The sequence below is a fragment of the Lissotriton vulgaris genome, chromosome 1_1, assembly GCF_964263255.1.
Source record: "Lissotriton vulgaris chromosome 1_1, aLisVul1.2, whole genome shotgun sequence".
In the NCBI taxonomy this organism is placed as follows: Eukaryota; Metazoa; Chordata; class Amphibia; order Caudata; family Salamandridae; genus Lissotriton; species Lissotriton vulgaris.
The window spans coordinates 87,580,552-87,652,640 of NC_141685.1; the positions used below are offsets into that span (position 1 = coordinate 87,580,552).

Below are 72,089 nucleotides of genomic sequence, written 5' to 3' on the forward strand. Positions count from 1 at the left end.
TGAGAACAGATAATGCTGTGCCATCACGTTCTGTGACGAAAAGTGTAAAAGGTTTACTGTAACATGGTGTCGCTAAAACTGGTGCTTGACATAATGCTTTCTTCAAGTCATTAAAAGCTTGTGTATGTTCCTGAGTCCAAGGGAGGACAGTCGAAGTCGCTGCCTCCTGTGTTGTCAACTGTATGAGTGGCTTGGCTAGAAATGCATACTGGGGAATCCATTGTCTGCAGTACGAAGTGAGGCCAATAAAGGCCCGTACTTCCTTTTGTGTCTTGGGTTGTGGCAGATGTGCAATTAACTGGATACGATCTGGTGTCAACTGTCTACCCCTCTTGGACAGCAAGTGCCCAAGGTATACCAATTGCTGGGCACAGAATTGGAGCTTCGAAGGGGATACTTTGTGCCCCTTTTCGGCCAGGAAATACAAGACTGTCAGTGACGCGCGCTCGCAGTCACGTTCGGTCCGTGCCGTGATCAGTAGATCATCAACATACTGTAGTAGGGCAGTGTCAGTAGGCATGTGAATACTGTCTAGTTGTCTTTTCAATGCTTGGCTGTAAATACTCGGACTTTCCGTGAACCCTTGAGGTGCACGTGCAAATTTGAAGCTTCGGCCATTTAAACAGAATCCGAAAAGGTATTGGCTATCAGGATGAATGGGGACGCTAAAGAAGGCGTTCTTCAGATCAATTACAGTAAAGAACGCAGCTTCGGAATCAATGGCGGTCAATAGTGATGATATATCTGGGACTACTGGATACTGTGGTACTATACATTTATTGAGTTCTCGAAGATCGATCACCAGTCGATAGACTGGAGGTGCATTTGGGTCAGTTTGTTTAAGAATCGGAATGATAGGAGAATTACATACATTGGAGTCAGTTTCTACAACTACTCCTTGGGCAATGAGTTCGTCAATAATTTTCAGTAAGGCTGCTACAGCTTCGGGGGGCAATTTGTATTGTCGGATTCGGGGCAGTACAACACCTTGCTTGAGTGTGACACGATAAGGAGTAATGTGCATACAACCTACATCAGTTGGACCTTGCGCCCATAAATGCTGTGGAACATTTTTCAATCTTACATCAAAGTCTCTCAACACATAATGACCCTTAAAATCACGAAGGAATAATCTCACTCCTTCCGGGGAACAACATATAACAGCTCCTAGAGCTTTCAGTGTTTTAATACCAAGCAGGTTTTCAGGACATGATTTCGTAAGCAATAAATCTGTAGTACGGGACAATGGACTAACTGCAAGGGGAACTGGCTGTGACACTTCGTTAACAATAAGCTTTCCTGAAAATCCAAGGGAAACATTCTGTGAGCCTGAGAGGGGTGCCCCTGGGACCTCGTCATGACTGATGGTAGTTCTGCTCGCCCCCGTGTCAATCAAAAATGTTCTGTCTTTCCCTAATACCTGACTATGTACATAGGGACCATCTTGATCTACAGGAACCTCGATAAGGGGCAAGCCAACCTCCCTCTCTAGGCTGTTTCATGTATACTGCTGATAATCTGGGTAATCGGATTGTGCATACTGGTACATTTGCTGTGTAACGTGTTGTGTTGCGGCAATGGGTTGGGGTTGTTCTGGTGGTACTGTAACATTTGTAACATTTGGGAAGGCGTATTAGCTTGCCATGTACTTTCGACTTTCAATACTCTGTTCTTAACCTGGGGTAAGGAATTCTCGACTAATTTGGTCACAAAAAGATGTGGGAATGACTCGCTACTTGTTTTCAGGCCACTATTAATAATGAAACATTTCTCGAATCTTGAATAAAAATCACTAGTGTCTTCGTCTTGTTTCTGTTTGCAGGCTGAGATTGCATCCCAGTCTTCCTTTTTAACTGTCAATAATCTAGGCAAAACCTGTACTAATAATCCTGGTAATGCTTTAGTTTTCTCCCCCAGACCTAAACCTGGGGTACGTCTATTTTCCTCGTCTTCTAATTCAGTCCAGATAATCTTTTTATCTCCTACCTCCCATTCTTTTTCTTTCAGTTTTTCGTAAATCCCTGCTGGCAACAATACTTTTAACATTTTCAGTATGTCGGAATACGTGTAATCTCCCATAAGTAACATGTCTTTTAATTCACGGTGGAAACCTGCAGGATCTTTATCATGACAAGGTACAATTTTCTTCATTTCCAATAATTCCATTTTAGTCAAAGGAGTGTATACGAATACGCGTTCAAGCGTATCATCTGGCTTCCGGATTGGATGTACTTCTCGTAAGGGGTTCTGTCTATCTAGGTGATATGGCTGTCTTACTGGGGGTGGAACGGAAACAAGATGTGGAGTTAGGAAAGTTCTGTATTTGTGACGTTGTTCTAGAATGATATCAATTAAATCGGTACCTAGACCTCTCCATCTTCTCAGGAGTAAGTCTTGCAATAAATTGTACAATGGACCTGGATCAGATTGCTGATTTTCATATAGTGTAATGAGATGTTGAGTCATGTAAATACCAGCTAGTCGCTGTTCTTCTGGAGTAAGGCTCAAAAATGTTTGCACTACTAAATCATCTTTATATATACTGTCATCCCCGGCCCATTGGACTGCCGACCGGGCTAGTTCCTGATCACGTAAGGTACTAAGTTCATGATAACCTATTCTTTCTTTCAGTATTTTATCAGTAACTTGGAATATATGTTCAAGAGAACATTGCTCTGGTATCGGGGAAAGGAAACGTTTCTTGTTTTCTAGACGAATGGGTCTGTCGAAAGGTCTATCAAAAGAATACTGTTTAGGGAGTTTCACTCTACCTACATACGCTATTTTATCCTCAATCTCTGCTGGAGTCTCTGCTTCTTCCTCCTCCTCCGAGGAGTCATTCTTATCTGACTCAGCTTCTTTTTCAGCCTTCCGTCTGTTATGTATCGCTACTATTTCTTTACGGATCTTTCTGGACATGGCATCTATACAATTCTGTTTGTCATGTTTACAATCTGCAATATTTTGACCCCATTTTATCAGGACATCCATCTCTTCTTGAACAACATCTGGCTGATCTTGTTCCCTTATCAAACAATTAATCAAGAATCGTAATAGTAAACCTTGCGTCTCAACTTTCTGATATGCCATGGCTTCACGAATACATTCAGGTGTCTCTCCAGTTCTAATAAAATGATATATCTTGTCTAGATAGTCTTGCATTTCTGGTAACAACACCAAATAATCTGTAACACGTCATAGACGTAATGAGGCTAACATCATGTCTCCTCTCTTGCCATGTACTGGATCATATCTACAATCCGTAAGATACTGTCTAAGTTTTTCATATGTCATTGCTTTCGGAGTACGCTGTGTTGCTAATTCTCTCATTGTCACTCGTTGTAACTGTGACGGGGTGTGAAAGTGACCTCCTGTGGCACCTCCTGAGGCAGAACCATGAGCATGACCTGTCGTCATGGCGGGTAGGAAAGGTACATGTAACGGGGACTGACTCTGGGTTGTATCTGTCGCAAAAGGATTGTGAGGACCAATAATAGGGGGACCAGTAGTAGCAGCAGCAGAAGGGGAAGTGACAACAGGTGCGGGAAGTGAGTCTTGGCATGGAGGGGTCGTGGCTTGATCAGCCGGAACATGCTGCTGTACATTATTAGCGGGTGGTACGGGTACATTGGTATATGCTGGTGCTACGTCATCTAAATAGGAAGAAAGGAAAATGTCTGCTGCGGTCTGTTTGTGACGGAGTTTAGTCGGAACCAATGGGGGTGGCAAGTTACGGGGTACTTCCGGGGTCGCCTTGGGCAGGCCCTCGGCAAGAACTGGATACATGCCTGTAATGAGTGCATTTCTTTGGCGGTCTAATTGTTCTAATCTGACCTGCTCTCCTTCTTCTAGTAACTCTTTTTCTCTGGCCTTTTCGGATTCTTCTCTACTTTTCTCTGTTTTTCTGATTGCTTTTTCTGTTCTTCTATGTGATTCTTTACGCCATAATTCTATGGCATCTTTCTGTGATTGTCTGGCTTTCCTTTTCCATAACGCTTCTTCTACTCTCATGATGCATTCGGCATCCCATGTCCCTGAGACAGGCCATCTAAACTTCTCTTCCAGATTCTTAGTGTAATCCACCCATAAGTCTAAATACAACACAGCATCTAAGCCATGTTTATGGTACATAAAATATCCTGGAGTGTCCCTAGGCGGGACAGGAACTGCTTCTTCAAGTATCCCTTTCCTTGTACCTATCTGACGTAATTTTGAAAACAGCGGCATGACTAGAGTTATTCGGACGTGAACACAATAAACACAGTAATAAACAGTAAACAATCATTCATACCCCAACATTGAAACACATTAAAACATGTCGGACTGAAATTACCTGGAACACAGAAAACACATATTCTGAAAAACTCTCGGGATAAAACTGAATAACTAGATGCACTGCTAAAACAGTACAGACCGGTCTCATAAAGAGACACGTCGGACCGTATCCACCTAAGTGAACACGTCAGGACCAGAATTGTGTACCCAAATCTGTCTTTACCGGGCACAAATTAATGAACCCGTCTAGATGCGTTCCCAACAACGGTACTCACCGGGAAGCAAGAAACTGAAGGCCTCGGAAACTGGACTGGACTGGACTGCTACGACATCTGACTGGCACGCATCACGCTACCACGCATGCGCTTCGGAACAGGTGGGCCTCCGGCCACCTCGGACCTTGCTCTCTTGACTAGGGCTCTGGTCGGGATCCTCCGCATTCCTCACCGCCTCGTCTGGACGCCGGACCGCAGTCTCCGTCTCCCTCGTGGGCCCGAGGGAAGATAGCAGGAAAACCCGCAAACGTGCACGGTTTCCGTCGGGGCTGTAGAAGGGGTCAAAGGCCGCGTGACTTCACCGGCGAGTGGGGAAGGGGGGGTCCCTGTTCGGGCACCAAATTATGTGGTAAATAAATTTACCTATGCATTTTTCCGTATAATTATCAATACAAGACAGCTCATTCAAATGAGAGGCAGAGTCTGTGGTATCTGAGTCATACGGGCTTTAATGGACAATGATCCTCGAGGATGGGATATCATGTTCCATCACCTCTAAGGTTCAGGAAGGGACATTCAACGTTTTATTAGCATTACACATTATATATAGTAAAACGACACAATTGAATCCAATACAGTTGGCGTAACAGGTGAAAAGAGAGAGATAAGAACACATGTGCGTAATAGGAGGCGTGAAAAAGGGCGTACACATGGGCGTGCACTGTACTTGTCAGAGAAACGTCACAAGAAACGTCACATGTGGGTGGATGCATAGGAAAAGTTGCAGAATCAGCAGAAACCCTTGGCCTGCATGCGCGCGCAACTAGCATGACGTGTAACTGGGGGCTTTGACTTTAGCACTAGTGGAGGACCAGGTGTCTGGAGTGTCAGGGCAACCTGTACCTATAACATATCTAGTATCTTATGTTTGGAGGATGTAGTGTCTGAAGTGAAAGGTCTCTCGGGCAGGGGCCATCCAATGCTGAATGCTGGTGCGTGCATACGTGTCTTGGTGCAACGTGCGGAGCCATGGGCCTACCATGGTAATGGATTCAGTAAATCACTTGCAAGGAGGACAGAAAAGCTGGGCCCTTTGCTCTGCAGCCGAGAATATGTTTACCTATTTCACTAGACTGGAATGTGTTTTCGAGGAGGCTGAGCAGATAACTGTAGGCAAAACATGAATTTGGCAGGTAGTCCAGGCCGAGCCGGGCACCGCTGCGCTGGCAGGAAGTAAGGCAGGGGTCAGGGATGCGTACAGCTTTTGGAGACAGGAGAGATGAGGCAGAGAGGCCTCGTTTAAGGGCCTAGCTCGACTGGGCCAGGAAACATGGAGAGAACAAGTGCGAATTTCAGAAGTGCACCATGTAAAGACGTTGGCACCGTATGCCTAGAAGCCTAATTAACGGGATTTCTTTACATGACTGGATAGCTAACATGTTAAGGATGGACGCAAATGTATTTGCGTCTTTCTAGCATGTACAGAACAGAAGTTACACGACATACATGGAACATGGGTGCATGGATAGGGTGCGAGTGGGGGACACATTAGCTACCTGAAAATTTCTATTACCTCAATCAGGTGCTGGAATAAAGTCAAGGATAGTGACTTTGAGTCGGCCCTTGGCCGTTTCCCTGCTTCACTAGAAACAGATAACAACGTAGCAGCCCTGTGTTTCATGGCTGGTTACTACCAGCAGCATTATCAGGTGGCACCCAAACAACTTGTGACAGTAAAAAGAGCCAAGATATCATCACTCTGGTACACTCCAGAGATTAAATGCCTAAGAACCAACTACAGGAGAGCTGAGCGCGTTTGGAGACAAGATTACAACGCCACTATGAAATCCACATATAACTGAGTTATTTCTCAATATAAGGAGGCAATCACTGGCACAAAAATCTTTTTTTCACTACCAAAATAAAGGAGTCCGGCAACTCCACAAAGGAACTGTTTAAATTTGTTAACTTGCTAGCTAAGCTGCAACAGGAAAATGCTTTTAAGCCCGATCAAACCTTGTGCAATAAACTCGCCGGGTATTTTCAAGACATGGTGCAAGGAATTTACAATGATTTCTTTACTGCCCCAGCACCTCAGGACATACAAATACAAATGGGACCTACCCACTGTTGATTATCCCGCTTTCAGCCAATAACCAACGAGGAAACACAAAAACTACTGCTTTCCATAAAATCCAGTTCCCCTTTGACCCCTTCCCTTCCTCCATTATGCATCAGGTTGCCTACAAGATTTGCGACAATCTTACCCCCCTCTTAAACCAAGTCCTGGAATCTGGCCATTACCCAGAAATCTGGAAAAAAGTATTGATTTCCTTCCTTCTGAAGAAATCCAATCTGGACCCCAATGAACCAAAAAATTATCGTCCCATTGCTGGCCTACCAATTGTGGCCAAAGTCTTGGAAAAACAATTGAATGTAGTGCTGACCGACTATTTGGATGTAAATAGTCTGCTGGGTACCTCCCAGCACAGTTTCCGCTCACGCCACTCCACCAAATCTGCCTTAATTCTTGCTACTGAAGAGATTCGAAGGGTGATGGACAAGGGGGGGACCTATCAGCCGCATTTGACACCATGAACCATACAGTTCTGGTGCAGCGGCTGAGGTGCATAGGGGTAGGGGGAGCCACCTTGGCCCTCCTGTCCTCCTTGGGGAAAAGAGAGCAGAGGCTGTTCTGGGATGGCCTGAAGTCGGACAGCTTTCATCTCACATGCGGTGTTCCACAGGGGTCTCCCCTTTCCCCGACAATGTTCAACCTCTGCGTCACACCACTGGCCAGCCTTATCAGGAAGCATGGTTTTGTCCTGGTCTCTTATGTTGATGACTCACAACTAGTCATCTCTATCACCAATCAGCCTGCGACTACAGCAGCCAGGTTCCATGTCTGTCTCACGGAGATTATGACCTGGATGAGCCATAGCTTCCTGAAAATTAATACAGACAAGACAGAGGTGATGGAATTCGGCCCGGGCCAGCCCCTGTGGAACAGGTCCTGGTGGCCAACTGAGGCCGGAGAATGCCCCGCCCGGTAAATAAGGTCAGGAACCTAAGGATCATCTTCGAGGACAAACTGAATTTTGGCACCCAGGTTAACAGCCTCACTTCATCCTCCTTTCTCTTATTAAAAACTCTGAGAATTTTTTTCTCTTTAGAGCTTCAAAAGACGGTGATGGTAGCACTTTTTCTATCTAAGTTATATTATTGTAATGCCCTATTTTTGGGCTTTGACAAATTCCAACTGAGAAAACTAAATTTTCTACAAAATGCCGCAGCGAGACTACTCCTAGGCATTCCCAGAGGACAGTCAACCTCTGCCGGAATTAAATCACTTCACTGGCTTCCGGTCAAGCAGCGCGTAGAGTTCAAGGGCCTCAGCCTTGTGCACAAGGCAATATATGGTGGTGGGGCTGAAGACATCAAAAAACTGTTCCCACCATATATCCCTCCACATACCTCAGATCTGCCAGCCTGGGCCTCATTAAGATCACAAAGAGTGGAGAAGTGTGGCTCACTGGTTAGAGGAGGCAGACCTGGAAGCAGAGGTCAGCCCGGGACCAGGGTTCAATTCCTGGCTCGGCGGGTCTTGAGTCCTAAAATGTCCACGGACTCGACAATTCTCGCTCCGGTGCCTACTGGATTCATGGGTTCACACTCTGCGACTCTGGGCAATAGCTTTCTTAATCTCCACAACGGCCCCTCGCGGCGGGATGCCTGGCTTTCACCTTGTGGATACCCTGCCGGGGTATCTCACAGGGGAATACCAGGACGGGTTCCCTAAGCAAGCGCTTAGAAACCGGGTCGGTGATTTGCGCTATATAAATACATGTACATGTACAAAGACGAGACGTGCAAGATGGGGGGGGTATGGCAATATCACAATGTGCGGCAAAGCTCTGGAACAAACTGCCACTACCGATGAAGATCCAACCCAACTTACAGCTTTTCAGGAAGAGCTTGAAAACCTTGTTGTTTACATCTGCATAGGCCTCCATCAGGCATGGCGCACCATTCCTGTCCACACACTCAGCGCCAAGGCGCAAGGGCGTTCGAGCGCTATATGAACATAAATATGTGCTTTAAATGGTTGATTAATTTTTATGAGTTTTAAGACCCGAAACAAATACCAAATAGTATGAATGAATGGAAAAAATACATACAACTTGGACGAAATAGCGGGCCCTATAGGAGCAGTTTTTCTAAGGTCTCTCTTATTGGGGTTTTTGTCTCTGGTATTGGGATTTAGTTGGGGGCAGTATTTGCCAATTTTTATTTTATGACAGAATTTTTGTTTTCTCTTTTTACATGTACATTGATATCCGGATGTGATCTATTTTTATGATCTTTTTATGTATGTATAATGTTGCTTGCACTGTGCCCTTATATGGTGCAGCTGAAATAATCCCTGTGTATAAGAAAGGTTCCCCCCTTCTATTGGGGAATTACAGGCGCATTAGCCTCATAGATGTGATACAGAAGGTTGTCTCAAGGGTCACTCTAGAATGGCTACAGAGGTCATAAAGGACAATGATGCTCTTTGCTCTATACAAGCAGACTTTAGAAACCAAACTTCTACCATTGACCAGGTATTCTGCCTCAACTCCTCTACTGGAAAACAGAGGTGCTGGAGGGTGGCAGTCTGTGTCTGATCTTCATAGATATAAAATCACCTTTTGACTTAGTTACGAAAACTAAGGTCTGTTCTATCCAACATGGGGTTTCCACCTACCTCTGTAATATCATCATGAGGATACATGAGAAGAACTATGTGCAGGTTTGATGTGGGAAACTAGGGGAGCTTTCTGAACGATTTCCAGTAACTAGGGGTGTACAACAGGGCTGTGTGTTGGCCCTGATGCTATTTTATTTGTACATCAATGGGCTGGTGGATACTTTAAATGAGGTCAATGACATTCCCAGGTTTTGTTCTACCAGAAGTCCAACCCTGATGTTCACTGATGATTCCCTCTTCCTATCAAAATCTCCCATGGGGATTTCAAAGGATACTCAATGGGTTTAACTCATTTTGCATCGAGCGGGGTCTTGAGATTAACGATGCCAAGACAAAATTTATGGTTTTCAATTCCATGCATTCCACCAGAACCAACCCCGTGCTGAATGGAATTCTACTGCAGAAGGCTGCCATTTTTGAGAATCTGGGGATTACAATCAATGAGCACATGGACTGGGCCTTTCACATAGGGAATCAGAGGTTGAAACTAGCACAGAGTACAGGTGGCCTGGCTAAGGTCTATAGTTCTACATTCTCTAAGCCTCTTAACCCTCATGGAAATATACAAAACCCAATCTCTTGGAGCCATTACTTATGAGGCAGAGCTATGGGGACAAGGGTTTGTTAAAGACATTGTATTGGTAGAAAATTAATTCATGGGGGACTTATTGATGCTTCCCCCTAGCACCCCCTGACTCCGTTCCAACTAGATCTAGGACTGTGCCCCATTTCAGAGACCATTGCCTTAAGACTTCTCTTCTGGAGGAGAATTTGGTCGACCCCAGAGTAGACCCCATACAGACAAGCTCTAAAAGAACTGGGAATCCAGGGACAAAACGCCTACCCTTATTTTCTCTTCTTAGGGATACCCTGACTAGTATAGGACTAGTTTTTGTATGGGATGACCCTCTAACAACCTTCCTGGCAATTTCCAAGAAGAAACTTGTGGATTGCTACAGGGCTTCCAGACTGTCCTCTCTTATGAAGGGCCCAACAGAGGTCATTCTGACGAGGAATTTCCTACAGATTAAAGAAATGTAAAGATATGCGACTTTCTTTTTTTTAAAATTATTTTATTTTTGTAGCAACATTCAGTCAAACAATATAGTAATACAAAATTAACCGACATATTTAACATATTTCATAAATATTAAGAATCAGAGCAGGGTAATTATGCCTATTAATCAATATCTACATCAGCTGTTAGAAAAAATAGAAAAAGACAAACGAGAAAAATCAACATATCCAAGATTATATACTCTATACCGTATTTTCTACAATATGATCTTAACAAATCAAGATATAGTAATCAGAGTAGGCGACTTCACATTGGAATACCAGTTAGAAATTGGGGCCCAAATCTGGTTCCCAAGAAGTCTAGTTTTTTTACCCCTAGTATTATAAATTGAAATCTCCTGTTTATATGTGGCGAGGAAACAACCAAGCCACATCTGAAATGTGGGTGGCTCCAGATCTTTCCATCGGGCAGCAAGAATGATACATAAAATTGCAGTTGCTAAGAACATGGATCTTTGCTCCTCGATGCTATGGCCCAGAGAATCGTCATGGCCCATCAGATAAAGGGTTACTGAGTCTTTTATATTCCGTCCAAATACCTGGGCCCAAAATTTCATTATCATCGTTTTTAATAGGTCTAATTTGGGGCATTCGGCAAACATATGGATTAAATTTGCTTGAGGTTGTTTACATCTTGGGCAATTATCATCAGCTCGCAGGCCCCATGAGAATAATTTGGCTGGTGTATAATACAGGTCATATATAACTCTATAATATTGAGCTTTAAGGTTGGAGGCAATAAACAATTTTGATGATAAAGCTAATGAAAGATCAATGTCTATATTTGGATTAGTCAACCTTAGAGCCCAGGCTTGCTCTACTCGCTCCAAATCATCTCTGACATTTTCCATAAGCATTTGATACAGGATACCTATACTGGTAGATTGCTTCCCAACAATAGAAAAAAAATGAAAGTGGTTTAGTTCAATTTTGGGAGTGCAGTTACGAATATATGTAGAAATTTGAAAATATTTAAGAAAGTCAGTGGCAGGAATGGTATATTTCTGTTGAAGCCATTCAAAGGTAGTAATACCAACTGGATTTAAAAAATCTGCCACTGTCTGAATACCTATATTCGCCCATCTCCGGGAGGTACTATCGTTAAGGCAAGCCGGAATAATTGAACTATCCCACAAGGGAGTATATTTAGTGAACTTTGGGATCTTCAGTTGTTTTGATGTAAATTTCCAGACCTTCCAGGCATCAACAACAACTTTGAACTTAATTTTTTTTAAATAAGATGGTTCAACCTGCCTCAGAAATAACCCCTGACATTTAGTCCCCAGGCTAAGCTCATAGATAGAAGGGATACAATAATGTTCATTATTACGTAGAGTACGTGAGTTTAACAGAGGGCCCATGTGTTGGATCAGTTATGCTCATAAATATAATGTTAAATTAGGGATAGCTAATCCCCCCCTTTCTAATGGTAGAGTTAAGTATGGTAGAGCCCTTCTAATTTTCCGTAACTCCAAATAAATTTCGACATGGAGGAGTCAAGAGTCTTTATATAGTTACCTCCGGCCAAGAGCGGTATTGTTCGAAATAGATAGAGTATTTTTGGGAAGATGTTCATTTTTAGATAGTTGGCCATTCCGATAATAGACAGATGTAAGTTGTCCACTCTTCTAAGATCTTCTTTAATCTTCTTATTCAGGGGGGTATAGTTAAGGTGATTAATTTCGCTCACGTTGGAGGATATAATGACCCCTAAGTATGTGGCTTGTTTAACTTTATAAGGGCTTTCAAATATCGTATTATTCGTGCATAGGACCATTGTTTTATCCCTGTTAAGGGAATAGCCTGAGTAAATACCAAAAGTATAAGTAATTAGTTCAATTTCGCTAATCGCCTCAGTTGGGTTTGTTGTTAGAACAGCCACGTCATCGGCGTAGGCCAGAATTTTTGTTGAGAATCGATCCACCGTAACAGGTTTAATAAGAGGTGAGGAAAGAAGTTTTAAAATAAGGGGGTTTATATAAAGGGCAAATAATAACGGGGAACAGGGACAGCCCTGTCTTGTGCCTCTTTGTATCTCAATAAACTCCGACTGCGAGCCACATATGTTAAGTTTAGCCTGTGGTCCAACATATAGGGCCTTTATAGCATTGATGAATTTGTACCCGATGTTGTTCAACGCCAGTGTGTTCCACAGAAATTGCCAGGAAACACGGTCAAATGCCTTTTCGGCATCGAGTAGGATCATCGACATCCTACCCCCCGTGGCGCCCATGATGTCAAAAAAGGGCAATGGCTCTGCGGGTATGATCTGTGGTACCCTTCCCCGGGATAAAGCCATGTTGCCACGGGGAGACAAGACGTTCGATGACCCGACTCAACCGATTAGCTAGGACTTTGGCATATAATTTGGAGTCGGAGTTTATAAGAGAAATGGGTCTGTATGATGATGGGAGATGTGGGGGTTTGCCTTTTTTAGCAAATATTGCTATATTGGTATGCTTCCAAGATTCTGGTGGTATTGAATTACATTGGACCCCTAGAAAAAGATCTAATATGTAGGGTAATATTTGTTTGTTTAATATTTTGTAGAGGTCCAAGGGAATTTTGTCGGGACCTGCGGCTTTGCCATTTGCGAGCTCCGCTAGCGCCCGTTCCAGTTCTACAATCGAGATGTCCCTATCCAATTCTTCTTTAATTGATTCGTCAATCAGTGGGTTGTGGCCTATCTCTAATAGCCAGTTGTTGAGAAAAGTTTTTAATTCTCTGCTAGAGTATTGATCTTCATTTTGATATAATTTTTGATAGTACCTCTGGAATACTCCTATTATGTCCTGTGCGGAGGTATATTGGTGACCCTCGTACTCAATCATTTTTATGTTATTGTATGATTGTTTTTGGCGTGTATGTAAGGCTAACTGCCTGCCAACATTTTCCCCAGATTCATATAGACTTCTTTTGTTTGATTCATATGTTTCTGCGGCTTTCCTAATTAATGAACTGTTGATTTCAGTTTTCGAAACTGTTATTTTATGAAGAGTATCATAGGCTAGGTCTCCTTGATGGATCTGGGTTGCATGTTGAGCTTCGAGATTGGACAGCTCCAGTTTAAGCTCATAGTTGTTGATATCTTCCCTCTTTTTCCTTTTGGCAACAGAAGAAATAGTTTCACCCCTTAGTGATGCTTTAAAGCAATCCCATACAATCAGTCTAGACGCACTAAATCTATTACAGTCAAAAAAACCCTGAGCCCAGGATGTTATATGGGTTATATATTCCGCATTGACAAGTAACTTTCTGTCAAAGGTCCATTGCGATTTGGGTATATTATGACTAGGCAGATTGATGATAAGGGTAAGTGCATTATGGTCCGATATTGTTCTTGGGGATTTGATTATATCTAATATTTCCGGATCCATCAAGGAGGTCATGATGTAATCGATTTCGGACATATTTATAGTGGGGGTATGAAAAGAAAGTGAAACCAGAATCATGATGTTTTTTCAAGTCCCAGACATCTCGCAAATTATGGTTATCCATTAATTGGCGTATGGCCCTGTATACCTTAGGCTTACGGCCATTGTAGTTCAGGGGCAATTGATTAAGAACATAAGCCCCCACTGAAATATTAAAATCTCCACAGAGGATAAGAGGAGAGGGCCAGGAGGCTAGTTCTAGATCTAGATCCCTGAATGTTGTAGGGTCATCTAAGTTTGACCCGTAAATTGCACAGATCGCGGGACCCAGTTCTAATTGTACTATAGCCCACCTTCTGTGTTTGTCAGCTAATTTGCGTCTAGGATTACCAAGTAGTGGTTTGGCCAGAATTGCAACCCCCCTGGTTTTAGCTGTTTGGGAAGTGGCTACGATCACATTATACCCTGGGATCTTCAAGAGGTCTTTATCGGAATCTGCCATATGAGTTTCTTGCAGGCACAGTATGTCAACTGGATCTTGCTTCAATAGTTGATATAGCTGTGCCCTTTTGTTTCTGTCATTCAGGCCTGCAATATTCCAATTACAAAGTTTTAATCTCCCCATTTAATATGGCAATTCTGAACTTAGACTTAACCGCATGGTGAAGTGTATAAATACATGTTTCAATCCACATGTTCCTATTCTGATTGATCCCTTTCCTCCCTTTAGCCGTCACATGATCCCGTATTCTAGGCAAAAAGATTGTTTGAAATTGATTTATTTGACTGAAGTTGCTATTTTTTTGATTTCTCCCCCCCCTGCCCCCACCCTCAACTCCCCTCCCCCCACTCACCAATTCATGATATGAGACTTTCTTAGATGAGATCCAGCCAGTACTAGCCAGGAAGTTGTATGTGCAGTGCAGGAATGGCTTGTTCCCCCTGCGCACATTTACTACTGCCTGGTCGAGGGAATTCGATCGGAATTGTCCCTCCTGTGGAACAGCAGAAGAAACTGAAGTACATGTACTTTACTTTTGTCCAGCATATAAAAGAGTTAGACATATGTGGATAGTACAGATCTGCAGGAACTTAGGGATGTCTAACCACCTAGAGGCCCTCAGATACTGAAATACAATTTCAACCATGCAATAGTGTTCACAGTATGTAGATTCATCTTTTTCAAAAGGTGTATTTGGAAAAGGTTCCTAGAATAAAGGATGGCTAATTCATATTGACTAGAAAAGAGGGCTTCTCGGTGAAAAAGACTAGGCTTATGCTGACATGGCTTTTGATTTTGATATTACGTGTAGGAGGCCAAGATAGTAATTAATTCTATCTTAAGACTTATTTTTAATTAATTTGCTTTTGAATTAAATTTAGACCTTAACGTGTATATAATTGACTTATGTGCTTTTAATGTTTGATGAATTTTTACAGTTTTTAAAACCCGAAACAAAGACCGAATGAATGGAAATAATACATACAACTTGGACGACTAGAGGAGTAGTTTTCTAAGGTCTCTCTTATTGAGGTTTTTGTCTCTGGTATTGGGATTTCGTTGGGGGTAGTATTTGCCAATTTTTATTTTATGACTGAATTTTTGTTTTCTCTTTTTACATCTACATTAATATCTGTATGTGATCTGGTTTTATGATCTTTTTATGTATGTATAATGTTGTTCGCACTGTGCACTTTTATGGTTCATCGAACCAAAATAAAGTTAATATGATGACGACTTTTGGGATCTTATTAACTCTCCCTATAACACATCAATCAAACGTGAAGTAGATAGAGTATACACCAGAAATATTGTTACCGGAGGTAAGTAACCTTTTCCTATGATGGACTTGGTAGAGGCTTGACGCACTGATGAGATGATATCTACCACCTCTGGTGGCAGCTGCAAGGAGTTCATATGTCCTCTGTGGATCTCCAGGCATGAAGGAGAATGCCTCTGAAATTGGGATGCAGCACCATTCCCTCCGACTGGGAGAGAAGGTCTAGTCTCCATGGCAGCTTGAGAAGGGAACATCTGGAGAAGCGCTGAAGGTCTTCATACCACACTCCCTTGGCCAATCTAGGGCGATGAGAATTACTTAGAACTGGGTCTTAGTGCATCTTCCACAGAACACAAGAAATGAGGGGAAATGTGTAGTGCCCTTGAAAGTGTCACCTCAACTGAAACATGTCCCACAACACCCCATGAAGGGATACTGGGGGGCACAGATCTGCTGGCATTGAGCATTTTCCAAAAAGGCAAACAAGTCCACCTGAGGAGTACCCCAGCAGGTGAAGATATCCTAAGCTAATACCCATAGTGGACGCCACTCATAATCGGCAAACCACTCCTACTGCAGCACTGGGCGAGATTATTATGGAGTCAGACGGGTCTCCCCCGTACTGTAGCCACTGCTCATAGAGGCACCACTGCAGGGTTCAAATGAGCCAAAGAACATGCAGGACTAGGAGAATGCAGAGACCCATCAGACCTGAGAGTCAGAGGACCTTCAGAACTGTGACTCTCCCGGTGTGCTGGAAAGAAGGAACCATTGCAGTCCTCAGAGGTGGAGGAAAGGCCTGCAGCAGAGTGGTGTCCAGTACTGACCTTATGAACTGGATATGTGGGCGTCGGGTGGGATTTCGGCTCAATCGGCTCATTTCGGCTCATTCGACCAGAACCCCGGTCAAACAGTAGGGCTACACTTGACTGTAGATGGGGAGATACCGCCTCTGGATTAACTTTGATTAGCCAATCATTCAGGTTTGGGAAAATAGGTATGACCAACCTTCGGAGATGGATTGAAACCACTGCCATCACCTCTGAAATCTTGAGGTGCCGATGTTAACTCAAAGGGTAGCACTACAAACTACTACTGCATAGAACCCCCTACAAAACATAGATACATCTGATGCAAATGCAGGGCCAGGATGTGGTTGATTGGCACCGTACAGTCTACTGGTTTCAATGCCGGTTACATTAGAGCTAGAGTTTGTCTCTTGAAATTTTCCATTTTGACCTGTAGTGTGATCGGAAGCAGTGTCAACTGCGCTCTTCGTCCCTGGCCCAGCGTATGAAGCGCCTCGCCTCATGGTCCTTGATGGCCTTCGTGTGCTTGCTCTGGCAGGAGTAACAAGACCAGTAGTCGTGGTCTGAATCGAGGCACTAGGGGCAGATGAAGAGGGGATCTGTTGTAGATCTAAGTCCTTCCCAGTCCCTACAGGGTTTGAACCCTGATCTCTAGGGAGGAGACACAATACTCCACTTGTTGGAAAATGCCTGTGGGAAAACATAAGACTCTTTGAGAGAGTAAGCGCTGGACCAGCACCGTAGGAGTAGGTAAAAGGGAATTGATGACCTTGTGCTGGGATGCTTTGGTGATGTCATCGGATGCTGCTTTTGCTATTGATGCAATGCTAGAGTCTACTACTGGCAATGTGATAGCCTTGAAGATTCCTGATCCAGACTGGCACCTGGGATTATGCTATAAGTGAGGAAGCGTCAGGTAGAAGCATCCATCAGGTGAGATCTCTCTTTAGACGCTTGACTCTCACTGGTTCACAAAACCTTCAATGCAAAACATGCAGTGACGGACAGAACTCTGGTGGCATAGATGTGCTGTGCTCAGTCTGGTATTTAACAGCAAGTAACAGTTTCCTTTCCAAGTTCTGGAAGTGACCTCATCCCAAATTACCACTACAAGATGGTTGTGATGATGCACAGCAGCAAGGACTAGGCGCTTTGTTAAAATGAACTCAGTGGAATGCATTAGTTTCTACCATCTTTGGCTACTAAAGGTGTTCCTTTTCTTTCTTGTGACATGAATATTTTATCGGTGATCTCCTTCGTCTATACAAGGCTGGGTTATGAGAACACTGTATTTGGTGGCTCCAGCAACACAAAAGCAAATTTCTGATGATTCTGAATGCTATGGTCTATCTTATTTGTGGGCTAAGAAAGTCTAAAATGCATCAAAAACTTTCACTCTTTGCTCACGAGACAGCATATGCTTTTTAAGTTTGTGCATTCACCAGCAGAGTTTATAAAATGAGGGTTCCTTTTAGCTTGTAAACACAAACCTGAATATAATTTGTGCTCCTTTCCTTCTGAATCCAGATTTCTTTCCCAGTGTCAAGGTTGCACGAACTGCATAACAGAGAGTCGATACTTGTGGATTCTAGCTTCTAAGAGCTGGAATTATTTAGTGCTCAATATTTAATCTTTACTTAACCGTCAAACCTTAAGAAACCTCATTAGAAGTAAACATTTCAACATCGTTTTCTCATATCAATAATTTTGCCATCGAGCACTAATTGTATCCATGAAACAGTTAGGATTTGCTCAAATGATTCTCCGCAAATAAGAAACTCATAAAATATTTTTACATGCAATTAATCAAACAATTAATTATTTACATAGTCAGTGGTGAGCGGTCCAATCCCCCAAGGATCCAGCTGTTGAATGTCACTGGGGAAATACCCCTATGGTGGGTGCATTTACAGATGCATGTGATGATGGAAATGAGCGTCACTTCTCCCGTGTCAGGTCTTGGGAGGTACATGTGCACTGCATGCATTAACCCAGAGAGTTACAGATCACAATGTCCTACTTTCACTTCTCATGTTTTTGGACTCTGTTCTCTGGCTGCAGCAGTGGAACCATCAATGTTGCACAAAGCACCTAAAGCCCACAATTAACTATGAATATTCTCCAGTGCCTGCCAGTTAAATCAGTTCGAGTGTGTTGGGTTTATAGGTTTTAGAATTAATCCCTAAAGTTAGCTGAAAATACCCTCGTTAGTCCAAGCCCTGTCCATAGTGTTGATTTTAAAAGTAGCATGAACAGGTGTGTGTGGATGTTGTTCTTTATAACTCTACTTTACCAAAGTAAAAAACAACACTATTTATTTTCTTTGGTCTGCACTCTGCTAATGTCTTAATGTGTTTCCTGCAACTTCATTTTTCTTATCTGTAGAGAAATGAATTGATCAATCACTGAGTAGACACAATTATTCCACAAATATCTGTGTTGCTTCCATTCTGCTAGTCGGGGTGTCTATCTTCTACTTAACATCCTCCGGCGTTTGAATGCCCCACATAATTGTAACTTTATCATCTTCTGTACTTTGCTGATGGCTTTGTAGGCTTGGTAACCAACTAAAGCTCTTCTCTTACTAACTGGACTTGAATGGTTTCCACCGGTGTGTGTTTTCTGATGTCTTTTGAACTCTGAAGATTGACTAAAGCTCTTCACACATTTACTGCAATGGTATGATTTTAACCCTGTGTTAGTTTGCCGATGTCTTAGGAGGTATAATAACCAACTAAAGCTCTCATACATTTACTGCAATTGTATGGTTTTCCCATGTGTGTGTTGTCAGATATCCCTGTAGGGCTGGTCATTGACAAAAGCTCTTCACACATTAACTAGAGTTGCATTTTTTATCCCATGTGTGTGTTTTTTGATGCCTTTGGGGGTGTGATAACCAACTAAAGCTCTTCACACATACACTGCAGTCGTATGGTTTTTTCCCTTGTGTATGTTCAATGATGTTTTTGTAGCTCATATAATTGAGTAAAGAATTTTGCACATTCCCTTCATTTGAATAGCTTTTCCCGTGTGTGTTTGGTGATGTCTTTGCTGCTCTGATAAGTGACTAAAGCTCTTCATACATCCCCTTCACTTGAATGATTTTTACCCTCTGTGTGTTCGTTGATGTCTTTGTAGGTCTGATAACTGACTAAAGCTCTTCAAACATTCACTGCACTTGAATGGTTTTTCCCCTGTGTGTGTTCGTTGATGTCTTTGTAGGTCTGATAATTGATTAAAGCACTTCACACATTCACTGCACTTGAATGGTTTTTCCCCTGTGTGTGTTCGCTGATGTCTGTAGAGGTGTAATAACCAACTAAAGCTTTTTTCACATTTACTGCAATGGTATGGTTTTAACCCTGTGTGTGTTAGCTGATGTGCTTGAAGGTGTGATAACCGACTAAAGCTCTTGACACATTCGCTGCAATGGTATGGCTTTTCCCCTGTGTGTGTTCGCTGATGTCTTTGGAGCTGTGATAACTGTCTAAAGCTCTTCACACATTCACTGCAGTGGTATGGTTTTAACCCTGTGTGTGTTCGCTGATGTACTTGAAGGATTGATAGTTGACTAAAACTCTTCACACATTCATTGCAGTGGTATGGTTTTCCCCTGTGTGTGTTCGCTGATGTCTTTGTAAGATTGATAATTGACCAAAACTCTTTTCACATTCACTGCAGTGGTATGGTTTTTCCCCTGTGTGTGTTTGCCGATGTACTTGGAGGGCTGATAACTGGCTAAAGCTTTTCATACATTCACTGCAATGGTATGGTTTTTCCCCAGTGTGTGTTCGCTGATGTACGCGTAGGATTGATAACTGACTAAAGCTCTTCACACATTCACTGCAATGGTATGGTTTTTCCCCAGTGTGTGTTCGCTGATGTCCGTGTAGGATTGATAACTGCCTAAAGCTCTTCCCACATTCACTGCAACGGTATGGTTTTTCCTCAGAGTGTGTTCGCTGATGTCTTTGTAGGTCTGGCGATCGACTAAACCTCTTCACACATTTACTACACCCGAAAGGCTTTTCCCCAGTGTGTGATCGCTGATGTGTTTGGAGGTGTGATAACCATCTAAAGCTTTTCTCACATTCGCTGCAGTTGTATGTTTTTTCCCCTGTGTGTGTTTTCTGATGTCTGTAGAGGTGTGATAACTGACTAAAGCACTTCAAACATTCATTGCACTGGTATGGTTTTTCCCCTGTGTGCATTCGTTGATGTCTTTGGAGATCTGATACCTGACTAAAGCTCTTCACACATTCATTGCACTTGAATGGTTTTTCCTCTGTGTGTGTTCGCTGATGTCTTTTCAGGGTTGATAACAGCCTAAACCTCTTCACACACTCACTGCATCTGAATGGCCTTTCTTCTGTGTGTTTTTGCTGATGTGCTTGGAGATGTGATAAACAACTAAAGCCCTTCTCAGATTCGCTGCAGTTGTATGTTTCTTCCCCTGTGTGTGTTTTCTGATGTTTGTAGAGGTGTGATAACTGACTAAAGCTTTTCACGCATTCACAGCAATGGTAAGACTTTCCCTCTGTGTGCTTTCGCTGATGTCTTTGGAGATCTGATAACAGCCTAAAACTCTTCACACATTCACTGCACCTGAATGGCTTTTCCCCAGTGTGTGTTCGCAGATGTACTTGGAGGTGTGATAACCAACTAAAACTCTTCTCACATTCGCTGCAGTTGTATGTTTTTTCTCCTGTGTGTGTTTTCTGATGTCTGTAGAGATGTGATAACTGACTAAAACTCTTCAAACATTCACTGCAGTGGTATGGCTTTTCCCCTGTATGCGTTCGCTGATGTCTTTGGAGATCTGATAACTGACTAAAACTCTTCACACATTCATTGCACTCGAATGGTTTTTCCCCTGTGTGCATTCGCTGATGTCTTTTTAGGGTTGATAACAGCCTAAAGCTCTTTACACATTCACTGCATCTGAACAGCTCTTCGCCTGTGTGTGTTTGACGATGGCACTTAAATATGGATGAGAAACTAAAGCTTTTGCTGCATGTGTATGATTCTTCCTTCTTGATTAGTGTCTCTGGGTCGGGTATATATTTGTCTACATCCCATGACTGTGTTTCCTGAAGGGCCAGCATGGTTGATAAAGCACTTGTATTATTCCCACATTTCCTGCATTTGTTGGCATTTACAACATTTGATTTCCAATTTAAAAATAAAGTACAATGGCCACTAAACACTTGCCACACGCATAATATTAGACAGGCTTCCTTGCAAGAGATATTGTCTTTGGATTGGATAACAGGTTTTGACACTTGTGGGTAAAAATAAATCCTTCCCGTTGGTTTAATAGGGACAGTGCTCTAAATGTTAGACAGCAGGACTCCTCTTTCTTTAACACTTTAGTTGTTTGTCTCCACTCTGTTGTGCTCTACACTGGTTGCTGTGGTATAGCCAGGAAGAGTTTACAATACACCTAGAGCATTGAATGATGGTCTGTTATCATTTTAGGAATCAACTCACTGCTGTAACCACGTTATACCGATCCCATGATCACAGCTGAAGGTGGTGTTGTGCCTTACTTTTCTAGAGGTCATTTCCTCAGTCCTGTGACGTGGAGGTGCACAGCTCAGACTCTTACTTCCACTGAATTATCCATCACAGCCTCTTCCGGAATCTGTCAGTTTATGTTCAGGTCTGTCCGTCTCTGACTGTGCTGATGTTTTCCTGAATACTGTAGTTCATTATTTCTGACCATTATTTGTAGATTTACAGAACAATAGCTGTTATTCAAAAGCCAGTCATGCTTTCAAAGCTGGTGTTCTGTTGGATGTAAAGAGATTTAAAATTACGAAATGCAAATGTAACACAATATGAATACACAATATTTAACTGGCTTTTAATGACATCTCAACTTCACCATCTTTGAAATTTAGCAAGGATTATTTCACCATACACAGATATTTAAGCAAACAATCTGTTGAACATGTCACATCTTATTAACTTCTGAAAAGGAGGTGAATTACCAGTGCTCACAGAGTAACTTAGTATAGAAAGGGCACTCACGGAGCACCACGTGCTAGAGGTAAAGCTTTAGTTAGATGCACGTGGACAATATTTCATTTAAACAACAGATTGTGGAAAAAGAGAGATTAGGGTGTACGGTTGTTTATTTAGTTTCAGGAAGTGTACAACAAAGTTGACTCCTCTGGAGGTACATAAGAAAGGTAACTGCATTCACATACTTCAGTGCTTTCCTGTTCACAATATATCAGCTCAAGTACTAACTCTTGTCTTTACCTTGCTGTTCATTAAGTAATCACTGCCACCATCTCAGCCCACGCCGGGGTTGGTTCAAGAATTTCTGGTTTCTTCTAATCTGAAAGATTGGAACATTATCATGTGATGAGGTAGATATTTTTATTGCAGTAACATCCGTCCATCTCTCTAAAACTAGTTCAACTTGCAGGGCCTGGTTCTGGCCGCACACAATACATACACAAGAGATTCTTTAGTTCTCCTAAAGTATCTAAAGTTCAGACCTTGTTGCATTTCAAGCCGCAGCTCCTTCCACAGCTCTTGCTGTAAAACCACAAGTGGTTCATTGTAATGCCCGACCCTTACATTGTAAGCGCAGATAAAGCAAACAAACACTGATCTATAAGTTAATATTCAATCATAACAGGTAATTAGTCCTTATTATTGAGACTTTATGACAACCAATAATTTATCTGACATATCAGTGCAGCCAGCAGATGTCTGCATATTCATCTTTTTTTTCTTCCTTTCAGGGGTATCTGACTTAGTGTTGTCTCTTTTGTGCCGAGTAGGCTACTCTTTGGCCGGACGGGGTTTTGGCAGCGCGCGAGGAGGTATCCGTCATCTGCAGCTGAATATAGCATTTCTAACCTAAGGCATTTCTTACATCTCGGTTTAACTTGCTCCCTGTTATTACCCGCTCACAATGTCTGTGTACTCATTTAACAGGTTATTTTTTAGCTGAATCAGGGGAACATACTTGATGCATTCACACAGCAGATGCCAGATAATTGCCTGATAATCATGCGCCCGTTGCTGTCTGTGTAGGATTACAAGCTTCATTGCAGAAGCTCACAAGGTACAAACATATGACGTGCACAGGTAGGTGCTTATGAGCTATAGACGGAGGAGGTGCACAGGTAGGTGCTTATGAGGTATAAACTAAGGAGTCGAATATTTAGGTAATTACGATATATAAGTAAAGGTGGTAAACATGTAGGTGATTATGAGGTTTAAACAGAGGCGGAGCACAGGTAAGTGCTTATGAGGTATAAAGAGAGGAGGCGCACAGGTAGCTGCTTGTGAGGCACAAAGACAGGCAGTGCACAAGTAGGTGGTTATAAGATGTAAATAACGGAGGTGTATAGGTAGGTTCTTATGAGGAGTAAACAGAGGTGCACAGGTAGCTGCTTATGAGGTACAAACAGAAGAGGTGCACACGCAGGTACCTATGAGGTACAAACAGAGGAGAAACACAGGTAGATGCTAATGAGGAGTAAACAGGGAATGTGCAGAGGTAGGTGCTTAAGAGGAGTGTCGGAAGCTGGATCTGTATATAGTACACCAAAAAGAGGTATACTGTACAAAGAGTCCACATATTCCTATAAGTGGACAGGATTTGCTCTAGCAATCCCAAGATACTCTTCTAGGGGGTAGTGAGGCCGAGCAGCCTTAGGCTTATCAGAGATCAGTGTTAGACATCTGTAAAATACACATACAATAAAGAAACGATACACACAACTCAATAACGAGATCCCCCAATTTATAAAAATAACAAATACATTTATATATATGTAAGTGACAGAATCAATATGATCAGGTAAGTACGTTTCGAGATAGAAATTCTTTCAATTTTAAAAAGTCAACACTTCGTCCATTTTCAGAAGCTGCAATGTTATCTTACGGGAGGAAAAACAAGTATGGGATACAGTAGAGTAATGATACTTACGAGACCAATCTCTAGGACTTAAGGTAAGTATGGGGCAAGGTCCAAGGCAGCGCCAGCAGGTCACCTCCAGTGGCCCTCGGGCAGCAGGGTGCAGTGGCAAAATACAGCGTCCGGTGCCCAATGTTAGTCTATGGGGATCAGTCTGCATGAAAGGAGACTGCAGGTTTGGATTGGGAGGCCAGACGGGCTAAACCAACAGGGGGGCTCAGGCCACACAATGCTGCGGGACACGGAGAAGCCTTCAGTCCTCGTCTCCTTGGGCCACGGGTAACGGGTGCAGAAGTGTCTTTAGGCATCAGGTTTTGCCACAGGGAGCGTCGTGGTAGAGGGGGCCTGCAAGCAGAGGCCACAAGTGGCATTGATATGTCCACAGAGGTGAAACTCAAGTTGGGCATCGGGTCTGGTGACTGGGTTGGCACTGTCGGCCTACTTCACCCAGGTGCTAGGTGGCTCAGGTATAGCAATGCTTTCCAATGTCGGGTTTTCACGGTCTTGGAGCCTTACAGTTCTTTCTTGGTACCTACAAGGTGCAGGGGAGCAGCTCTGCTGTTCCACAGGAGTTTCTAGTTCTTGGCCGAAGTGCTGGCAGTTCTCCCAGGGTTTGGAGACATCGCAGCTGCAGGACAAGTTGTGTTTCGGTGCAACTGTCTAATAACAGACAGGTCAGCAGGGTGGCCGCTAAGTCAGTTGCTGGATCTTCTGTTCTTGTTTCTTGCGAGTCTTCACGTCTGTCCGTCTTCTTTTAGGTCGGCAGGATCTGATCTCCTGATGCCAGAGTCTCCCATAAATACTAGATTTAGGGGCGTTAGCGGAGTCTAGGGTAATAGCCATTCAGCTATTGACCCCTGGGGTCCTACACCCCCAATATCACTACTTTCACGAGTTCTTCAGTTGGCCATCACAAAGATGGCAGACTCTGAAAGGTTGTGATCATTTCAGGTAGTCCCCCTGAAGGATGGTACTAGCCTGGAGGTGAACACGCCTATCTGACTACTAATTTTCCTGCCTTGCTCAAGTGCCAAATGGGCCCTGGTCAAAGGCGGTCAGCATCCTCTCCTGTGAGGGAATCCAGATTGGCATACCAAAGGCGGTTGTCTCTTGGACCTGCCTTGGAATGCTAATCTGTAGGTCATTCTGTGGGAGGGGGTGTAAAAAATCATCTACCCGGGCAGGATTTGTTTCTGACACCTGAGAGCAAAGGCCCACACCCAAGGGGTCAGAAACTCGTCTGTGGCGGCAGGCTGGCTAAAACCAGTCAGTGAGCACACTAGTAGGGTCTGGGTTCGCTCATGCAGGGATTATTGGTACAGTTTAATTACTGAAGTACCGCTATTGGTGGCCAGGTCTATCAAAACAGACCAAGGATTTTGTCCTTAAATGCAACATCTGCCAGCAGATGAAGGGCTCCACCTTGGCACGTCCAGCAAAGACATCTCGTTTGATTTAAGACAAGCCCTTGGCATGTGTGTATTGGGATCCCTGCGGTGCCTTGCAATCAGATGGGGCTTACAAGTACATCTTGGTGGCAGTGAATTCATGATCCAGATTCCTGTGGGTTTGGCCACAGCGCTCAGCTGATGCTCAAACTGTAATAAAGGATTTGTGAGTCTTCATTGGAACATACTCAATAGCACACTACATTGCGACTATAGTCTGGCCTTTAGCTCTCTGGCTTACAAAGAAGCCATAGGAGGTTTGGGTGTGGCCTTGCAGTACTCCTCCCTTACCATCCTGAGGAAAATTCGGTAGTTGAGAGGAAAAACCATGACTAAAGCAGTCCTCAAAAGCAATGTTGTTCAGAGGGCACTTAACAACATGCCAAGTAAAATCCCTAGGGGGGTTGTATTCCTTATGAACTCCTGTTTGGTGTGAGAATGTAGGTACCGGACCTCGATAGTGTCAGTACAGTGGTGGCTGAAACACTATTTGACAACAATGAACGTTTGCCTGTTTTACAGGAACTCAATGAATTTCGCGTTTATAAAGGAACGGCTAAGTAAAACACACGAACACTGGGGAAGTGATGGTTATGCCAGCAAAATCTGCCTTGGTCCGAAGATTGGGGACCTGGTCAGAGAAATAAATAGTGTATCTTAATTATAATAATATTTGTAGTAATTTATATGTATTAAACATTGTAATAAATATTTCATTATTTGAAAAATATATAGTTTTTAAATGTACATTTATTTTGTTATTTAGTCTGTTTCTGAAATTATTTTATTTTGTTGAAGTGAATTAGTGACTGGAGTGGTTATAGTACATTTTATCCCTCCACAAACCAACACTTTTCATACTGTTACACTGACTGGAGTGGGAATAGTAAATTTCACCCCTCTGCAATTCAATACTTTCCCTAAAGCTGTACTGAGTGGAGTGGGAATAGTAACTTTTACCCCTCCCTAATCCAACACTTTCTTTACAGTTGCACTAAGTGGAGTGGGAATTGTAAATTTTACCCCTCTGCAATCCAACACTTTCTCTACTGTTGCACTGCATGGAGTGGGACTAGTACATTTTACCTCCCCTGTGTTCAACAGTATGTCTACTGTTGTATAAATTGGAGTGGGCTTGACCTATGTATTATTAGTAAAATTTAATAGTTTACTGTAGGAAAGTAGGATCTGCTTCTAAGGTTACCCCCACTTTTTTCCTGGTGCTAAGCTATATCTTAGTCTGACTGCGATCCTGCTAATCAGGACCCCATGTTATCTGCTTTCTCCCTAAATTGTCATGTTCAGTACTTAAGTACACCCCACATTGGATACTGGGGTACCCTTATAAGTCCCTAGTACCAGGTTATAGGCACCCAAGATATTATGACACCCATGAGTGTCAGGAAGACACATCACACAGGGTCCATGGTGGCTTGTGTCATCTGTCGACATCCCCATGGTTTCTACATTAACCATGTTGCAATGTATGTTTAAAAGAATGTTTGCTTTTACCAATGCTTGTATGTTAGACCAACTAACTTTGCCATTGCTCCTTAACATTGGGGGCATCCATTTCTTAGGCCAATTCAAGCTGCCAAATACTTTGTAAACTCCAAATGGCAGTCGTAAGAGAATGTTCTATTTTAAAAAGAACCGGTACACGCTAAAGAAAAACACGCATCAGCTTTGTTCCCGGTTCCCAGGGCAACACACGAGACTGCGGCATGCTGCAGCTAATCTCGTGGTGAAGCAACGTTGCTAGACATGTTGCTACAACATGCCCGCCTACGCACAACAATTGGCCATAAATAGCCATGCCCCACAACACTTATTGCTTGGCTTTCATTTCCTTTCGTCGCAATGGCAGAGTGAGGACTTCCCCTACGAACAAGCCTCCCGCTGCGTCATCGCCTTTCGCGGAGATCTTCTGAAATAGCGGAGAACTCCTTCGAGCCGGCTCCCGTGAAGGAATTGCTTCAAAACAGAGTGCAGAACACGGAGAAGCTAAGTGCACGTTCCTTGATTTCGCTTCGCATGCAACATGCGCTTGGGGAATGTTTGATGACATTAACTTCTTTTTAACCCACAGTTAAATTTGATATCCTAGAGTTTAAATGATTTCCGTTGGGCTTTGGATGTTGATGTGTGGCTTGCTATAAATTGGGGAGAGGATGTGGCCTTACGGCTAGAGCGTTTGACCTTGAAGCTGGGGAGCCGGGTTTAAGTTTCGGCAACCACTCTCAACATCCAGTGGTTCTAGGCAAATTACATAATCTCCCTGTGCCTAATAAAAATAAATGAATGTGTCCATCTGTAATGAAACCGCTGCTCTTGTAAAGCTCGTTGATACCTGAAATCCTCCGGTCTAGTTTACGCTATATAAAACTCGAAAAAGGACAAAAAAAGGCTGATAAGGACACAAGAATTTCACCTACACCCCCAGGGACTTAATTGCATCCCGGTAAGCCTTAGAGGCAAACACAGGACCTTGTTCAGAATGGAAGGTGCAACAGGAAAATGTCCCAACAAAGACACGCAAATCTTTTATAACAGTTTGAGTGTCAGCATTGCGTTGCGGCCAAACCCAAAGGAATCGAGTGCACAAATCCACTGCAACCAAGATGTGTTTAAAAGCAGTATCAGACGTCAAAGGACAGCAGTGATCAAGATAAATGCAACCAAATGGCTGCTTCTTAGAGATGTAAAGTTGACTGTAGGGTGGACGTATAACAGTAGAAGGCCTAATTTGTTGACAAATATCACAAGAAAGAACATATTTACGTGCCTGTTTATGTCAACCAAGCCACCAGAAACGTTGCTGTAAAAGTGAAATTGTCGCAGTTACTCCGGCATGGGCAGAAGTCACGCCTTCATGAGCGGCAATGATCAAAGAAAGTCTGCGGTCCTCGTTGGGAATCAGTCGCTCCCCAACTGACAGAATAGTTGCAAATGAGACTTGATCGGAAGACAAGTGATATGTATAGCATGAAGGGAAACCTTGGGGAAACTCTGTTCCCTCCTTCGTCTCAGCTATAGCCACCAAAATACCATCATCAATTTTAGTCAAAGACGTAATGACTGCTGCTACTGAACAAGTGGCTACTGCAGATTTGGCTGCCCCCTCAGCCATTGAATTACCAACGTGGGTCCTGGGCTCAATGTGCCACTGGAATCAAGCTATCCTGGCTGATGAGGGGTGAAACCCCGAAACTGGTCCTAGGATGCTTGTTTCCAGTCCAGGGAAGAGGACCTGGCTTGGCAGTTCAGGCTGGACTGTTCCCATGAAGCACAGGGTCAAGACTGATTTGCATATGGCCAAGTCTAAACCAGGGTTGCATGGTGAGCAAAATAATTATGGGTTTATCCCAGATCTCTTGACTGGAGGTGAATGTTTTGATTTATTCTGCATTCTGTCCATCAATTGTGTGCCTTTTGCTTTCCCACCCTAAGTGTGCCAGATATGTCCAGACGTGGGTCCTGGGCTCACTGTGCTACTGGAATCAAGCTATCCTGGCTGAAGAGGGGTTAAACCCTGAAACAGGTCCTAGGATGCTTGTTTCCGGTCCTGGGAGGACCTGGCTTGGCAGTTCAGGCTGGACTGTTCCCATGAGGCACAGGGTCAAGACTGATTTGCATATGGCCAGGTCTAAACCGGGGTTGCATGGTGAGAAAAAGAATGATGGATTTAACCCAGATCTCTTGACTGGGGGTGAATGTTTTGATTTGTTCTGCATTCCGTCCATCAATTGTGTGTCTTTTACTTTCTCGCCATAAGTGCGCCAGATATGCCCAGACGTGTGTCCTGGGCTCACTGTGTCACTGGAATCAAGCTATCCTGGCAGAAGAGGGGTGAAACCGGTCCTAGGATGCTTGTTTCCGGTCCAGGGGGGAGCTGGCTTGGCAGTTCAGGCTGGACTGTTCCCATGAGGCACAGGGTCAAGACTGATTTGCCTATGGCCAGGTCTAAACTGGGGTGGCATGGTGAGCAAAAGAATTATGGATTTATCCCAGATCTCTCGACTGGAGGTGAATGTTTTGATTTTTTCTGCATTCCGTCCAATAAATTGCGTGTCTTTTACTTTCCCGCTCTAAGTGCGCCAGGTATGTACAGATGTGGGTCCTGGGCTCACTGTGGGCCCGATTCACAGAATTAACTTAAGACAAAATCCTAAACATACTACTTTTGGTATTCACAGAATGCACTTACTACTTTTGGTACTCACAGAATGGATTTACGACTACTAACTTTACGTCAGCACTCTGGCCGTAAATTCTGGCCCGGGGGAGGAGCATCCGGCTTGGAGGTGGAGCTTGCAGCCCGGAGGCGGAGCTTGCAGCCCAGAGGCAGAGCTTCCGGCTCGTAGGTGGGGATTTAGCTATGGCTGAAATCTCCACCTCTGGGACGCAAGCTCCGCCTCTGGGCTGGAAGCTCCGCCTCTGGGCCACAAGCTCCGCCTACAAGCCTGAAGCTCCGCCCCCGAGCCGGAAGTTAGTAGTCGTAAATCCATTATTTGAATACCAAAAGTAGTAAGTGCATTCTGTGAATACCAACAGTAGTAAGTTTAGGATTTAGTCTTAAGTTAGTTCTGTGAATCGGGCCCTGTGTCACTGGAATCAAGCTATCCTGGTTGAAGAGGGGTAAAACCCAGATCCGGTCCTAGGATGTTTGTTTCCGGCCCAGGGAGGACCTGGCTTGGCAGTTCATGCTGGACTGTTCCCATGAGGCACAGGGTCAAGACTGATTTGCATATGGCCAGGTCTAAACCGGGGTTGCATGATGAGAAAAAGAATGATGGATTTAACCCAGATCTCTTGACTGGGGGTGAATGTTTTGATGTGTTCTGCATTCCGTCCATCAATTGTGTGTCTTTTACTTTCTCGCCCTAAGTGCGCCAGATATGCCCAGACGTGTGTCCTGGGCTCACTGTGTCACTGGAATCAAGCTATCCTGGCTGAAGAGGGGTGAAACCGGTCCTAGGATGCTTGTTTCCGGTCCAGGGGGGAGCTGCCTTGGCAGTTCAGGCTGGACTGTTCCCATGAGGCACAGGGTCAAGACTGATTTGCCTATGGCCAGGTCTAAACTGGGGTGGCATGGTGAGCAAAAGAATGATGGATTTATCCCAGATCTCTCGACTGGAGGTGAATGTTTTGATTTTTTCTGCATTCCGTCCAATAAATTGTGTGTCTTTTACTTTCCCGCTCTAAGTGCGCCAGGTATGTACAGATGTGGGTCCTGGGCTCACTGTGGGCCCGATTCACAGAATTAACTTAAGACAAAATCCTAAACATACTACTTTTGGTATTCACAGAATGCACTTACTACTTTTGGTACTCACAGAATGGATTTACGACTACTAACTTTACGTCAGCACTCTGGCCGTAAATTCTGGCCCGGGGGAGGAGCATCCGGCTTGGAGGTGGAGCTTGCAGCCCGGAGGCGGAGCTTGCAGCCCAGAGGCAGAGCTTCCGGCTCGGAGGTGGGGATTTAGCTATGGCTGAAATCTCCACCTCTGGGACGCAAGCTCCGCCTCTGGGCTGGAAGCTCCGCCTCTGGGTCACAAGCTCCGCCTACAAGCCTGAAGCTCCGCCCCCGAGCCGGAAGTTAGTAGTCGTAAATCCATTATTTGAATACCAAAAGTAGTAAGTGCATTCTGTGAATACCAACAGTAGTAAGTTTAGGATTTAGTCTTAAGTTAGTTCTGTGAATCGGGCCCTGTGTCACTGGAATCAAGCTATCCTGGTTGAAGAGGGGTGAAACCCAGATCCGGTCCTAGGATGTTTGTTTCCGGCCCAGGGAGGACCTGGCTTGGCAGTTCATGCTGGACTGTTCCCATGAGGCACAGGGTCAAGACTGATTTGCATATGGCCAGGTCTAAACCGGGGTTGCATGATGAGAAAAAGAATGATGGATTTAACCCAGATCTCTTGACTGGGGTTGAATGTTTTGAATTGTTCTGCATTCCGTCCATCAAATCTGTATCTTTTGCTTTCTTGCCCTAAGTGTGCCAGGTATGCCTAAATGTGTGTCCTGGGCTCACTGTGCCACTGGAATCAAGCTATCCTGGCTGAAGAGGGGTGAAACCCCGAAACCGGTTCTAGGATGCTTGTTTCCGGTCCAGGGAGGACCTGGCTTGGCAGTTCAGGCTGGACTGTTCCCATGAGGCACAGATCTCTTGACTGGGGGTGAATGTTTTAATTTGTTCTGCATTCCGTCCATCAATTCTGTGTCTATTCAATTACCACCAGCATGTGCTCCCACACGTTGATGGCCCCAAAGTATGGATAATATGTCTGGGTGGAAAGCGCTCCTTAAGAGCAGCCACTGTAACCCAAAGTGTTTTATGCTTAATGGAGCTACCTTCAGAATCACGAAAATCATTTTGTGTCTAGAAGAATAAGTTGTCATTGAAGGATTGTACACAGTAAAACGAATCGCACACTAAAAGTGTTGGAACCTCAGGGTCAGCAAACTCAAGAGCTAAAACCCAAGCAGGTAGCTCCACCAATTGAGCCGTGTAATCACCAAGAGACTGTGTGTGCACCAAAGAGGATTTAAAATCACCATCAACAATGTTTCCTACCACAATTGCGCAGGCTGCTGTATAAGCATGTTTAGAACCAACGGCGGGCTGTGCTGCTCCATCAGTTTAAATAATGCATTTGTACTGATCAAGAGGGAGTATTGATAAAGAAGCTGAATGAACATGTTCATACTGCAAAAACTCCGGCATCTGTAAAGAAGGATCAAAGATAAAGTTGACATCAGCCGAAGTCAAAGAAGTAGCCCATTGTAGCCAACGAGGATGCAAGGCTTTTGAATTCAGGACACTAGCCTTTGTAACTGCTTCTAAAGCAGGAACCGATTAAACCATGAAAATGCGTTTACCCTGAGCCAGAGAGTGTTCTTTCAGAATCGTCATCTGTACTGCTGTCAAAAGAATTTCTGTAGAAGAGAAACGCATCACAGATGTAGTATACAAATGCGATTTATAAGCAATAGGGACGGTGTCCCCTTCATCGAACGTCAAGTAAGTAAAGCCTTACGCCCCAGGTACAATTCTTTTCACCAAATTTATAGAATTGTCTTGTGTTAAAAAGAAGTTGGTCGCAAGCAGATCAGACTGCAGAGACCGAAGAATTGTGGGATGTTCCAAAGAAGGTTGTATCAATGAGTACACCGGTTTGATACACTGAGCATAATCAGGAATGTATGTCCTCCCTAAATAAAAAAAACAGCAAAGATTGCAATTTTTTAAGTGTAGATGGAGGTTGCAATTGAGCACATTTCTCCAGAAAGTGGGGGGCTAACCTCCTACCTTCATTGTTGATTTTTTGCCAAGAAAAAGAACCGCCAAGAAGGCGGTGTGAGACTTAGTAAAATTTAATTTGCAGCCAGAGTTTGCAAAATGTGCGATAATGTGGTCCACATGCAAGAGATGCAGCTCTAATTCATCATCCGTCAAGTATATGTCATCGACGTATGAGAAGGTATCAGGGTCGATCTCATGCAAAAGGGACACTATGCGTGCCGCAAACACACTAGGGCTATTCTTACGTCTCATAGGTAATCTCGCATATCATTGCTGATTGCCCAACGCACTGAATGTGGTCAAATCACGGCTCTCAGGAGCCAAAGAGTGGCAGTAAAAACTGTTGGCAATATCCAAAATGTTTTTGTTCTTTTTGCAAACAATGTTATTCACTAACGCAGAGCTATGTGTGTTCTGGACTGCAAAGGTACGAACGTGACTGTTTAAATGTCCGTAATCTAAAAGTATGCGATATGAACAGTTCGGTGTCAATATCGGAATAAAGAGGATTATACATCGATGAAACACAGGGTTCAATCACACCCTGGTATTCCAATTACGTCAATCCTAAGCTATTCCAACCTAAAGATGTAACTACATCTGCTATGATAATCGGTAACTGCCGTTGCTGACCCACATCGGCCACCGCCGCTAGGCGTTGGTGTACCTGCAAGCAAACTGCCTCACCATTAATGTTGGTCAGAGTCATATCGGAGACAATAGGGAACATTCCCACTAACTTCATCCCCAAATCCAGGGCTGGACACAAACACCATCCCTCAGGTAATGCCGTCACCTAAAGCAGGAATAAAACCACTCGGTCAACTCATTATGAGGATCCTGTGTTTTTCTACAGGAGTAGTATGTGGAAAGACAGCTTCAAGTTGTTCAAATTGTTGTGCAAGCCAAAATGGAAAGTCATCACGGTTTTGAGGATGTTTGCCCATCACTGAATTAATCATGACGGACTAATAACAAGACCACCACCATGTCCTGCCGGAGCCACTTGAATCGCACGCGACATAAACTGAATCAGACTTCTGTGTATATGAATCAGCGTTGTATGTAACTGATGTAGCTCAGTGAGTGTAATATTAAGATAATTTGGATGCAGTGCAAAACCTGCCAAAATTGGCCAAGTAGCTCCATCGACTGATAAGGGGCCTCAACAGACCACAGAAACAGGGTGAGGAAGGGCACTATTAAACAAGATGGTATGCTCCAAGTCCGTCAACGGAACTTCAAGCAATGCATAAGGGCAAAAAGCCTGCGGTACTGCGGCTGCTGTATATTCATGAAACAAATTATCATTCCCATCCACTGCCGGAAATGTAACCCAAGAGTAAAAGACCTAAAAGTAGTGAGCTGCGCCCGCCTCAACAACAGAAATAATGTTAGCCCTGCATTGGGAACTCCAAGTTGATTCAAGAATGCCGTGACCACTGCGTGGTTAGGTGCCGCAATAGCGACTGCCATAATAAAAATGGAAAAGGATAAACTGAAAGAACGGAAGCGCAAAACCGGGTTGAGAGAGTAAAAAGCATTTTAAACTTCAAGCTTGACAGACCTATAAAATACAAATATAGGAGGCTAAGCCCTCACACCACAGACGTCTCCAGAAACCGGTGAGAGGGGATTGTTGGCGAGCACAAGAAATACTCAGGGGTCTCGTGAATAAATACCAGACCAAATGTTGGTGGCGCCATGTGGCAGGGATTCTGCAGAAATACAGAACTATGCACAGGAATATGGGACCTTGGTGTGTAGGGACTGGGTCTTCCTACCACCTTAGTACCCACGAGCCCAGGACTGACTAGCCATAGTGTCTCATTTGCCCTCCGACTCACTCATGGAGAAACAAATGATTAGACACCCCAGAACACAACACTCCCATATCTCTCAAGAATCACGGTAATGAGGCACAACCTTTCGCAGGCACTCTTGTACTTGTCCACAATAAGATCTAACAGAGACATGGAACAGTTTAAAATATTTATTTTAACTAACGTGCCCTAACATGCAGCATACATGCCACAACAAGCAGAAAAATGCATAGTACAGTCAGCATAGCAACTAGTCCATCTATCATGAAGGGAGATGTCATCATGAAAAGACAATAGAGAAAAGACTATAGCGCCTGCCTGTTATTACTAAGGATTGTTGGACTGCGAGCACTGCACAGCGGAAGCGCTCTTCCTTCAGCCTTTATTCTCAACTCTTCGCGGAACCCGCTTCGCGGGTCCCGCATCGCCTGCGGATTCACCGGACTGCGCTGTCAGAATTGCGCTCTGGACAAGTTCTGAAGGGAGGCAAGAACTGCTAAGGTTTAATCTTTGGGGCGGCGGTGTGTGCAGGGCTGCGAGCGAGGGCAGGCGCAGGACTTCAAGTCCCAGGAGCGCCTGACCCTCGGCATTTCCATCAGCTGACACGCTCTCCCTGCTGGCTCCTCCCCCGCCTCAGCGCTGCTAAAACCTGTGAGTTAGAGACTCTCGCTGGATTGCTCACCTGCCTGTTATTACTAAGGATTGTTGGACTGCGAGCACTGCACAGCGGAAGCGCTCTTCCTTCAGCCTTTATTCTCAACTCCTCGCGGAACCCGCTTCGCGGGTCCCGCATCGCCTGCGGATTCACCGGACTGCGCTGTCAGAATTGCGCTCTGGACAAGTTCTGAAGTGAGGCAAGAACTGCTAAGGTTTAATCTTTGGGGCGACGGTGTGTGCAGGGCTGCGAGCGAGGGCAGGCGCAGGACTTCAAGTCCCAGGAGCGCCTGACCCTCGGCATTTCCATCAGCTGACACACTCTCCCTGCTGGCTCCTCCCCCGCCTCAGCGCTGCTAAAACCTGTGAGTTAGAGACTCTCGCTGGATTGCTCACCTGCCTGTTATTACTAAGGATTGTTGGACTGCGAGCACTGCACAGCGGAAGCGCTCTTCCTTCAGCCTTTATTCTCAACTCCTCGCGGAACCCGCTTCGCGGGTCCCACATCGCCTGCGGATTCACCGGACTGCGCTGTCAGAATTGCGCTCTGGACAAGTTCTGAAGTGAGGCAAGAACTGCTAAGGTTTAATCTTTGGGGCGGCGGTGTGTGCAGGGCTGCGAGCGAGGGCAGGCGCAGGACTTCAAGTCCCAGGAGTGCCTGACCCTCGGCATTTCCATCAGCTGGCACGCTCTCCCTGCTGGCTCCTCCCCCGCCTCAGCGCTGCTAAAACCTGTGAGTTAGAGACTCTCGCTGGATTGCTCACCTGCCTGTTATTACTAAGGATTGTTGGACTGCGAGCACTGCACAGCGGAAGCGCTCTTCCTTCAGCCTTTATTCTCAACTCCTCGCGGAACCCGCTTCGCGGGTCCCGCATCGCCTGCGGATTCACCGGACTGCGCTGTCAGAATTGCGCTCTGGACAAGTTCTGAAGTGAGGCAAGAACTGCTAAGGTTTAATCTTTGGGGCGGCGGTGTGTGCAGGGCTGCGAGCGAGGGCAGGCGCAGGACTTCAAGTCCCAGGAGCGCCTGACCCTCGGCATTTCCATCAGCTGACACGCTCTCCCTGCTGGCTCCTCCCCCGCCTCAGCGCTGCTAAAACCTGTGAGTTAGAGACTCTCGCTGGATTGCTCACCTGCCTGTTATTACTAAGGATTGTTGGACTGCGAGCACTGCACAGCGGAAGCGCTCTTCCTTCAGCCTTTATTCTCAACTCCTCGCGGAACCCGCTTCGCAGGTCCCGCATCGCCTGCAGATTCACCGGACTGCGCTGTCAGAATTGCGCTCTGGACAAGTTCTGAAGTGAGGCAAGAACTGCTAAGGTTTAATCTTTGGGGCGGCGGTGTGTGCAGGGCTGCGAGCGAGGGCAGGCGCAGGACTTCAAGTCCCAGGAGCGCCTGACCCTCGGCATTTCCATCAGCTGACACGCTCTCCCTGCTGGCTCCTCCCCCGCCTCAGCGCTGCTAAAACCTGTGAGTTAGAGACTCTCGCTGGATTGCTCACCTGCCTGTTATTACTAAGGATTGTTGGACTGCGAGCACTGCACAGCGGAAGCGCTCTTCCTTCAGCCTTTATTCTCAACTCCTCGCGGAACCCGCTTCGCGGGTCCCGCATCGCCTGCGGATTCACCGGACTGCGCTGTCAGAATTGCGCTCTGGACAAGTTCTGAAGTGAGGCAAGAACTGCTACGGTTTAATCTTTGGGGCGGCGGTGTGTGCAGGGCTGCGAGCGAGGGCAGGCGCAGGACTTCAAGTCCCAGGAGCGCATGACCCTCGGCATTTCCATCAGCTGACACGCTCTCCCTGCTGGCTCCTCCCCCGCCTCAGCGCTGCTAAAACCTGTGAGTTAGAGACTCTCGCTGGATTGCTCACCTGCCTGTTATTACTAAGGATTGTTGGACTGCGAGCACTGCACAGCGGAAGCGCTCTTCCTTCAGCCTTTATTCTCAACTCCTCGCGGAACCCGCTTCGCGGGTCCCGCATCGCCTGCGGATTCACCGGACTGCGCTGTCAGAATTGCGCTCTGGACAAGTTCTGAAGTGAGGCAAGAACTGCTAAGGTTTAATCTTTGGGGCGGCGGTGTGTGCAGGGCTGCGAGCGAGGGCAGGCGCAGGACTTCAAGACCCAGGAGCGCCTGACCCTCGGCATTTCCATCAGCTGACACGCTCTCCCTGCTGGCTCCTCCCCCGCCTCAGCGCTGCTAAAACCTGTGAGTTAGAGACTCTCGCTGGATTGCTCACCTGCCTGTTATTACTAAGGATTGTTGGACTGCGAGCACTGCACAGCGGAAGCGCTCTTCCTTCAGCCTTTATTCTCAACTCCTCGTGGAACCCGCTTCGCGGGTCCCGCATCGCCTGCAGATTCACCGGACTGCGCTGTCAGAATTGCGCTCTGGACAAGTTCTGAAGTGAGGCAAGAACTGCTAAGGTTTAATCTTTGGGGCGGCGGTGTGTGCAGGGCTGCGAGCGAGGGCAGGCGCAGGACTTCAAGTCCCAGGAGCGCCTGACCCTCGGCATTTCCATCAGCTGACACGCTCTCCCGGCTGGCTCCTCCCCCGCCTCAGCGCTGCTAAAACCTGTGAGTTAGAGACTCTCGCTGGATTGCTCACCTGCCTGTTATTACTAAGGATTGTTGGACTGCGAGCACTGCACAGCGGAAGCGCTCTTCCTTCAGCCTTTATTCTCAACTCCTCGCGGAACCCGCTTCGCGGGTCCCGCATCGCCTGCGGATTCACCGGACTGCGCTGTCAGAATTGCGCTCTGGACAAGTTCTGAAGTGAGGCAAGAACTGCTACGGTTTAATCTTTGGGGCGGCGGTGTGTGCAGGGCTGCGAGCGAGGGCAGGCGCAGGACTTCAAGTCCCAGGAGCGCATGACCCTCGGCATTTCCATCAGCTGACACGCTCTCCCTGCTGGCTCCTCCCCCGCCTCAGCGCTGCTAAAACCTGTGAGTTAGAGACTCTCGCTGGATTGCTCACCTGCCTGTTATTACTAAGGATTGTTGGACTGCGAGCACTGCACAGCGGAAGCGCTCTTCCTTCAGCCTTTATTCTCAACTCCTCGCGGAACCCGCTTCGCGGGTCCCGCATCGCCTGCGGATTCACCGGACTGCGCTGTCAGAATTGCGCTCTGGACAAGTTCTGAAGTGAGGCAAGAACTGCTAAGGTTTAATCTTTGGGGCGGCGGTGTGTGCAGGGCTGCGAGCGAGGGCAGGCGCAGGACTTCAAGACCCAGGAGCGCCTGACCCTCGGCATTTCCATCAGCTGACACGCTCTCCCTGCTGGCTCCTCCCCCGCCTCAGCGCTGCTAAAACCTGTGAGTTAGAGACTCTCGCTGGATTGCTCACCTGCCTGTTATTACTAAGGATTGTTGGACTGCGAGCACTGCACAGCGGAAGCGCTCTTCCTTCAGCCTTCATTCTCAACTCCTCGCGGAACCCGCTTCGCGGGTCCCACATCGCCTGCGGATTCACCGGACTGCGCTGTCCGAATTGCGCTCTGGACAAGTTCTGAAGTGAGGCAAGAACTGCTAAGGTTTAATCTTTGGGGCGGCGGTGTGTGCAGGGCTGCGAGCGAGGGCAGGCGCAGGACTTCAAGTCCCAGGAGTGCCTGACCCTCGGCATTTCCATCAGCTGGCACGCTCTCCCTGCTGGCTCCTCCCCCGCCTCAGCGCTGCTAAAACCTGTGAGTTAGAGACTCTCGCTGGATTGCTCACCTGCCTGTTATTACTAAGGATTGTTGGACTGCGAGCACTGCACAGCGGAAGCGCTCTTCCTTCAGCCTTTATTCTCAACTCCTCGCGGAACCCGCTTCGCGGGTCCCGCATCGCCTGCGGATTCACCGGACTGCGCTGTCAGAATTGCGCTCTGGACAAGTTCTGAAGTGAGGCAAGAACTGCTAAGGTTTAATCTTTGGGGCGGCGGTGTGTGCAGGGCTGCGAGCGAGGGCAGGCGCAGGACTTCAAGTCCCAGGAGCGCCTGACCCTCGGCATTTCCATCAGCTGACACGCTCTCCCTGCTGGCTCCTCCCCCGCCTCAGCGCTGCTAAAACCTGTGAGTTAGAGACTCTCGCTGGATTGCTCACCTGCCTGTTATTACTAAGGATTGTTGGACTGCGAGCACTGCACAGCGGAAGCGCTCTTCCTTCAGCCTTTATTCTCAACTCCTCGCGGAACCCGCTTCGCGGGTCCCGCATCGCCTGCAGATTCACCGGACTGCGCTGTCAGAATTGCGCTCTGGACAAGTTCTGAAGTGAGGCAAGAACTGCTAAGGTTTAATCTTTGGGGCGGCGGTGTGTGCAGGGCTGCGAGCGAGGGCAGGCGCAGGACTTCAAGTCCCAGGAGCGCCTGACCCTCGGCATTTCCATCAGCTGACACGCTCTCCCTGCTGGCTCCTCCCCCGCCTCAGCGCTGCTAAAACCTGTGAGTTAGAGACTCTCGCTGGATTGCTCACCTGCCTGTTATTACTAAGGATTGTTGGACTGCGAGCACTGCACAGCGGAAGCGCTCTTCCTTCAGCCTTTATTCTCAACTCCTCGCGGAACCCGCTTCGCGGGTCCCGCATCGCCTGCGGATTCACCGGACTGCGCTGTCAGAATTGCGCTCTGGACAAGTTCTGAAGTGAGGCAAGAACTGCTACGGTTTAATCTTTGGGGCGGCGGTGTGTGCAGGGCTGCGAGCGAGGGCAGGCGCAGGACTTCAAGTCCCAGGAGCGCATGACCCTCGGCATTTCCATCAGCTGACACGCTCTCCCTGCTGGCTCCTCCCCCGCCTCAGCGCTGCTAAAACCTGTGAGTTAGAGACTCTCGCTGGATTGCTCACCTGCCTGTTATTACTAAGGATTGTTGGACTGCGAGCACTGCACAGCGGAAGCGCTCTTCCTTCAGCCTTTATTCTCAACTCCTCGCGGAACCCGCTTCGCGGGTCCCGCATCGCCTGCGGATTCACCGGACTGCGCTGTCAGAATTGCGCTCTGGACAAGTTCTGAAGTGAGGCAAGAACTGCTAAGGTTTAATCTTTGGGGCGGCGGTGTGTGCAGGGCTGCGAGCGAGGACAGGCGCAGGACTTCAAGACCCAGGAGCGCCTGACCCTCGGCATTTCCATCAGCTGACACGCTCTCCCTGCTGGCTCCTCCCCCGCCTCAGCGCTGCTATAAATCTTCTTCTAGGCACCGCGACGCGGGAGCGCGCGGGAGCGTGCCGGGAGAAGCCCGGGACAAGGGCGGGACCGTCTGAGGCCGTCAGAGGCCAAAGTAGGCTGGGCTGGGCCCCCTCCCTTTGATCTTTGGTAGTACTTAGCTTGTCAAAATCCTACATACAGCGGAATTGCACCATCAGGGCTGTATTGTGTTTCAGTGCTTTGTAAATTTCTAAATATTCCATCTTCTGTAAATTTTCTCATGACGGCTAAAAAATTACGTTCTGGTCGTGTTCTAGTAGGGAGATCTGGGTCCAAAACGAAATCTAACCCTTTACGTAATAAAATTACATCCTCAATGCAATTGAAAGGCCAATGTCAGCTTTTCAATTTATGGGATAAAGGGAAAGATAAGTCGGTTGAGATGCACCCCCAAGTGAAGCCCTAGAGTATAATGTTTCTGAACCAGCTAATACTGTTAATAACGTTACCTCTAATTTGGGCTTGGTTCCCGGTCAATCTTTGTTCATACCTGCTAGCCCCGGAATAGTAAGGGGTTCGCCTTTGATATCCACCGATTCACAACTGAAATTGAATCTATCTCCTGAGTCCTCGGGATGTAATGTTCAGAAACCTGACATTATTGTCCCCCCTCTAGCCTCTCTCATGGTAGCTCCCAAAGTTATAGTGAATACTAGTATTTTTCCCATTTTGCCGGATAATCCTGCCATCCCAGAGGGTGATTTCACATTACCAGATATTGATTTAACAGCTCATAAAGATCTGATGAGACCCTTACAGGGGAAATCTAGGGGTATTCCCAATACAAATGAAGTTATAACCATTTCAAGTGCGGGTCCCCTAAGTAGTACCCCTTCTAATAAATTAGATTTTTCCCTTGCTCAATTAAATTTTACTTCTTGTTCTGGCCCCAATTTGAACAATCTACCGGAGGGTTCCCCAAGTATTAACGGGAGGCTAATTTCCAATTCATTATCTTCTTTGGAATCTATACTATCTTCTATTCTGAGTCTACTTGAAAAATTTGTTGGAGGCTCTGAGTGTATTTTTGACACGGTAACTCAAATTTTAAGAGTACTTTTGCAAAATAAGAATGGACCAGTGTCTGATAGCCTCTCTATGCCCGCTACTCCGTTGGAGATCCCTAATAAGGGTTCTCCGAGTGGTCAAGTAGTATTGGACTCAGCTCAAATGCTTCTCCACAGTGAAGGCTCAAAAGTAAAGAATCCAGTAGCTCTACCAGCTGACCTTAAGATTTTCAAGGCGGCTTCGGCAAGTGCTAACTGTATAGTTACTCACAATGACGAGATAGATGTAGTACCTACTTCCCCGGCTAACCAAAACTTGGAAACTCCCTCTCTCTTCCCTATATTTTCATTACAGTCAAAAAAAGAGGAGGAGGTATCTACAGTTAATCCTGGAAATGTTGAAAAATCGGTTCCCCTAAAACAAAAAAAGATCAAAATAAAGAAGAGAAAACCCATTCGAAGATTCTCCAAAAAAAGACAGAGAAAACTCCTGTTTGAAAAAAGTTTAGAACCAATTCTAGAAGATCCCCCCCAGTCTGAGCAGTCCTCTGCCTCTCAGGAAGATATGATTGCTTCGCCTAAGGCAGATCTAACGTCTACAGGATCAGGTCCTATAAGTTCCACTAATCCTTTCCTTCCTAACGTTTCTTTTCCCCCTGCCAATCCTTTCCTTTCCTCTCTCAATCCCTCAGCAAGGCCTTTCCAAGATGCTCCCTCAATTGCAGCTATTCCTCTGGTTCCTCCTAAGGAAAAAATAAATGTAGATACTTTGTTTCTTGATTTTTCTCCCTTATTTGATACTGATTTAATTCTAAACAGATCTGCCTTACTTATCTGTTTTAAAGAGATTGAAAGCCTAAAATTAATCCAAACATCTGATTTGGATGTGGTATTTCTTCTTAACTCTTTGGTAGGGAGATCAACAAGGGTGAAATTTCAATCTAAAGTGTTGCTAAATCTGATTCTACAGTGGGCTGAGGAATTACAAATCAGAGGGATAGATGTTACCCCTTACTTCGGGGAACAACGAAATCAAAGTGCCCCTTCCAATTTGTCAGCTTCCTCTAATACTGGTTTGATGCTGTCTGATTGGTCTTCTTCTAGATCGGAGGACTTAAAAATATGTGTGTCTAGAAATGAAAGGCAAGTTTTGTACAAAAACCCTCCTCCTCTTAAACAAACCTTGAAGGATGATCAGTCTAAATGGAGTTGGTTACCAGGAGTTTTATCGAGTAAATCTGCATTCTGCCCCAAACCGCACTCAAATTTTTAACAGAGAGCTGAAGCTCATTTCTTGGAATACTGCAGGTTTTAAAGATCACAAGGAGAAACTATGTTTTTTGCATTCCCTAGTGGCGGATATAATCTGTTTACAAGAAACGTGGGTGGAAGGTAGATTATCTCTAGAAAAAGATTACTTTGTCCTAGAAGATAGCGCAATCTCCTCCAGGAGAGGCCATGCAAAGGGAGAATAGCATGTCTGTTATCGAATAGAATAAAATGGAATTACTCGCATTATCTTGATCCAGGGAAATTGTTCCAGGCAATAACCTTAAAAAATGTATTTAAGGACTGCCCTAACAGATCTCTAGTTGTGATTAACATTTATATTCCTCCAAACTGTTGTTTTAATGAAGGTTTAAAAACACTCTTCTCTTTTCTAACTAAAACTTTGGATACTACCCCTTCTCCTCATGTATTAATGCTTGGGGATTTGAATTGCAATATATCCAATTGCGGTCTTGATTTGTTTAGAAACAAACTTAGGGAAGAGACTCTGAATATACCTCAGGCCCAGTTCCCACCTAAAGTTAAAACTAACAAAAGAGGTAAACTAGTCCTAGAAGGTCTACATAAAGCCGATTTTTTAATAGTAAATGAGAGGCTCCCCTCTGACACCCCGGCAGTCTATACTCATAAATCTAATAAAGGAAAATCTATTATTGATTATATAATCGTAGATTATGCTTTCTTTTCCCTGTTGAAAGATATGAAAGTCATTGAGTCCAACCTTAGTGACCATAATGTGTTGATGCTCACAGTTTCCCTTAGTCCTCCAAAGGCGGATTCTTGGAGCATGGATACGGATATGGTGAATTTTGACTCCAACTCTGGGAAATGTTTTTGGAATTTTCGTTCCTTTCAAGTTTGGTGTCCCTTTTGAATTCGACTGTCGAGAGTTTATCTCTCTGGGAGGGGAGAGAACTGTTGGGATTTGCTGACTTTTTAGAATCAGTAACTTCTTTAGCTAAAAAGAAATCCTGTGTGAAAAAACCTTTAGCAGTCCCCCAACCCCTTCGGGCAATAAACATAGAAATAAATAAAGTAATAAGGGGGCAATATTTATCATTTACTCAAGAAGCCAACCATAAGTTGGCAATTTTAAAAAGAAGGAGATCCAGGCTTAAGGCTCGTTTAAAACGAAATAAGGAAGACTCATTATGGATACAACTTAGGGAAGCTTCTTATAACGGCCAAGCCAAGACTTTCTGGTCCTTAATTGGCAAAGGTTGTGGTACTAGAGCCAGTCCTACACCTATCGCCATTGAGGAACAGATCTGGGTCCAATATATTGAGAATTTGTACAGTAATAATAATTCACAATTACATAATGTGGAATCTTGTATTGTCTCACGTGTATTTGATTGTCCATCTGAAAAGGAAATTGAATTTGCTATTAAGAACATGCGCTCCTCTGGTGCGATGGGACCAGACGAAGTCCCCATCTCTGTATTAAAACAACAGAGTGAACTTTGGAGCAAAATCCTTTTTCCAGTGTTTAAATTTTGCTTTTCCAGCGGAATAGTCCCCCCTTCCTGGAAAGGGAGTATCCTTGTTCCTTTATATAAAAAAGGGGCAAGAGACCTTCCTCAAAATTATCGTCAAATCGCTTTGCTTGATGCTATTGGTAAGGTTTTCGCAAAATGTATTCTCACTCTAATTAACAAATGGGTAACCGAGTTCAAAATCCTACCTCTTGAACAAACGGGTTTCAGGCAAAAGCACGGAACTTTAGATAACTTGACGGCACTGCAGGTTATCTCGGAAAAATATGTGAAAGTTCGTGGTGGGCAGGTATATGGCGCTTTTATTGACTTCTCCACCGCATTTGATAAAGTGGATAGAATGTTGCTGTGGAGAAAGTTATTTGATTTAGGGATTCCCCCTTTTCTCATTAAGTTAATCCGTGCTCTTTACTCAGATACCTGGTGCAGAGTCCTGCTGGGAGGTGAATGAGGTTTATCTAAAATAATTCCCACATCCAACGGGTTAAAGCAACGTTGCCTTTTGGCCCCTTTGCTTTTTTCTCTTTATACAGTTGATCTACCTCTTGCACTCTCAGCTTGCTCTGGTATTGCCCCGACCTTGGGGGGCGTTCCGATTGCATGCCTTATGTATGCAGATTACATTTTGATTCTCGATCTTACCCCGAAGGGCTTGAATAATCGCCTGCAAGCGCTTTGTGAATACGCTGAAAACCATTATCTGTTGATAAACACTGCAAAAAGTAAAGTGATGTGTTTGGCTGGTAGGAAGAAACCTAAATTTCCTAACTTTCCATGGGTAGTGGGGGGTCAAAAATTGGAAATTGTGAAGTCCTATACCTTCCTTGGTAAAATTGTCACAAGTAACCTAAGTGACAAAGCGCATATGGACAATAACTCCCGGAAGGCTTTTTCACAGGGAAAGAGTCTAGTATCCTTGTATAAAGCCACAGGTAGAAGGCATTTTTCTATTTTACTGGATGTTTTCAGAGCGAAAGTTCCTGCCTCCCTGTTATACGGAATAGAGCTAACTGACCAAAAAAAGTGGAGTTTTTTAAACTCCTCGGAAGGAAAAATTTTGCGTAGTTTACTATCTGTTAGCACAGCAAATTCTACTGCTTCCTTGAGACAAGAACTTGGCTTACGTAGCAGCTGGGTTCAAGGTTTGGCCAGTATTATACGTTGGGTTGTAAGTATTGCAAAAAGTGAGTCTAATACCTTAAGACATCTTATAAAAAATGAATTGCTGGGAAACTTTAATGACCATTCCTTGATTGTAAAAAATTTCAGGTCTGCTGTGGCCCTATTGAAACTCGATAAGGAGATTTTATTTTCTTTATCCTCCTATCAATTAAAAACCATCTTGAAGTCCTCCACATGGGAACTGGGGTTTAGACAGGATAGAGATTTCCGGTTGTTGAAAAAAGGCTGTACACCTGTTATTGAGTCCTGTATTTTGAGGAAAGCTCAACCCTACACTCACTGGAACATCTCTCATTGCGTTAGACGCTTAGTGTTTTTAATAAGACAGGACCTGCTTCCGTTGAAATCTCTTTATGCCAGATGGTATGGCCACTCAGCACTCTGTGATTTTTGTCAGATGTATGACCAGGACTTGGTTCATGTCATTTTTGTTTGTCCTGCCTTGATGCCTTTTAGGCGAAGATGGTTAAGACCAATTTGCTTACAACTCAACATTTTATCAGCCTCTTCTTTTCAGGCGGCCCTGATTAATCCACCAAATGAAATGTTTTGTTTTAAACTGTACAGTTTCTTTAAATGTTTTTTGGACCTATATTAAGATGGTAATTTTTCATTTTGTTGCTATTTCATAATCGACATTTTATGTGTTAATTGCTTTTGTATGTATATTTTGTCTTTTATGTGGACCTCATAAAGAGTTCCGTTATCTTAATAAATAAACTTGAAACTTGACTATAGCGCCTAACCTCCCTCCCCTTGCTAAGAAGAAGTATTATTATATAAAAGAAGATCTCTGGGCTTTGTCATCAGACCCCATACCTTAGCCTATAGATGGTAGATCTAAATCATAGGTGCTGTCTCACTCTTTTTCTGGAAAGGTCCCTCTCCAAGTGTCCAAGTGTCTGTCACCTATTTGTGTATCCTACTAAAAATCCAAGTAAGCTGTCCAAATACCAGCTGCATCTGTATGTTTTGTCAAAGGGCTACGGTCTGGCTAGAACAAAATACCAAGGAGCATTGTTGTTCGCCCTCTCTCATAATGTTCAGTCAAATCCCAGGAACATGCAGAGAATGAAAACATTGTTGAGTGCTCGTGTGAAAGCAGCTATAAAAATATTGCAAAAATACCGACATGTAGTAAAGTGCGCAAAGCAGCAGGTGGACTGCAACATGCTCATGCTAAGTTAGAAAAAAACAACAATGTCCTTATGGACCATGTGACAATGGGCGCAAGAAGCATGCAGAGATCGGAGGGGGAGACGTTGTCTTCCATAGGAGGGCAGTGGATTGTCTTGCTTCTCTCAGCATCTGCACGATAAGGCGCCAATCGGAATGTGCCACGGCTTTGAGTTGAGTTGGTCTTATACCCAGTAAAATCACCAGGGGGGGGTTGGTATATGGAATACCACCGTGTCCTTGATGTGACTTAGGACCTCTTTCCAAAACATCGTTTAGAGCGGATATAACCACCAGATACAGATAAAGTCCCCTGTCGCTGTTTGGCATCTCCAGCAGAGGGGGGAGAGGGTAAGTAGCATTTTCTGTAGTCGTGCAAGGGTATAGTACAAGTGAGTCATTAGTTTGTATGCTGCTTTCCATTGGGGAATGTTCCTGTAGATTCTGGGGATATCACGCCATAGTTGTTCCCAGTTTTGTGGGGACACCTCTTCCCCAGTGTCAGCTACCCATTGCTTTGGATAGGTGTTGAGGTGACTGGATTGTGAGTGTTGTAGAACCTTATATGTACGGGATATTAGGCCGTGGGTGCCCTCAAGGCTTCGGAAAAGGGTCTCATAGGGGTGAGGGGCTAGTGGCTTCTAAAGTGTATTTGGGAGTGGGAAACCAGTGGTGAAGTTGGTAATACTGTAGTCCATTGGCTTCAGTAACATGGAAGGGTTGTTTGCATTGTTCAAAGGTTTTGAAAGTGTCACCCTTGTAGAGGTCCTGGATGATGCAGCATTCTCCTCCCTGGCTCCAGGATGGAAATGCATGTAGTTGTAAAGCAAGAACATGGGGTTTGGGGTAATAGGTGTGTTGGGGGAGGGGAAGGATGTCAGGCTTCTGGGGATCACAATCTTATCTCAGATTTCAAGGACAGTTTTCGAAGAGGTTGGTATGCATGCGCTACGGTGTTGCGCCATTCTAGAGAGTCAAGCCAGGTCCCACAGGGGCCTGCATGCAACTGTCCGATCCATGTGGAACCAGTGCTTTTCGCTCTTGCTAGCCACCCATTCAGATCTATATCGAAGATGAGATGCCTAATAGTATTCCAGAAGGTTAGGGCAAGCGGGGTTGCCTCGATCCCGGAGCAGCATAAGCAATTTGTTCGAAAACCGGGGGCGATCTTTGCCCCATAAGAAAGAGGTTAAGTCACGTTGGAGGCTTTGAATGTCTACTTGAGGGATGGATGTGGGCAGGGATTGAAAAAAGGTGGAGTATTTTAGGCAGGATTATAAGGGGTGAGAGATTGAAGTTGTTGTATCTCTGGAGCAGGTAGGGTAAGATTTAGAGCACGGGACTTGGTCATTGTTAGACTTGGCATCATTGGCGTGAGTCTCCCTTCCATTTTTTACTGATTGCCTCCCCTGTTTTTGATATGTTTTTGCTAATTATATGCTTTGGGCACTGTGCCACTGCTCTTCAGTGCCACAGTGCAAGTGCTCCCAATGTTAAATTGATGTACTGATTAGTGATTCCATGATTGGGTTATTTGATTTACCTGTCAGCCCCTAGTATAGTGTACCATGTGTGCCCAGGGCTTGCAAATCAAATGCTGCTGGTGGGCTTGCAGCACTGGTTGTGCCACCCAAAAAATCAGCTTGTAAAGTGTGTCTCACGCCTGCCATTGCATTGCCTGTGTGCAGTCTGTGACTGCCATTTCGACTTCGCAAGTGCACCCACTTGCCAGTCCCTAAACCTTCCCTTTTCTTCATATCAGATACCCCTAAGGTAGGCCCAAGGGCAGGGTGCATTGTAAGTATAAGGTAGTACAAGCCCTGGTGTGTGTGGCATGTCCTAATAGTGAATTACAGCCATTTTCGTTTTTCACTATTGCAAGGCTACCTTTTTTCCATAGGCCGGAAAAGGCAGTTAGATTATTACATCTTATAATCCTAACTGACTCAGGGAACATGGTAGACATTTGAATATGCCTGAACTCAGAATGATAAAATACATATTTTAGTAAAGTTGGTTTTAACATTCCGTGGGTAAGGATCACGACGCATCCCCTACTCTGCGCAAGCATTGAGGCACGACGCATCCTTTCCCATGGTTCACGGAACCGACTCATCTCCCACTCTGCGAGTCTTTAGTTTGTTTGCATGACGCATCCAGGTACTTTGTTGAGAACTTTGTCGCATTTATCATCAATTTGAACTAAGCAACTTTTTATCATCTTTAAGTCAACTTTAAGTACAGTATTGTTGATTTTTGTCATTTGTGGTCTTGTGTTAAGTCTATATAAAGAATACCTATTTCATAAAACCTGTGTTGTGCCCATCTCTAGTGTTTTCACTGTATTACTGTGTGTATTCACAAATGCTTAACACACTGCCTCTGAGATAAGCCTGCCTGCTCATGCCAAGCTACCAAGGGGGTGAGTAAGAATTATATAGGAGTGTAATCCCCTTGCCCTGCCTTAGAAGCAAGTGTCCCTGTTTTGTCAAAGGTGTACACCATTGCCAACTAGAGACCCCCAGTTCTAACAGTCATATTAATTTTGAAGCCTGAGGCTAGTTCAAAAGAGTGAAGGAGTGAGGTTAACACAAGAATAGAGGTGGCAGGAGTAGTGAGTGAGAGTATGAGATTGTCTTCAAAAAGTGATACTTTTTAGTCGTAGCCTCCAAATGGAAGGCCCATCATTTCTGCTGACTGGCGTATCGCAATAGCTAGATGTTCCACTGCTGAGGTAAAAAGTAGAGGGGAGAGTGGGAATCCCTATCTGGTGCTCCTGGATACCCAAATTGGGGGTGTGAGTTGACCGTTGATACAGAACCGGGCGTTGGGAGAGGTGTAGCGGGCCATTAGTTTTGAGATAGTTTTGTGTCCTAGACCAATCTTATGTAGTACTGCACGCAGAAACTGCCAGTCGATACAGTACAGTAGGAGCCGAGTTTAATGCAGAGGTCCTGGGAAGGTATGATGTCTGTGGCTTCACTAGGGGGTTTGTTGAACTCCAGAATGATGCTGAAAAGTTCATTGATAATTATGCCACAATATTTTTGTAGGATGATATTTTGAGGGTCGATTTTTTGTCAGTGAACCATTCTCATGGGCTTCCTGTACGGTTTCATGCACTTACCCATACCCAACACTTACCGCACCAACATCACCCAACACCCCACTCTCATACAGTCACACAGTCCTCCAACTAGACATAACACTACCTACTCGCATGCATGCTCATCAGCATCCGCTGACTCACCAATCACGCCACAGATCTGGGAACTTCTACTCAACAACACCCTGACCTACTTTTCCTCATGGAAACCTGGCTGAATCCTTCATCGGCACCAGACATCACCACAGCCACCTCACTCCCCCCCCCCACCAGGTGTGAGATCAGCCCAGAGGTGGAACTTCCCACAAGAACTACATCAGCAGCACCACATCCACAGGCATGTCACCTCCATAACAAAAAACTTGTGATTCAAACTCAACGTCACCCTAAGTGGCATTCTCATCCCCAGACCCCCCGGACCGTTCACTAACTTCACTGACTCCATTACAGACATCGTCACACCACTTACCCTGGACGTTAGCATTCACATCGTACTCGGAAACGGTGAGTTCCATCTGTAAGGCCAAGCCAACTGCAACTCAAAAGCACCCGTCAAAGACCTTGGAAACATGGGTCTCACCAGTAGAGCAAAGTGCCTACCAAGGTCACCAGACACCTCCTGAACCTCCTGAACCCTATATTCACCACCTTAGACAATATCAAAGTAGAGGAGCCTACATAACTCTCCTGGACAGACCAAGCAATCATTAAGTTCAGCATTCCAGCCCAACACACACGCACCACTACTCTCAACACCCAGGAACCTGAACATAGCAACAGCATCCTCAAAGCCATTGAGAATTTCAACAATTGGATAACCTCCATTGCTGACTCCAAGGCACCCCTCAAACACTGCAATACTGAAAGTTCTAGACTCCAAGTCAGCTGGTACACAGAGGAACTCAGACTGATGAAACATCACTGCAAAGAACTAGAGTGCAAATGCAGACTGCTCCAGGACAATATAGAGAGAAGAAAGTTCAAATTCCCTTTGAGACGCTACCACAAAAAGATCCGGATCACAAAATGTTCCATTCTGGCAGACCTTCATGATGGTGACACCAACAGAAGCAAAGACATCTTCACTATTGTGAATGATTCCACCTCACCAGCGGCTGCCTCCAACTCGATCATCCGCTCGCAGGAGCAACAAAATCGCAGCAACTTCACCTCTTCCGCAAACTTCCCAGGTGCTTTGAAACTGTACGAACTCTGGTGGCGCGTGAACTAGGACCTGCACATGGGAAGATCCCTTTCCTACCTCAGGGATACTCAAGCAAATGACAACCATAGTGTGTAAAACCCCTCTGCAGCTTGCAGAGACCACCAAATGGTGGTCCTAATGCAAATTCCACTCTGTCAGGTAACACCTTGACCCCTGCCTGAAATGGTGTCTACATGGATTGCAAAAAGCGGGAGACGCTCGTGTTTGCAGGAGGAACTGCGTGGCCCAGAAGGCAGCGGGGCTACCGGAGGACAGCTTGCCCCTCTCCCCAGTCACCGGGAGCTTTAAAGACCTCTCGCGTCTCCCGCTCCGCGGGAGACGCTCATGTTTGCAGGAGGAACTGCGTGGCTCAGAAGGCAGCGGGGCTACCGGAGGACAGCTTGCCCCTCCCCCCAGTCACCGGGGGCTTTAAAGACCTCTTGCGTTTCCCGCTCCGCGGGAGACGCTCGTGTTTGCAGGATGAACTGCGTGGCCCAGAAGGCAGCGGGGCTACCGAAGGACAGCTTGCCCCTCCCCCTAGCCACCGGAAGGATATAATTGTCTGGCTCCTCCCGCTGCGTGGGACGTGCGGGTTGGCGCCGGGCTAGGCCCGGGCAAAGGGCAGGCCGTCTGTGGCCGTCGGGGGCCGGAGGAGGCTGGGCTGGGCCCCCCCTTTTCATCCGGCATCTGGCTCAACAAACACCTAAGGTACTGTACACACGTCGTTGCCTTTAGTGGAGAACTCGAACTCTAATGGTGAACTCTCAGGCCCACTGTATTCAACAGCGTGACTGGACTACAAAGAGGGGAGTTTTTTTCACCAACGTTCCTAAATGGGAAAGAGGAAGGCCATGGAGGTTGGGGGAGTACCTACCAACAAAAAAGGAAAAAAAAAACAAGAAAGTGCCCCACGCAGCTACTAATTGCGTGTTGACTAGAATAGAAGCTATAGTCAATGAGTGCGAAGAAGTTTTGGGCGGCAAGAATGATGATACCTGCCCACTCGACAAAGCTCTATTACAGACACAAAGAAGAGTAGTCCCTGCTATGTTTAATAAGCAAACCCCCCACAGGCAGCCCATTTGCGAAGTACACAATCCACCAGATATAACTAAAGAGGGACCCCATTTAAATCCTAACATTAAATCCACAACACTAGTTGAATCCCCTAGGGGACACAACAGGATTGCGATATTGTTACCAAGGTATCCTGTTCAACGAGGTTCGCAGCCCTTGAACATGTAAACGAAGACTCAATTCCAGCCCCACCGAGGGAACACATTGACATTGACATTATTAAGAATGTGGCTAGCTGTGGTTCTTGTGGCTCCACGAATAAGGAGTTACTTGGTAGAATCAAAGAGCTTGAAAGTTAGCTGGCATCCCTAAGAGATAAGGTTGAAGCTCTTATAGTAAGGGGCGACTGTTCCACAGTTGTATCTGCTTCACCCTTGCTACTGATCCCTTGATCTGATATTCCACCCAATAGGGCTGGACCAGAGAACACTAAGGGAACTTCCCTCAGGCCACCTCTAGAAGCAGGCCGCAGACCGCATGGCCCTTCAGCCACAGATAACACACCCCACAATACCAGATCATATGCTGAGTCCGTGAGAGCCAGAGATCCCAAGGGAAGAGCTATGGGCCACGCCACTATTATTGCAAACTATCATTGTCCGGCCATCCCCAAACCAGCCCTGAGCAAGCAAGCTGCCAACCCCTTCAGTATAAGAACACAAGGTGACTCAATCCTCCCAGTTAACATCTTTCCAACAGTATACATGACGCAGGTGCCAAGAATTAACACTGATAGGGGTTATGAAATCAGCGAAGCCTCACATAACAAAGCTATACACTGGCTGAGGCATACAAGGGGCTGTAGATCCATCATACGGGAGGATATGGCAAAAGTGAGGCGAGTTTCACTGGGTAACTCTAAGACCGATTGTATCGAGATACAGCTATACGACCAGATGATTGCAGAGAACTTACTGGCATTAGAATTTAGAACGTCCCCGCCTAAGCATTCTGCTATCCTGATACGGCGCTTTCCACTTTGGTCTCCGGTCCGGGAGGGCAATGATTCCGGACCGAGTCTAGTTAATTGACTCTTTATGTCGGGATTCCAGCATTCCACCTCCACCGGCTGCAACTGGTACAGAACCAGGCAGCCCGCCTGATCTTCCACCAGCCGAAACATCAGCACGTCACCCCCATTCTGCGCAGCCTTCATTGGCTCCCTGTTGCCAAACGCTGCACTTTCAAGCTTGGATGTACCATCTTCAAAGCCTTATCAGATTTAGCCCCTGCCTTTATCTCCTCTTGCCTGACACGTTATGTTCCCCACAGAGATCTCCGCTCAGCATCTCTTCTTGTTGTTCCCAAAAACAAACGGAAAAAGCATGGATGGCTGAGTTTCTCTGTCATGGCCCCCACCACTTGGAACTCCTTTCCAACAGCACTTCGTCTCTGCCCCAGCTACGACTCCTTTCGCAAACTGTTAAAAACCCTTCTGTTCCAGTCAGCATTTGAGTAAATCCTCCGCCCTGGTTACTGTTTTGTCAAGATCGCCATGAAATCGTTTGGTGAACGTGCGCGGTATAAATGTTTTTAACGTAACGTAATGAGGAGGTACGGCCATCTGACCCCCTCCTGACATAGCGGGGTATATGTGCAGAGAAATTGATTTGGGTTTGGGTAGCCCCGCACCACGAGGTGAAGTGAGGGAGATCATAAAAGATATCACTGATTTGACACCTTCTGTGAAGGTCGTAAACGCTGGTTCAAGCACAAAAAATGCAGGGGTGATTCAATTCCTCTCCTGGAACATTGCGGGGCTACAAAAAAAACTATCTCTTCCAGAGTCAAATGAATTCATTGATAAATACGATGTCTGTTCCAGGAGACATGGAGTTCGGTCCCCCTGCAAAAGTCAGGGTTCTCTACTTACTACATCCCGGCGATTAGTTCAGATAAAGGTCACCCATCGGGGGGGCTCCATATTTGGTTTAACATTGCGCCAAACTGATCTGTCATCAAACATAACTTTACATCCCAGGACATCTTGCACATGACAATCAGAGGGGTTAAAAACGCTGCTCACACGGAGATTTTTAATGTATATGCCCAATCGTCTGCTACTCTATCAGTTCTAGAGCTAGAATTGTCTTCCATCTTTCCCAACTCTGGTATCATTGTAGCAGGTGATTTCAACTGCACATTCGAATCATTGAGTGAGATGACATTCTGGGCACTGGAGATGAAGATAGCGAATGGGCTATTCCTGCTTTGAATTTAGCGCCAATAAAAAAGTGGACCCAAAGGGCTATACAAATGAATGCCCTGACTCTAGAGCATAATTCAAGAGCAGTCAATGGCAGGACTCACCCTGATCCCTGTGGAGCGAATACATACAATAGGGTCAGTTCCCCCTCTCGGATCGATTATATCTTGCTGGACGTACGTCTGTGGGGCGACCTTATTGATATGGAGGTTATGCCCAGTATCGACAACCCCCTGTCCATGCAAATTATCCGAGGAGAGGATACAACATCCATTGTGACAGATAATATTCCGATGTTGCTAAAAAGGGAGGTAGTACCATCCAATTGCAATCGACGCCTTAAGTGGCACAAGGTTGCTAAGCAGGAGGAGACGCACTCTTACATTAGGGTCAACATAGAATGGAAGGTCAGGGAATTTGAATCATTCAACACTACCTGTGAGGACACACAAGGCTCCCAGTTCCCAAGGCTATACCAAGATACAATAGGAATGCTGGGAGAGTTTTTTAGCATCAAAGATATCAGGGAACAGAAAGCATGTCCACCACGACTGTCCAATTTGTGGTACTCCGCCATATGCAAAAAAAGACAGGTTTTATCCACAACACTCCGGGCAAAAGACCTCATAATGATAAGAACAGCTAGGAGGGACTATGCAAGAACAATAGAGCAAGCCAAGCGGTCCTGGGAAGATTCCCACTGCCAGGAGCTTACATCTGCCGCACAGTTGAAGGATTCAACTGTGTTCTGGGAGCTAATCAATAAAAGCTCTAGGAGAGTAATGGGCCAGTATCCAACCACATAACAGGCCGTCAGTGGTACGACCATTTTTAGGTCTCGTGACCTACAATGCGCGCAAGCGCATTGAGGGAACGAGAATTCAAGTGGCGAAAATCATCGTCAAACCAAGGGCTTTCAGCCCCGCGGTTTTCATGCAGTTCACGTGAATCATGTGATTAAACATGCACGCGCATCGGCAGCATTTCTCCTGCAGGCTCGTAAAAGGCTCTCCTCCCTCCCCACATCAAAGTCATCAATCACCCTCCCACAGGCTTCCCCAGCGCTGCCCCGCCCCCTGCTTCACGGCCAGGCCATCTGTTCCCTGCCAGACCTCTCACACCTCAGTCACAGCATGCCTGTGTACTTCAAAGGCTTTCAGTTTCGTCTCCTTTTAAAACTTGTTTAACTTGTTTCCTGCTTGCCTCTCCCCCGCCCCCCCTCCCCCACCACAGCAATGCCGAGGGCTGGTTTCACTTTCAGCACGTCGCACGGAAGACTTGCCTGCTTTGCCAACGCTTGTTTTTATTTATTTTTATTCAATGCTTGGAATTCAAAACTGAAGGCTTTGTCTATCCATTAAATGTATGCGCGAGCACTAAAGCCAGACAGAGTTTGCGCCTTTTTAAAGGTGCTTGACGACCCTTTTCTGGTAGGTTGCACTGGTCTCCCGGAACTCCGTGGAATCTCCCAAATTGGCGAACTTTAATTTGACAAGCCTTTTAGCGCTTCAAATACCCCTGAAATGGAAGAGTCCCAGACTTTTTGAAATGTACCCTCAAGAGTAATGAATGTTCATCTATTTCACTGTTTTATAATAGTACATGTACGTGTGTGCGCGCTCTTTGAACAGCGTACATCTGCCATGACTATGGCCTCTTGGCGCCTTTGACAGTCGGCACTGTCCACTGATACAAAGCTGTTGCATATAATATATATCATAATACAGTGAGATAGCTTTGAATAACACCCCACAATCACATAAGTGTACAGTACAGTTGTTGGGTTTTATTCAAAGCAATTTCGCAAAAACCTTGTTGTAACAGAAATATACTCGGGAAGCCCCAAATCGCAAAAGCTGATTTGCCGCTTTTGGAAAACCATGCAAAAATGTATCATGTTTTCAGCTGTAATTTGTGTGTTCATAAATGCCTTCTTGGTGCTTTGCTTAGGGGGAATTGGGCCGAGAGTGTAAAAGAGGCAGGTTTGGCTAGCCACTTCATAAACTGTAGTAATGAAGTGAGTTCGTTTACAATAAATCGGGTAATAGCAGAGTCGTCAAGTGCCCAGGGAGGGGGTGCAGGGCGTGCGGTAGTTAGCTTGCTGACCCGTAACGCATGTATTTCGAGTTACCATGACATCACAGGAAGGGGCATCATAGGAAGTGACTTCATTGGAAGGGTCACTGTTGTGGCGCTCAGGAAGCAGCTTGAAAGATAGAAAAGGAGTAGTTAAAGCTTTGGCCCACATTGGAATAGTTGTCACAACTGTCAGACTCTGCTAGTAGCCCACGTCTAAAATACGCATCAGTGCAAGCAGCAAGTGCAATGTAAGACTATGACATAAATAACGCAAGATCCAGACAAAGATACTGAGCATGGTGTACACTGAGGTCAAATAGTTCGCACAGGATCAAACATTTAGCAAAGGAATGAAGCAGAGATTTGAACCTATGCTTTTCACTCTGTCTGCAGAGGTATGCAAGCACGTTTATCTCATCCTGTTTCTAGTTTCACAGGAAAAGGTAATACTTGGTTGTCCTTTCCGCACAAGAGACAAACAAGTGCAGTGTGACGAACAGGGTGCAAGTCCTACAATAAATAAGTACTGGGTTAGCATTCGGTGCTTCAATCTGTGGCTTTCGCAGGTCTGTGGTACACATATTGTCAGTCAACTCATCCTTTTAAGGTAAATGCAATTAGATTATAACTGGCAATAGATTGAAGCATGCTGTTCAACATTCTGTGATATTGATAACAATGTTACACATTATTAGAATTGCCATTGTATCCCGTTCCGTTTTTAGGTCGAGCAGACCTGCATCCAATGCCACTCCCACATGCAACGCCACTCACACATGCAACGCCACTCACACATGCAACGCCACTCACACATGCAACGCCACTCACACATTCAACGCCACTCACACACGCAACGCCACTCACACACGCAACGCCACTCACACACGCAACGCCACTCACCCACGCAACGCCACTCACCCACGCAACAACACTCGCACATGCAACGCCACTCATCCACGCAACGCCACTCATCCACGCAACGCTACTCACCCACGCAACGCCACTCATTCACGCAACGCCACTCATCCATGCAACGCCACTCACACACGCAATGCCACTCACACACGCAACACCACTCACCGACGCAATGCCACTCACACACGCAACGCCACTCACACACGCAACGCCACTCACACATGCAACGCCACTCACATATGCAACGCCACTCACACATGCAACGCCACTCACACATGCAACGCCTCTCACACATGCAACGCCACTCACACATGCAACGCCACTCACCCACGCAACGCCACTCACCCACGCAATGCCACTCACCCAAAGCCACTCACACCCACGCAGTGCCACTTTCACCCACACTGTGCAGTGCACAATAGGTCTCGCAGTAGGAAAGTTGGAGCTATTGGTTTTGTAAATGACAAAGCCCTTTATGTTTCTAAAATGAAAACAAAAATAAAAAGAAATTGTTATTTGCAATTGTAATAGCTCCAACTTTCCTACTGCGAGACCTATTGGCAACGCCAGTGCTTGTTTAATCTGTATTCTGGTGATGATCTGAACACATCTCAAGGGCCGGGTACCCTACAACCCATCGTTGAAACCCCTATACCAGAGGAAACCTTTGGGATCAACGAGGTGACATCGGCCATAGCAAGCATAGCGCCAGACAAGGCGGCGGGGCCCGATGGCCTCTCTGATGATCTATTACTGCATGACCCAAAGCCCTGGGCCCACTTCATCCTCCATGCAATGAACCTCATTGCCAGAGGACATGCTGTCCCAGATTCCTGGAAGGGTGCCGAAGTAGTGACTATCTATAAAAAGGGGAATAGGGAGGACCCTGCCAACTACAGACCCATTAGCTTAATCGATGTAGTACAGAAAGTGGTTGGCAGGGTGCTCCTTATGAGGATGAGGTCATGGATGGATGACAAAAATGTTCTATGACATTTCCAGGCCGGGTTCAGATGGAGGGTTGGCACGATCAACCAGGTCTTTAGATTTTATATGATCTATTGGAAATCTGTGATCATTGGAAAAGACAGTCTTTATTTGGCATTCATCGATTTAAAGACTGCCTTTGACCTGGTCCCCCGTACTAAGCTGGGGCAGGTACTATTCGATCTAGGTATCCCCCCACCGATTCTGGACTTTATCAAACGCCTCCACGAGGGAAACTACGCCAGAATTAGGTGGGGCCGACAGGGCCAGCTGACAGAAAGGGTAGCGGTGGCCAGGGGGGTACGCCAGGGTTGTGTTTTGGCCCGACTCTGTTCTCTCTCTTTGTTAATGGGGTGGTAGACCATTTGAGGGAGGACCCAGCCGACGCCCCAACCCTGGCAGGCAAAAAATCCCCCACTCTGCTCTTTGCCGACGAGACCGTACTGGTTGCAAAAAGTTGGATGGGCCTCCAAAAACTTTTAGCCCGATTTAGTCAGTTTTGCGACACACGGGGCTTAAGCATCAACACCTCCAAAACCAAGCTAATGGCACTCTCACTGTTAGACCTGACACCTTGGCGTGAGTCTCCCTTCCACTTTTTGCTGATGTGCCTCAGATGTTTTGCTGGTGTTTGCTGCTCAGGGCACTGCGCCACGGCCAATCCGTGCCGCAGTGCAAGTGCTCCCAATGTAAAGTGTATCCGTAATTGATTTCCACGATTGGCTTATTTGGTTTACTGTCGGTCCCCAGTAACGTGCACTAGGAGTGCCAGGGCTTGTAAATACAAATGCTGCTAGTGGGCCTGCAGCGCTGGTTGCGCCACCCACAGAAGCGGCCTCGTAAGATGTGTCTCGGGTCCGCCATTGCAGACCATGCGTACAGTCAGGTACTGTTGCGCTGACTGCGCAAGTGCACACACTTGCCAGTCCCTAAACCTTCCCTTAACTTCATATCAGTCACCTCTATGGTAGGCCCACGGGCAGGGTGCATTGTAAGCATAAGGTAGGACAAGCCTGGTGTGTGGCATGTCCTAATAGTGAATTATCGCCCTTTTTATTCTTCACTATTAAAGGGCTACCTGTTCTCGTAGGCCAAGATGAGCTGCCGGAATTATTTCACGCTATAGTCCCAGCAGGCTCAGGGAACACGGTGGCACGTTAAGTTTAGTATGCCTGAACTCAGAATAATAAAATACTCCCTTTAGCGAGGTTTATTTTAATATCCTGTGTTTGCAAATGCTACTTTTAGAAAGTTAGCCTTTGCTCGCCTAACTATTTCAGCCCTTCTCTGCCAGGATGTGTATCTGCTGTCTGGGTTTGTGTGAGTGACAGGGCTGGGGGATTCCCGGGGTCAGTCTGGGCTACCAGGTGGTGAATAGAGTGATTATACCAGGATGGGTGGGCGGAGTAGCCCTTGACTGTGAATAGGGTTGTGCTCCACCACCACAATGCTGGCTCCACCTCCTGCGGAGTGTCTGATGTCCCTGCCCGGCACCCTGAAAGAAGACGGCAGATTCCTGTCAACAGAGTGCTCTAAAACCTGGTTGAACCAGGCTCAGGCCCCCTGGCCTGCAAAGACAAAAGAAACTGTGTATAAAAGTAGGAACCCTGCTCCTAGCAAATCAGATCCTGTTTTGACCACGACGACCCTCTGCCTGACTAGAAGGACCAAGAGAAGCTGAAGGAAGGAAACCTGTCCCTGACCTGAGGGACTGGCCTGCAGTGGTGCTTAGCTGAGAACGGAGAGGAAAAGACCAGAGAGGACTTTGAAGACTTGTGCCTGAAACGATCTCCAAGGGCTTGATCTCGAGCTTGCCCCCTGTACTGAACCCCAGGACCAGTGGGTTCAATTCTGCCGGTGCCCGTCTGCTGTTGGGCCTAAAGTTATTTTCCCTCGCCGGAGTTGTGACTCGGGTGCCTTCGCCCCTCCTAAAGTCGTGACAGCTCGGAGCCTAGTCGCCCCGCCACAGAGAGCCCCGCTCAAGTTTGAGTCTTTCTCCGCTTCAGTGCCGAGCTGACCGCTCTCCTGTCACCTCGCCTGCTACGGAGCACGTTGTGCGCCTCTCATCTTCTGCCGCCGGAATCTGCACGGAGCGCATCCGATAGCCCCTGACGGTCCGTACGTTGCTATGTACCCGACTGTCTCGCTTTGCCCTCCTGCATACCAAGGTTCATGCCGCACCTCAAGAAGGCCTTCCGTACGTTGGTACCGGAGGCCCGGTGCTGCACCTGTCTGCCCGAGAACGCGACGCCCCACACAGATCCACAGGTACGACCTAGCGTGCTAAGAAGTAGTACGCCCCGCAGGCCTGAACGGCGCCTCGCCTTGTGAGCTGCACCAGACCCCGGATCGCCGCAACCCTCCACACCGTCCCGCTCACCCGCCTCGCACCTCGAGGGGACTTCGAGCCAGATAGATCCTTCGGAGAACCGTCGGCCTCGTCCCTGGCCCAACCTCACCTGTGGCCGCGCTTGAAACGCCTCGGACACTCAACCCAAGGTACACTTGAACTCGATCCCGAGTTTACATCGGATCCAGGGTCCGCAACATTTGTTTTCTCTGTCGTCCGTCATTCATCCACGGGTCGCTTCTCCGTCGCGAAGCGCGCTTCGACCCTCAGCGTACCTTGCTGTCCAAGAACACTTAAGAACAATTGCCTATTTAAATCTGGTGGCCTCAATCGCTAAACGTTATATGGTCTTGTGATAATCCTGCATATGAAGTATATCTTTTACATAAAGTCTACGTAGTATTGATATAACCTTACGACTGGTGTCCGTCTGTGGTGGGTCAGTGGGTTTACTGTATGTGATCATAAATGCTTAACTAACTATCGCCCTGAGAATTAGTCTTGACTGCTCGCGCCACGCAACCTAGAGGGTGAGCAGGGGTTATTCTTATGGAGTAGTTCCCTTGCCCTGACTAGAGGAGAAGGTCCCTGCTTGTCACAAGTGCATACCTGTGCCAACCAGAGACCTCCGATTCGAACAATCACCATCAAAACGGTTTAGGAACACTATTAAGCTGAATGGCACCCCATTAGAATTAGTCGAATCATTCGACTATTTGGGAATGCGGGTTAACAATTTGATGAAGTGGAATTCCCACTTGGTCAAAATGTTCCTCAATCATAAACGGGTGTCGGGGGCAATTTTAAGACATCAGCGACTTTCCTATAGTAGACCAGTAGCCCCGGCCCTTAAGGCGTTTGAGGGCAAAGCATTACCATCTGCCCTCCACTGGGCGGAACTATGGGGATTCGAGAACATCACAGACTTAGTGAGATCTGAACATGCATTTTACAGAGGTCTGGTCTCACTCCCTCCATCTACCCCATTAGTTCCGCTCTGCCAGGACTATGAGAAACATCCAAATAACGAAATTGCTAGGCTTCGTCCCTTACTATTCTGGGTGCGCCTGAGAAGGACCCCAGAATTGTTAATCTATGCCACAGCCCTTAGTGAACTCATCCAACTCGACACAGGCAATAAGATCAAATGGATTTGTAAACTTAAACAGCTTGTTGGGGACATCGAATTGGCAGAGGCATGGGAAAGCCAGACCCCGCCGCCAAAACAAGTAGCAAAGAAAGCTTACTGGGAGTGGGTGCATGCAGAGGCCACAAGCACCCTAAAAGGGGCACTTTGACAGAGCAGTTTTTAGATTACAAGCCTACTCCTAAATTGGAACAATTTCTTGATTGTATCCAATCTCCGAGAGAAAGGTCATTATTTCTGAAGATGAGGCTTGGAACGCTCCCACTTAATGAATTTACAGCAGGGTGGAAATTAGATACCGCGAAAGGTGCTGCGTGCCCTGGCTGTGCAGCCCCCACTGAATCTATTTCCCACTTTCTCTTTGCTTGTCCTGCGTATAGGCATGCAAGAAGAAAGTGGTTGAAAACCGTTTGCACTAACTTGGGGGCAAGTACCACAGGGAGGCGCTGCGTATTTTAAAAACTGATACATCCTCCCCGAGCGTAATCTGTGGGGTAGCTAAATATTTGGGTTGTGCTTGGCTAACTAGAAGCAAGCTGTTGAGGGTTAGCAACATTAATATCCATTAATATACGCGAGCCCCGCCCCCCCCTACGTGCACTGTTGCTCCTCTGTGTATGATATTGTTTGATTGTTTTTACTGTTTTTATGAACTATTTATATTTCTATTCCACTCTTGTAATCGTTTTACTGATGATTGTCTTTTTTTTGTATTGTTTGTATGCCAATATGTTACTGTTTTTATTTAAAAATTAGCATGTTTCAAAGCGATGAAATTGGGTTGTTCATACTTTTATGATATTTTATATTGAATAAAGTCATACAACAACAAAAAGCGATCAATAGAGCTGCTGTAAATTGATGAGAGAACAAATAGTGTCTGTTATTACTGCCTTGAACACCTACCTGTATTGGTCTTTTCATTTAATGCAAAATGCGAATAACATTGCCTGCTGTGATTCAAAGCGAGAACAAATCTTGCCTGTGGTTGCCGCCTTGGACCGCTACCTGTACTGGGGTTGCATGCAATGCAATACGAAATCAATATTGCCTGCTGCGATTCTATGATTCAATATGGGAACTAATATTTCCGTAATTTAGTACCATTAACAAGGGCGCGTCAGCACTATCAATCTGAGTAGCACTAAGCGCTGGTCCTCTTGGGTGGGGTTAGTGTATAAAACTGGCCCTGCCCAGAACCACGCGCTCACTGTTCCAGGAATTGATTAGAGGAACAGCTTCCTTCCTGGGCTCCCGCGCTAATCTGGATCTCTCCGTTGTGTTGACGGAGTTTGTTGGCCAATGTTTCTTCAGCTGAGCGCTTTGGTGGTGAGTATGCTCGCCTGTTAGACGGACCGGGAGGGTCGGCCGAGGACAAGAGGAGAGGTCTCCGGGGAGAGCCGTCTCCAGCGATCGTACAGACGAGTAACTTCCCCCCCACAGACGGACACCACACAAAGATAAGGTTTACGTTCTTTATAAGCAAACTTAAAGTACGGTAGAATGGTACAAGGAGGTCTGAACTCAGGGGTCCCCTCGATTCTAGTCTCTCGGATGGGAAGGGGGTAGCGGGACAGTCTTGTTACCAATCTGGCAGAGGTGATGATATGATGGATAGCTCACAATCCTCGAGCTCGGCGTTCTAGATGGACGGGCCGCGGCAGCGCCGGCAGGTCCCGAGATGATCGTAGGTAGCGACGGTCCGCGGCGGCGCCAGCAGGTCCCGGTGAAGATGGTAGTTATAACGGTCCGCGGCAGCGCCAGCTGGTCCCGACGAGGATGAAGGATTCAGAAGGTTGCGGCAGCGCCAGCAGGCAAGACGATAGTTCTCAAGGCAGGGCTACGGCAGCGCCAGTAGTCCGTCAAGGATGAGTTCTTCACGGCGTCTCTCGACTCCAGGATACAACTGCCTTCCTGCTCTGGAGCTGCCCCAGTTATAGGTCTGGCGCCCTTTGATGTCCGGACCCTCGCACTTGGAGGTCGGGAGGTCCGGGATGAGGGAGGCCAGACACCCAGCAGGGGGGTGGAGCCAGCGCCCGGGGGAGCTGGGGGCGATCGGCACCTGGCGGGGGAGAGCCATCGACACTTCTTTCTCCCATCAACCTGCCAAGTGGTCCGTTCACCTCCTGGGTGGATGGTGGTGCCGGGATGTCGGGGCCTGGCCAGGCCCAGGGTTAGGGTCGAGCTGAGGCCACGCGGCCTCGTGGTGCAGTGTCCAAGATGGCGGCCGGGCCGGGCGAGGGAGCCGGTAGTGGTTCGGCCCCATGATACAGAGATGTCCGGGGTCAGGAGTCCCGTATGAGACGGGGTGCGGATTGCTTCTGTGGGTAATACCTGGTGGGCCGGGGCTCGGGCCCTGTCATGCAGGGAGGGAGCAAGCCCTTCATGTGGCCTGTCCAACATGCGTCCCCCCCAGCTGAAGGCGGGGAGAGTCACCCATCCTCTTGGGGACTCTCCTCGTCGAGGCGGAAAAAGCGTGACAGGCCATCTGCGTTGGCGTGGTCTTGGCCAGGTCGATGTTCCACAGTGAAGTCCATCCCCTGCAGGGAGATGGACCAACGCAACAGTTTGGGATTTTCCCCCCGCATCTGCATTAGCCACTGCAGGGGCCGATGATCGGTCTGCACCCGGAAGTGGGTACCGAAGAGATAGGGCCGGAGCTTTTTGAGGGCCCACACCACTGCGAAGGCCTCCCTCTCGATGGTGCTCCAGCGCTGTTCTCGGGCCAGGAGACGTCTGCTGATGAAGGCCACTCGTTGGTCAAGTCCTTCGGGGTTCAACTGGGAGAGGACCGCCCCAATGCCATGGTCGGAGGCATCCGTTTGCACGATGAATTCCCGACTGTAGTCGGGGGCCTGGAGCACAGGGGCAGTGCACATGGCGGCCTTCAGCCTCTCGAAGGCCGCTTGACAGTCTGGGGTCCAGTTGACCGTCTTCGGGTGGTTTTTGGACGTGAGCTCCGTGAGGGGCCCCACAATGCTGCCATAGTCCCTCACGAACCGCCGGTAGTAGCCGGTGAGCCCCAAGAAGGCTGGGACCTCGGTCTGCGTGACGGGAGGCTGCCAGGACTGGATGGCAGCGATCTTGAGTTGAAGAGGGGCCACCAGACCGCTTCCCACCTGGTGTCCGAGGTAGGTTACGGACCCCTGACCAATTTGGCACTTGCTGGCCTTGATGGTGAGGCCGGCCCGTTGGAGGGCCTGCAGGACCTCGCGGAGGTGGTGGAGGTGGTCGGACCAGTGGCGGCTGTACACAGCGATATCGTCCAGGTAGGCGGCGCTGAACTCCTCAAGTCCCGCCAAGACCTGGTTTACCAGTCGCTGAAAAGTAGCTGGAGCATTCTTCATGCCGAATGGCATGACCTTGAAGTGGTAGTGGCCATCGGGGGTGGAAAAGGCGGATCGTTCTTGAGCCCGGGGGGTGAGACCGATCTGCCAGTAGCCCGCTGTTAGGTCGAAGATGCTGAGGTAGCGGGCAGCCCCCAGGCGGTCGATCAGTTCATCCGCTCGGGGGATGGGATGAGCGTCGGTTCTGGTGACAGCGTTCAGGCCCCGATAGTCGACGCAGAATCGGAGCTCAGGGGTGGTGCCGGGGGCAGCCGCTTTGGGGACCAGCACGACCGGGCTGGCCCAGGGGCTGTCCGAAGGCTCGATGACCCTGAGCGTGAGCATCTTTGACACCTCCTCTTGGATGCAGGCCCGTACCCGATCTGGTACGCGGTACGCCCGATGTCTGATAGGGGGACTGTCCCCAGTGTCCACGTCGTGCAAGCACCAGGGGGTGACTCCTGGGGTGAGGGAAAACAGGGTCGCAAACTGCAGCAGGAGGTCCCGGCAGCCTTGGCGCTGTTCCGGGGTGAGGGCATCTGAGAGTCGGACCCCGTCCACGGAGCCATCTTTCTCCCGGGTCTTTAGGAGATCAGGGAGAGGTTCGGAGTCTTCTTCTGTTCCGGTGTCTGTAGCCATCAGGAGGCTGAGCTCCGAGCGCACAAAGTGGGGTTTGAGTCTATTGACGTGGAGGACCCGGAGGGGGTTCCGTGGGGATTCCATATCGATGAGGTAGGTGACGGGGCTCTTGCGCTCGACCACCTTGAAGGGCCCCGTCCACTTGTCCTGCAAGGCACATGGTTCGGTGGGGGACATCACCCACACTTGTTTGCCCGGTTCGAATTCGATGGAGGAGGCATTTTGATCGTACCACTTTTTCATGTCCTCCTGACTGGCCTCAAGATTTGCCTTCGCCATTTCTCTGAATCGCCTGGTCTGATTGCGGAGGGTCAGGAGGTACTTGAAGACATCTGGAGGGGTCTTTAGGGGGGCCATCTCCCAACCTTCTTTGACTAGGCTGAGGGGCCCGCGCACAGGGTGTCCGTACAAGAGTTCGAACGGGCTGAAGCCGAGGGACTTCTGGGGGACTTCTCGATATGCGAAGAGGAGGCACGGCAGTAGCACATCCCACTGGCGACGGAGGGGCTCTTCCAACCCCCCAATCATCCCTTTGAGCGTGCGGTTGAACCGCTCGACTAGTCCGTTTCCTTGAGGGTGATAGGGGGTCGTGAATCGGTAGGTGACCCCGCACTGTTGCCAGAGGGACTTCATATATTTGGAAATAAAGTTCGTGCCTCTGTCGCTGACGACTTCTCGGGGGAAGCCCACCCGGGAGAAGATCCCCATTAAGGCCCGGCCAACCACCGGGGCTGTTACAGTTCGCAGGGGAACGGCCTCGGGGTAGCGGGTGGCGTGGTCCACCAGTACCAGGATGAACCGATATCCTTGTGCTGTACGGGGGTCCAGGGGCCTCACAATGTCTATTCCCACCCTCTCGAACGGGGTGGTGACAACTGGGAAGGGTTGTAGAGGTGCTTTAATTTTGCGGCCGCTCTTCCCGCTGGCCTGGCACGTGGGGCAGGACCGGCAGTGGCTGAGGACGTCGTTTCTCATCTTGGGCCAGAAAAAGTGGGTCACCAGGCGACTGTAGGTTTTGTCCTGACCCAGGTGTCCAGCCAGGGGGACATCGTGGGCCAAATTTAACAAGAAGTCTCTAAAACGGAGAGGCACCACCAACACTCGACTGGCCCCTAACTCCGCGATTCTCTGTTCACTGTACAACAGGTCGTTGTCCCAGTAGATCCAATGGGCTCCGGTGGTGTCCCCTGTGCTCTGGGCGAGGGCTTGCTGGCGGAGTCCCTCGAGGGAGGGACAGGTCCTCTGCTCTTGACGGAACTGTTCCTGAGTGGGCCCCCCTTCTTGACGCCACTGAGCCAGGCCGGGAAGGTCCTGGGGCTGAGCGAGCCCTTCGGGAGTTTGCTCTGGGGGGTTAGTATGGTCGGTGTCCTCTACTGGAGCGATCGGGGGAGGAGGTGCTGGCCATTCGGGTTCTTCTGGTCGGGGGATGGTACGGGCGGCCATGGACCGGGTGGTTACGCATGCCCAGTCCGGGAGGCCCAACATCCCCAGGTGCTCTCTTCTTTCCACGGCGGCCCACGGGGAGCTCTCAAGATCATTCCCCAGGAGACAGTCCACGGGGGCATCATCTCGGACCGTCACCTTCAACATGCCGGAGACCCCTCCCCATTCGAAGGGGACGCAGGCCATTCGACATAGGCTCTCCGAATTGTCGGCTGAACGGACGGGGCAGAGAATGTTCGGCAGGATCTGTTCCGGGGTCACCAGGTGACAGCGGATGGCCGTCACACTGGCCCCGGTGTCACGTAGGGCTTCGGCCCGGTGCCCATTAATGTTCACCACTGACTATATTTTCTGGTGTTGGCGGGTAGGGGAGCCCGCGGGACCATGTCTCTTCCCCCTAAGCACGCTAGAACCATGGCGGCCGGTTCCCATTCTTGTGGTTCTTGTTCGCCTTCTTCCTGTTCTTCGGAGATTTGTTCTCCCCCCAGGGCGGCGGCAGCTACCTGGCGGGGTCTCGGAGTTTGTTTCTGGGGACAGTTCGGGTCATTGGCGTAGTGGCCTACTCGCTGGCATCTGTGACACGTGACATTGGCTCGGAACCCCGGGCGTACCGGGGGGTTGCCTCGGTTGGCCGGGGGCGGGGTGCTGGCAGCGGGAGCGGCCGGGACGGTGTCTCTTCCTCGCCCCTGGCCTCCTCCTCCTCCTCGGGGACGGTGCTGACCTTGGTTGTTCCGGTTCTGTTCGCGCGGCCCACTCCGGCCCACTCGGGTGCTTTCCCACCGGTCAGCCTCGGCGGCGAGCTGCCGTGGGTCAGTCAATTTACTGTCGAGGAGGTGCTGCCTGAGCTCGACGAAGCAGTTGTTAGAGAGGTGCTCCCACACCATGAGATTAAAAAGTTGCTCGTAGGTCGTTACATGGCTGCCCTTGATCCAACCCTCGAAGGCTCGGCTGAAATAGTTTACATATTCCACCCAAGTGGTACCCGGGATCCGGGTGCAGTCTCGGAACCTCTGGCGGTACATTTCGGGTGTGAGCCCATATCGGGTGAGGAGGGCAGCCTTCATGTGGTCATAGGAGGTCATCAGATGGTCTGGGAGCTGTAGCAGGGCATCACGGCCTTCATTGACGAACCTCCCCCATAGACCGGCTCCCCAGTCACTTCGATCGATCCGGTGGGAGGTCATGGCGATCTTGTAGGCCTTGAACCACTGTTGTATGTCGTCATCTCGGAAATACTCTCGAACGACATCCTTGGGGATGTGTACTTTCTTTTCTGTCGCTCCTGGGGTGCGCGGTTGCTCGGGCACCCCCAGTTCTTTGTTCTGCTTCCGTAGGTCTATTTCTGCTAGTTTGCGCTCGTGTTCGTACGCCAATCTTTTTTCTTCGAGCTCTCTCTGCCTCTGTTTTTCTTCCCGTTCTTCTCGGAGCCGCAGATGTTCTAGGCTCAGTTTTTGTTCGGCTAATTTGAGTTCAAAGTCCATTTTGAGCTGGGCCATTTCCAACTCATGTAGTCTGCTTTTTTCTCTCTCTCGGATCTCTTCCTGCGAGAGACCCTTCCTTTGCTCCTCGGGAGCCGTGGTGTTCCTCTCTGATGCTGCAATGTTTTGGTCCGGGGGTCTGACGGCCCCGGTTTCTGCCCACGACTCAATGGCGTGCTTGAAATCGTCTTTAGTACTCAGACCGGTGGTAGCAATGCCTAGTTCAATGCAGAATTGTTTCAATTCACGATTTTTGTACTCTTCCAATTTCTCCATCTGGAATTTCTCGGTGGATCCGCTCTCTTTGGTTGTCATTGTGGTTTTGTCGTGGGGTGAGCTACTCTCTGTACGATTACGCGTTGATTCGGATCGTGCCGCTGGCCACCAATGTTAGACGGACCGGGACGGTCGGCCGAGGACAAGAGGAGAGGTCTCCGGGGAGAGCCGTCTCCAGCGATCGTACAGACGAGTAACTTCCCCCCCACAGACGGACCCCACACAAAGATAAGGTTTACGTTCTTTATAAGCAAACTTAAAGTACGGTAGAATGGTACAAGGAGGTCTGGACTCAGGGGTCCCTTCGATTCTAGTCTCTCGGATGGGAAGGGGGTAGCGGGACAGTCTTGTTACCAATCTGGCAGAGGTGATGATATGATGGATAGCTCATAATCCTCGAGCTCGGCGTTCTAGATGGACGGGCCGCGGCAGCGCCGGCAGGTCCCGAGATGATCGTAGGTAGCGACGGTCCGCGGCGGCGCCAGCAGGTCCCGGTGAAGATGGTAGTTACAACGGTCCGCGGCAGCGCCAGCTGGTCCCGACGAGGATGAAGGATTCAGAAGGTTGCGGCAGCGCCAGCAGGCAAGACGATAGTTCTCAAGGCAGGGCTACGGCAGCGCCAGTAGTCCGTCAAGGATGAGTTCTTCACGGCGTCTCTCGACTCCAGGATACAACTGCCTTCCTGCTCTGGAGCTGCCCCAGTTATAGGTCTGGCGCCCTTTGATGTCCGGACCCTCGCACTTGGAGGTCGGGAGGTCCGGGATGAGGGAGTCCAGACACCCAGCAGGGGGGTGGAGCCAGCGCCCGGGGGAGCTGGGGGCGATCGGCACCTGGCGGGGGAGAGCCATCGACACTTCTTTCTCCCATCAACCTGCCAAGTGGTCCGTTCACCTCCTGGGTGGATGGTGGTGCCGGGATGTCGGGGCCTGGCCAGGCCCAGGGTTAGGGTTGAGCTGAGGCCACGCGGCCTCGTGGTGCAGTGTCCAAGATGGCGGCCGGGCCGGGCGAGGGAGCCGGTAGTGGTTCGGCCCCATGATACAGAGATGTCCGGGGGCAGGAGTCCCGTATGAGACGGGGTGCGGATTGCTTCTGTGGGTAATACCTGGTGGGCCGGGGCTCGGGCCCTGTCATGCGGGGAGGGAGCAAGCCCTTCATGTGGCCTGTCCAACATCGCTCTGCCAGAGATCCAGCCTCAACTTGGGAGAGAGTGAAACCTCTGGTAAGGGCTGAGACCGGCCTCCAATCGGGAGAGAGTGAAACCGCTGGCAAGGGCTGAGTCCGGCCTCCACTCGGGAGAGAGTGAAATCCCTGGTAAGGGCTGAGTCCGGCCTCCACTTGGGAGAGAGTGAAACCCCTGGTAAGGGCTGAGTCTGGCCTCCACTCGGGAGAGAGTGAAACCTCTGGTAAGGGCTGAGTCCGGCCTCTATTCGGGAAAGAGTAAAACCCCTGGTTAGGGCTGAGTCCGGCCTCCACTCGGGAGAGAGTGAAAGCCCTGGAAAGGGCTGAGTCCGGCCTCTATTCGGGAGAGAGTGAAACCCATGGTAAGGGCTGAGTCCGGCCTCCACTCGGGAGAGAGTGAAACCCCTGGCAAGGGCTGAGTCCGGTCTCCACTTTGGAGACAGTGAAACCCCTGGTAAGGGCTGAGTCCGGGCCTCCACTTGGGAGAGAGTGAAACCCCTGGTAAGGGCTGAGTCCGGTCTCCACTTGGGAGAGAGTGAAACCCCTGGTAAGGGCTGAGTCCGGCCTCCAATTGGGAGAGAGTGAAACCCCTGGCAAGGACTGAGTCCGGCCTCTACTCGGGAGAGAGTGAAATCCCTGGTAAGGGCTGAGTCCGGCCTCCACTTGGGAGACAGTGAAACCCCTGGTAAGGGCTGAGTCCGGGCCTCCACTTGGGAGAGAGTGAAACACCTGGTAAGGGCTGAGTCCGGTCTCCACTTGGGAGAGAGTGAAACCCCTGGTAAGGGCTGAGTCCGGCCTCCAATTGGGAGAGAGTGAAACCCCTGGCAAGGGCTGAGTCCGGCCTCCACTCGGGAGAGAGTGAAATCCCTGGTAAGGGCTGAGTCCGGCATCCACTTGGGAGAGAGTAAAACCCCTAGTAAGGGCTGAGTCCGGCCTCCACTTGGGAGAGAGTGAAACCCCTGGTAAGGGCTGAGTCCGGCCTCCACTTGGGAGAAAGTGAAACCTCTGGTAAGGGCTGAGTCCGGCCTCTACTCGGGAGAGAGTGAAACCCCTGGTAAGGGCTGAGTCCGGCCTCCAATTGGGAGAGAGTGAAACCCCTGGCAAGGGCTGAGTCTGGCCTCCACTCGGGAGAGAGTGAAATCCCTGGTAAGGGCTGAGTCCGGCCTCCACTCGGGAGAGAGTGAAACCCCTGGTAAGGGCTGAGTCTGGCCTCCACTCGGGAGAGAGTGAAACCTCTGGTAAGGGCTGAGTCCGGCCTCTATTCAGGAAAGAGTAAAACCCCTGGTAAGGGCTGAGTCCGGCCTCCACTCGGGAGAGAGTGAAACCCCTGGTAAGGGCTGAGTCCGGCCTCCACTCGGGAGAGAGTGAAACCCCTGGTAAGGGCTGAGTCCGGCCTCCACTTGGGAGAGAGTGAAACCCCTGGTAAGGGCTGAGTCCGGCCTCCACTCGGGAGAGAGTGAAACCCCTGGAAAGGGCTGAGTCCGGCCTCTATTCGGGAGAGAGTGAAACCCATGGTAAGGGCTGAGTCCGGCCTCCACTCGGGAGAGAGTGAAACCCCTGGCAAGGGCTGAGTCCGGCCTCCACTCGGGAGAGAGTGAAATCCCTGGTAAGGGCTGAGTCCGGCCTCCACTCGGGAGAGAGTGAAACCCCTGGTAAGGGCTGAGTCTGGCCTCCACTCGGGAAAGAGTGAAACCTCTGGTAAGGGCTGAGTCCGGCCTCTATTCGGGAAAGAGTAAAACCCCTGGTAAGGTCTGAGTCCGGCCTCCACTCGGGAGAGAGTGAAACCCCTGGTAAGGGCTGAGTCCGGCCTCCACTCGGGAGAGAGTGAAACCCCTGGTAAGGGCTGAGTCCGGCCTCTACTTGGGAGAGAGTGAAACCCCTGGTAAGGGCTGAGTCCGG

General features: G+C 47.6%; 1 pseudogene; it reads right to left on the minus strand.

Moving 5' to 3' along the window:
• Positions 1 to 19,386: 19,386 nt before the first annotated feature.
• LOC147737482 (uncharacterized) lies at positions 19,387 to 21,585 on the minus strand (annotated as a pseudogene).
• Positions 21,586 to 72,089: the final 50,504 nt, after the last annotated feature.